The sequence below is a fragment of the Apium graveolens genome, chromosome 10, assembly GCF_009905375.1.
Source record: "Apium graveolens cultivar Ventura chromosome 10, ASM990537v1, whole genome shotgun sequence".
Taxonomy (NCBI): domain Eukaryota; kingdom Viridiplantae; phylum Streptophyta; class Magnoliopsida; order Apiales; family Apiaceae; genus Apium; species Apium graveolens.
In genome coordinates this window covers 195,484,187-195,556,275 of record NC_133656.1, presented here as the reverse complement: position 1 = coordinate 195,556,275, position 72,089 = coordinate 195,484,187, and the positions used below count along the sequence as shown (strand labels likewise).

General features: G+C 33.8%; 3 protein-coding genes across 3 annotated transcripts; 1 reads left to right on the top strand and 2 right to left on the bottom strand.

Annotated features, from left to right (window-relative positions):
* Nucleotides 1–32,702: 32,702 nt before the first annotated feature.
* On the top strand, nucleotides 32,703–41,092 carry LOC141689489 (OVARIAN TUMOR DOMAIN-containing deubiquitinating enzyme 6). The gene is made up of 9 exons (XM_074493792.1): nucleotides 32,703–32,928; nucleotides 33,248–34,154; nucleotides 34,546–34,707; nucleotides 35,525–35,602; nucleotides 37,044–37,122; nucleotides 37,215–37,360; nucleotides 40,152–40,217; nucleotides 40,319–40,496; nucleotides 40,667–41,092. The coding sequence occupies exons 2-9, from the start codon at nucleotides 33,564–33,566 to the stop codon at nucleotides 40,888–40,890; spliced, it is 1,524 nt and encodes a 507-aa protein (XP_074349893.1). The 5' UTR covers nucleotides 32,703–32,928; nucleotides 33,248–33,563; the 3' UTR covers nucleotides 40,891–41,092.
* Nucleotides 41,093–41,191: 99 nt separating this feature from the next.
* Nucleotides 41,192–42,660, bottom strand: LOC141689490 (cytochrome P450 94A2-like). Its single transcript, XM_074493793.1, has one exon. It carries the CDS (start codon nucleotides 42,627–42,629, stop codon nucleotides 41,211–41,213), a length of 1,419 nt encoding a protein of 472 aa, XP_074349894.1. The 5' UTR covers nucleotides 42,630–42,660; the 3' UTR covers nucleotides 41,192–41,210.
* Nucleotides 42,661–48,373: 5,713 nt separating this feature from the next.
* Nucleotides 48,374–49,393, bottom strand: LOC141691546 (F-box protein At2g27310-like). The gene has a single exon (XM_074496276.1). It carries the CDS (start codon nucleotides 49,391–49,393, stop codon nucleotides 48,374–48,376), a length of 1,020 nt encoding a protein of 339 aa, XP_074352377.1.
* Nucleotides 49,394–72,089: the final 22,696 nt, after the last annotated feature.

Genomic DNA, 72,089 nt, shown 5'->3' with positions numbered 1-72,089 from the left:
AGACGTATGACGGTTCCTGCAACTCCCAAGGAATCCAAATCAACAAGGAAGTACAAGAAACAGAGGGCACAGAGGCCAGTTTCAGATGATGAGGAGGAAGCAGCTAAGGAAGGGGATCAGGAATCTCTGATCTCACAAGACAAGGACTTTGCTCCAGTCACTTCTTCTCCATCAACTCCATCTCAGGAACCTGTATCTGACAAGGCTAATTCACCTTCTATATCTCTTGTTGATCCAGGCACAAGTGCTGAAATTGATATTCAGAACTTGGTTGTGCCTGAAATACTTTTCTTAGAAGCTCCAACAGCAAATAATCCTTCCACAACACCTGTTACTGATGCTGTTCAAACTCCTGAGTTATCACTAACACCTTCTCTGCATCAAGATGATGATCAGATTTTAGGTGAGCATCAGGATATGGCTGTTGATCAGAACTTAGTATCAGATCAGCAATTAGAGGATGTTGAAGCCTCCATTGCTACTCATACAGTTGTCTTATCAGAAGATACTGATTCTTTAAGTTATGATGCTGCAAATGTTGGAGATACTGGTGAAGCTGCTACAACTGTAAATGCTGATGAAGCAGGTCCTTCAGGACATACTCCTTCACTGACTCTTCCTAAGTCTGAACTGCTAAAGGAGTTTGTTATCAGGGATGCACCAGTACCTTGGAGTGAAACTCCTGCAGGTCAGGAGTGGACTAAGGAATGGAACTCAGTTTCATGTGTTCCAAATGCTTTACATCTTGCTGAGCATTTGACTAAAGCTGATGAAATATTACATTCTGATGATTTTAAAATCCAGCTTAGAGTCACTGCATTGAGTACTAAACATCTACAAGGTCTTCATTCCAACACTCATGCAGAGATACACAAGATTCAGGAGAACTTTATTAAACAGGAACAATTTTGGAAACTTGATAAGAAAAAGTTCTTCCAACCTACCATTGACAGGGTTGCTTATATTGAGAAAACTCAAGAGAAGCAACAAGCTCAGATTGATCAAATTCTGACAAATCAAGCTTCTCAGCAATCGCAACTTACTGAAATCCAGACCTCAGTGGAACTACTTATCTCTCTTTTATTACCTGCTGATGCCAAAAAGGGGGAGAAGGTAATTAAGTCCAAATGCAAAACCATCAAGTCACTGCAAGGAAAGGATGATGGAAAAGATGACCAAGGAAACTCTGGAATGGGTGGTGGTCATAGTCAAGGTAGAAGGTTTACATCAAGACAAGCTAGTCACAGAACAAGTTCTGATACTGGGAAAAGAATAAGTTCTGCTGCTGGTAAAAGGATAAGTTCTGATGAACTTCTAGATCTTGATGAGGAAATGTCAAGACAGTTATTTCTTCAAGAAAATCCAGGGATGGACTTGGAAAGTTTAAAGGAAGAAGAAGCCAGACTTAAATCAGAGAAAGTCACATCTAAATCTGAAGCTTCTGGTAAAAAGTTACTTCCAAAACCTAAAGGCATTGTGATCAAAGAAAGGATACATACTGAAGAAACTTTGGCTAGATCACAACCACAGATAGATCCAAGATCCAAGGGTAAAGAAAAGGTTGGTGAACCTATCAAGCCTTATGTACCTCCTGATGAAGAAGAAATTACTGATGGAAAAGATAATCTTGCTCTGACTTCAAGAAAAGTTCTTAAAACAACCTCTGACATGGCTCAAGTTGTTCAGAGTCAAGAAATTGTAAGTTCTGATATTCAGAAGAAGCAAGTAACCTCTGACAGTGCACAAGTTAACTTGATATCAGAAAATAAATCTAAAACACTCCTACCAGGATTCACTAAAGCAAAACAGACTCAATCTTTGAAGACTACTTCAAGTGGTTTTGAAGCAAGAGTAGTTACTGGAAAGGAAGCTAGAGATAAAACTGGATTGGGAAGTGCTGATGAAAGAAGAGTACACAACACTACCGATGATCCAACTTCCTTGAGTGAACCAGGTATTGGAGCAACTCCTGAGAGATTGAATCAACTAGAATCTGTACAGATGGTTTACCATACCTACTTGAAAGAATACATCATGTTGTATTTCATGACAGATGGTAGGGTTTATCATATAAGACAAAATGCCATTCCATTGAAGTATTTTGAAGAATTGGAGCATGTATTATTCTTACTTCAAGTGGATGACAGAATAACAAAGACTGCTGCAAACTACTTAAAGGAACAGATTCAGAGACAGAAAAGACTTTATTCTGTTAAGTCTGACAGCAGATATGTTCCAAAGTACAGAAATCACAATGGTGATATTGTTGATATGAAGCCTAATACTGCACAGATCAGAACATATCTTGGTATTAAGGGGCTTGAATTCAATCTAGAGTCTAATAAAGCTTATGTCATAAGACTAGATCGGGAGTTGAGAAAAGCAAAGATTAATGATCTCAGAGTTGCAATATTTCAAACTGGTGAAGATACTGCAGAGCTTAAAGATGTCAAACGGAGAATGATTAATGAACTCAGATATGCTGAGAAATGTTTGTTGAAGAATTATCTCAGAACAACTCCTGACATCAGAGAGATCAGAAAATGATGAAGCCAAGTCGAAGATCTACAACTGCTTAAATTCTGATATTTATACAGATTGAAGTTGATTATCAGAAGTTGAATTGGTAAAAACTTTAAGGACTGTAAGTTGTAGTTATCTTGTCTATTTCTCATGCATTTGTACTTAATGTTTTTGACATCATCAAATATCTGTTAAACTTGTATATTTTGTTAATTTACAAGTTGGGGGAGATTGTTAGATATATTTGATAATGTCATGGCTAATATGTTTTATGTTTAGATTTCAGATCTTATTTGAACAGAACAAATCAGTACTTAACTGATCAGTACTTATACTGGAAGTCAGAACTTAAGGGATATCAGTACTTATGTTATCAGGAGATAGATATCAGAACTTAAGTGCTGTAGGACGATCAGATAAGGACAGTAGCTGATTAAAGTTAAGAAGATCAAGATAAACATAAGAAGAGATATGCATGAAGAAGGAATTCTGTGAAGAATGGAATACTTGGAATAGAAGATATCTGATTGATATATTTTAGGAAGCAGAATTATATTCCATATCAATTAGCGATTATCTTGTAACTGTGTAGTATATAAACACAGACATAGGGTTTACACTAGAAGTGTTATCATTATCGAGAATATTATTTATTATAACCCTAGCAGCTCTCGTGATATTTTGTTCATCACTGAGAGATAACAGTTCCAGATTGTAACAGAGTTTATTGTTTAAATAAAGTTTGTTTTCTGTTACATAAGTTCTTGAAGTTTGATTTGATTGTAATAAACACTGTATTCACCCCCTCTACAGTGAAAGTGTGACCTAACACTGGAAGATTTGCATAGCTCATCATGGACCGAACTATGTCTAACAAAGTTCGATATCTCCTTTCAGATACTAATCTGGAGGAGTCCACTGGGAGACTACACCTTTTACTTTGAGGTAATCCAGAAACTCTCCATTCAAGTATTCACCACCTCGATCTAATCGAAGAATTATAATACTATGTTTGGTTTGTTTCTCCACTTCATACTTATATTCTTTGAACTTTTTAAAGGCCTCAGACTTGTGTTTCATCAAACACATATCTGAATCCAGATCTATCATCTATGAAAGTAATGAAGTATGAAAATCCACCCATGGCTTGCGTAGACATTGGTCCACATACATCTGTGTGTACCATTCCTAGCAAATTTGCAGTCCTCTCTCCATGTCTACTAAATGGAGACTGCAATGCCACTATAAAGTGAGATTTTCATCATCCATTTTCTTTTATTAGTTTGTTCAATCTGAAGTAAATTATGTCACATATATACAGACCATTATTTAAAGCACCACGTCCATAAAGAATATTATCTCTAAGAATAGAACATTCATTATTCTCAATAATAAATGAAAATTCAGCCAAGTCTAACATGGGAATAATATTCCTCACAATCGAGGGAATAAAATAATAATTATTTAAAACAATAGTCTTGCCCGTAGACATATGTAAATGAAATGATTCTACATCTTCAGCAGCAACTCTTGCTCCATTTCCCATCAGTAGAATCACCTCCTCTTCCTCAAGAGTCCTACTTCTCCTTGGTCCCTGCAACAAATTGCAGATATGAGAACCACAGGCGGTATCTAATACCCAAGTAGAAATTTAATTTAAGTACATATTCACTTCTATCATGAACATACCTGAATCAGAAGCGGTAGTCTCACTACCCTTCTTCTTCTTCAATTCTGCAAGGTAAACCTTGCAGTTCCTCTTCCAGTGCCCCACCTTGTTACAGTGAAAGCAAACAACTTTGCTCTTGGGGTCTTCAGCTTTTGGTGGAACCGGCTTTTCTTCACCTACTTTCTTCTTCTTGGAAGAGTTCCTCTTCCTTTTCTTAGGATTGGAACCTTCACCAATTAGAAGAACAGAACTCTTCTTAGGGGGAAAATTCGATTCCGCAGTCTTCAACATGTTGTGGAGTTCAGGCAGGCTGACATCCAACTTATTCATGTGAAAGTTCACAACAAACTGCGAGAACGAACTCGGAAGCGATTGCAAGACCAAGTCTTGGCTCAGCTCCCCATCCATGGCAAAACCAAGTTGTCCAAGACGTTCAATCAAATTGATCATCTTAAGTACATGGTCATTCACAGATGATCCCTCAGACATCCTACAACCGAACAACTCCTTTGATATCTCATATCGAGCTGTCCTCCCCGCCACATCATACAACTCTTGTAGATGCATTAGGATAGTGTGAGCATCCATATGCTCATGTTGCTTCGGTAGCTCAATGTTCATGGAAGCTAGCATGATACATTGAGCAACATTTGCATCATCTATCCACTTACGATACACAACATGTTCATCATTATGTGCATCACTAGCAGGTTCAGTAGGCTTAGGTGGGTCAATCACGTATTCCAGCTTCTCAATCCTAAGAACAATTCTCAAGTTTCGAAGCCAGTCAGCATAATTAGGACCAGTCAACTTGTGAGCATCCAGTATGCTCCTAAGTGATAGTGCAGAAGACATAATGTATATTGTAAATCTGTAAATGACAAACACATAACAACACTTAGCAAATATTCGATTTCATTTTAAAACACTATATGAATCGGGTCTTTATTCATAAGTGGCTCCCACTAGTTTATCTAATTTATTCAACCCCTTACGGGAAAAATTAAGCATTCATAATGCTAGTGAGAATAGGGATCCTACATTCCATTACACAACCCCGGCTGTGGCACGAAACGCCATGTAATGTTCAATAGGCAGACAACTCTTGTCAATTACATCTAATGTTATTCCCTAATCAAACTTTAGCCTCTTGAATAATTGAGTCACGGCTGTGGCACGACAAACTCAATATTCTAAGTCAAGTCTAACCTAACATTCCGTACAATTGAATCAGTCCCCAAAGGCCCATGGCTGTGGCACGTAACGACCTTTAGATTCTTATTCAATGTACACATCTCTATGTAATAGACAAGTATTTCTTATTTAGAAATCAAAGCCCTCGGCTGTGGCACGAAACGACAATGATTTAAAAATAAGAACTACTTTTCTATCATGTTGGAAGGCTATGACCGACACAAGCCCGTTGTGTCATTGGCCAATTACTACTTGATATTATTTAATTTTAGAGGGATTATATTACGTTACAATCATAATCATATTATAAAGATATTCTTCCTTTTAAATTAAATATTTCAAATCAATAATCAATAATCAGATGATTCCCAGATCGGGTGGAGCATTGTCAAGAGGCGTCACTTAATAACCCTTTCTTACAGATAGAAATCTGTTGTTGACAGAATCATCCTTTCTCTCATATCGAAAATTCATATTCAATTACGTGTTTCATAAACACAAGAATCTCATGATTGTATTCATAATATTATTATTAAGGTTATGAAATAATTTCACTATACTAGGTTGTCTAACAAACGTCTTATGTTCATTTAAGTTCACCTAAATCTATCATTGCATGATAAACTAAGCATATATCACATATATAAACATGAATAAACATCAAGGTAGGCATGTTATATCATCTAGCACATTAGTCTAAGCATTATACATCTCTATGTATCACATGAAGCATTTAAAATAGTTAAAACAGTTAAAAACAGCTTTAAAACACTTCATGGAAATATAAACAGTTCAAAACTTTTATATAAACTAAAATTGATCACTCCATTAGATCCGTCTCGGAAAAACGAATCCAACGGTATATTGCACGCCTAAAACGGAGTTACGAAACTCCCAGAAAATCAATTTTAATGTAAACAGTCGGGCTGTAACGCATTACAGGAACGCGTTACAAGCCTTGTAACGCATTCCGGTGATGCGTTACAACCCTTTTAACCAATTACAAGGTGTAACGCATTCCGTGAATGCACCACAGGGTGTAACGCATTCCCGGAATGCGCGACACCCTTTTTTTTTTAAAGCAGCCGCCGCCGCCCATGGAATTCCGTGCCGCCAGACCTGCTTCTGAGTCTTCTCTTCTGTGCATTCAACAGATGTACAACAGACAACAGATGTACATATATATATATATACATACTAACAAATAATAATATATATATATATATGTTTATTTAATTACGAATTTAATTACAAGATCTTCAAAAATTCATAATAAAAAATCTATACATCATAAAATTATGAAAAAAATACCCAGATGATCTACAACACTTGTAGAACCCAGATGAACATTCAAAATTATTTTGAGAAATGATTTCTCATCAGACAAAATTAATCCATGATATAACTTGTAAAAATCATAATTAATTCATACAAGCACATAAAATTCTGAAATTTTTACCACAGATCTATATGCATACAACATGTGCTCTGATACCATTGTTGGATTTTAATCGCAGCGGAGGCATGGTAAAACACTTTTACACATACAAAATTCAAATAAAAGCATATAAATCGTGGTAAAAACGTAGGGATCGATTACTAACCTTTAATATGCGATCCAAAAGCAACGTTCGGAGATCCTTAGCAGCTGCTCCTCAAACGTGAAGCACTCCACCGGTATCCACCAAGAAAACGATGATAAGGAGGAGGAGGAGGTGGAGAGAATTTGGTTTTCTAAAACTTTTGGGTTTTTGGGGTCAAATAAAAATAGGGTCTATAATAGTATATTTATAGGCAAAATTTTCAGCTGAAATTTTCCCATAAATATTATTATTATTATCCCATTTATTATTCTCATTAATAATTAAAACACCTTTTAATTATTAATCCTTTTTCTAAATACTTTAGAAATAATTCTCTCTCTTGATTTAATTTCCAAAAATTAAATCCTTAATTAATAATATTAAGAACTTTTCTTAATTAATTTATAATCAATTAAATCTCATTTAATCAATTATTAAATTTACCAATTAATTATTTATTTCACAAATAAATAATTATTAGCCATTATTAATTAATTCCTCCACCATTAAATCATTCTCTTTTTATGGTGTGACCCTGTAGGTTCAATATTAAGCCGGTAGTAGAAATAAATATAATAAAACTATTTTATCATTATTTATATAAATTCTCTAATTTATTAAATATGATTAATTAATTAATCACATTTATTCTACATCGTGAGGGATACTTCTCAGCATATCGCGACTATCCGGATAATATGAATTCACTGCTTAGAATACCAAGAACCTATTCAGTGAATAGTTACCGTACAATAAACTCCTTCTACCCTACAATGTCCCGATTAAATACAAGGCATGGATCTCGTGTCAAGCCTATCTAATTCAATCACTTGCTTACCATTTACTATGCGTAGTTCTATGCAAATTAGAAACTCCTTTCTAATTTCATTCACTCTGGCCAGAGATTCCTGAACTAGCATAAGTGGATCAGCCTTGAACATTCGCTTCCTTCACTGGAAGGGGTAGATCCTTTATTGATCATACACTATCTTCGTGTACAAATTCCTATACCCAGTAGAGCCCTAATAATTGTCCCTGGAGACTAAGAACTAAACCAAAGCATAGTTCAGTGTACACAAGATGACTATGATGACCTCAAGTCCAAGGATACTTGTACAACTATCACTATGTGAACAACTGCTGACACGTGAGTGAACTCCATCAGTTGTTCAGCTGTGCGAGTCATGTTCAGTGAACTTATTCTATAATAAGCACCTACATACTAGCTATAGTGTCACCACACAAATGTCTATGAGAACAGACATCCTTCATAATGAAGCAAGCATAGTATGTACCGATCTCTGCGGATTATTAATTACCAGTTAGTAATCCTACGACCAGGAACTATTTAAATTTAGAGTTATCATCTTTTAGGTCTCACTATTATGATCTCATCATAATCCATAAAAAGCTTTACTCTAAACTATGGTATATCTTATTTAAACACTTAAATAGATAAAGCCCGTAATAAAAACAAAACAAGTCTTTTATTAATATCAATGAAATCAAAACAGATTACATAAAAAGTTATTCCTAAATCCTAATACATGATTGGACTTAGGATATATTCCTTTCACATACTCTGTGATGTTGAGAAAAAATAATTTCAAACTCATTCCTCAAACCCCAAGATATGTGTTTTTCTTACCCAATGGGTTGGTAGGTATGAGTAAGGGGTATGAGGAATGAACTTTTTTTTGCATAATTTTCATTTCCATATAAGCGATTTAATGTAAAATTTAATACAAATATAAATCAATGAATCAAAAATATTTAAAAATAATAATGCAAAACTAATTAAAATTAATAATGCAAAAATATTTTAAATTAAGCATATTTATTTCAACACTCAATCAAACACATGATATCAAATATGATACATCAACCTCATACCACCTTAACCTCATTCCTAATTCCAACCCATACCACTATTTGAACCAGACGACCCCTAAAGGTTTAAGAGTTTTTTCTCTCTTCTCAATTTTAAAAGTCTTTGGGGCATCTCCAATAATTTCTTAAATCAATCTTCATATAATATAAATTATTGGTTCATAACAATATAATGTCCATGTTGGGGGTTGTCCCAAATTATTTGTGGGAGGGGAAATTGCTTGTATATAAATAGCCAGAAAACTTCATCAATATGAGGCCAATTATGAGTGAACAAAAAATAAATATGTGCGGGCTCTGCGCAAAGCATACAATATCATACAAATGTGGATTTAGGCCTGATTAGCAAGCCCAACAAGTGATATCGGAGCTATGGTTGCAACAGTCTAGAATAATTTCATACGGGCTCCCAGAATTGAACTAAGAAGCGGCACATGGGCTATCTCAATATGGGCTCAAGGAAGAGGCATATGAGACTTCCAGTATGGGCCGGGGGAGTCGGATAGCCCGATGGACTTCCAATTCAAGGGAGAGCCGAATCACATAATCAGGAGGCATATCCGACAGGTGTCGATCCCGATATGTGGATGGGGATATTGTTAGGAGTTGTCCCACATCATTTGTGGGGGAAGTTTGTTAGTTAATAAGCAGTCAATATCCGTGCAGCATCGGCTCAGAGCGAACAATATCTTACTAATGATGAGTTATGTATGTTTAGCAAGCCCATCAAGTGGTATCATATCTATGGTTGCAACGGTCCAAAACAATCTCATACGGGCTCCTAATATGGACTTCGGAAGAGGCATGTGGGTTTACCCCAAGATGGGGTTAAGGAGGAGGCAAATGAGACTTCCAGTATGGGCCTAGAGGTAGTTAAAAGCGAGAAAGATTTCAGTATAGGTCCAGAGGGGAGCAAATCAAATAATCAGGTGGCAAATTTGAGAGTTGCCGAGTCTGATGTGTGAAGAGGGAAATTGTTGGGAGTTGTCCCACATCGTTTATGGGAGGGTAGTTTTCTAGTTAATAAGCAACCAAATATAACCCTATTAGAATGAGCCCTTTTGGGATATGGGCAAAAATTAATCTGTGCGGGTTCGACCCAGAGCGGACAATATCATACTAATATGGAGTAAGACCTGTTTAGCAAGCCCAATAATAACTTTATCTCCAACGATACTCTCTATATTCACTATTTATTTATTTTATATTGTTACAAAAAACTAAAACTCTTAGGATATAGAAGAAAGTGTGAAGAGAGATCAAATAAGTCTTATTTTTGTGATAAATGATATAGTTCCAGAATACAAATGGTTCAACTAAATCGTTCCATGTCATTCGTGTAATTTATAGACATATAATAACTTAAAAGTATTATTATACTTAAGCTTCTTTTTAACACAAATAGATGGGCCTCAAAAATTAATTATCAATGGTATTTCGTTATATTCAGCTTAAAAATGAGAGTTTGTATTGTTTAATAACAATTGTTCTTATTTAAGATTGAGTTAAAGAAAACTCTGAATAAAAAAAGTAAAAGTTAATACCAATAAATAATATATATATATATACACATACACTGAAAATGTGGCTTCTAATTTCTTGGTCGCCTTAGACAAGAGCCGCTTGGGCCACCTCCCTTGTATAGCCCCGAGTTAAGGTAATATAAGATTTAGATATCATCTTTAATATCACGTGTTTAATTGATTAACTTAATTTAAAAGATTTGTAATTATTAATTTTAATTTATTTAAAATATTAGCATAATTTTATTTTTCTTTACTTTTGAGTTATTATTTTAATTTTGTGTTAAATAATTACTTATAATTATACATATATAATAAAAAAAATTAATTCCATGTTTTATAGCCCCATTTGGTAAACACTTGACCTTACTATTTCTATAAATTTGATAAGCTTACTTGATTTGTAATTATAATATAAAATATAATTAATTCCTTGTATCATGTTTTATACCCTGTCATAAGGGCGCCCGCAGGTCGGGTTGGGTGGGTTGTATACAAAATCCTAACCCAGTCCAGTCAGTTTCCAATTAAAGTTTAATTTAAATTTGATCGGGTTGGACAGTTAGAAATTATTTCGGGTTAGGTCGATTTGGGTCTGTTAGAATAAGCTACTAAGCGGAGGTAAGATCAAATTATGTTGTAGTTAGAATATAATGTCAGTTGTTCACAGTTCACGCTACTATACTTTAATAAATCTTAGTTTTTCCAAGGACAAATGACTTACTTGATCAAATCTGATTACTCTGCATGACACATTTTTTATAAAAAAATTATTCAAAGTGTATATAAGCATAAACAAATAACATATATAATATATGCATATCACAAATAAAACACTTTAATACAAAAATTCCAAACCTAAGGTATATTTAACTTTTAATAAATATAAATCCATAACTTGCCAAAATAATATAAAACCATATTAATAATTTGTAAGTGAGATTCTGTTATTAAAATCAGAAAATTACAATACTAGCTTACATATAATGACAAGTAAAATTATTTTTGTAAAAGTAAATTAAATATTCGAGTCAGGTTGGAATGGGCGGGTTATACGCAAAACCCTAATCCAACCCATTTAAGTCGGTTTTAGTAATTTTTAATCAAATTAAAGTTTAGTTTAAATTTTTTCCGGTTGACTTAGGATCGTTTCGGATCGGTTACTAACCCCTTTGCTTATTAAGAATTTCTTATACAAAATTTTGGTACTGTACCATCAAAACAATATCAATCGTTGATATAATATTTTTAAAAATAGACGATCAAGATTATATCCTAATAAAATGATAAATAGAAAATGATTACAATGTTTAACTATTATTGAAACACTAGAATGCGATAATAATGTCCTTATACATTCCTAGATATAGATATAATATTATGAGAGTGTCAACTAATAATAAATATAAAAAGATTACATTGTTTAACTACAATTTAAACAAAATTTGATATAATGATATACTCATAAATCTATCTATCTATTTATATATATTAAATGACAACCAAGGGCAAATTGAGATATTTTAATAACTGCGAAGTTACGAGTTTGCCTTTTTATTTTAAAAAATTACACAAATGACACCCTTATCTAATTTATGCTAAAAATAAGTAGAAAGCATGTAGATATAAAGAATCAAACACCCAATCTCCAATGTATAGAATGTATGTCACTACCATTATGCTACACAGATCATTGAATTTCTTTTAAAAATCTTATTAGATAAACCACATCATCTCTTTTTATCATATTCTTTTTTTTTTATAATTTCTTTTACTAAGTGATTACACACGCACGCAGAGAATCAAACACTTATCAAACTCCTGACCTCCCGCAAAGGGGTATACGAGCTCAACTCCTCCATCAACACTTTGTTGACTTTTTTTAAAAAAAAATTACCTTTGAGTAAATAAAATGTTGCTTTATATTATTTATGTTACTCCATTTTTTTAGTTCCCGTAGTTTTACTTATAATTATGTATTCAATCATCTTGATAATTTTTATTGAGCTTGATTTTTTACGATTTAATAGATATTACTTATATTTTTATTGCCCTTTTATTTTAAAAAAGTACACAAATGCCACCCATATCTAATTTATGCTAAAAATAATTAGAAATTATGTAAGACACATAATCGAACCTCTAACCTCCTATTTATAAAGTATATGTCACTGCCATTATGCTACATAGATCACTGGGTTTATATTAAAAAACTTATTAGATAAACCACATCATTTCCTTTTATCATATTTTTTTTATAATTTTTTTTTCTAAATGATTACACACGCACACACAAGGAATCAAACTTCTATCAAACTTCTGACCTCCCGCAAAGGGGTACACGAGTTTAACCACTACAGCAACACATTATTGACTTCTTTTTTTAATTTTTACTTTTGAGTAAATAAAATATTACTTTATATTATTTATTTTACTCCGTTTTTTTAGTTCCCGTAGTTTTACTTATAATCAAGTATTCAATTATCTTGATAATTTTACCACGCTTGACTTTTTACGATTTAATAAATATTTAATTATATTTTAATTTTTTGTATAATAATATTTTTCTTATTATACTTTTGAATTAGTCAATTATTGACACGAATGTAAAATATTACTGAATCGAACACCCTTGTGCTTAAGTTTGGGATCGAAATATTTTTTTCATTTTCAAGTTTGAGTTCAGTACCGCTTTATTAGAAAATAAGTCAATCTGATGTATTGGAATTCAGTTTTAAATCGAATACGAGTTAATATCATATTCTTTTTGTCCTAACTTCATAGTTCGTGATCCATCCAACCTAGGCCGAGTATGATCAAATAATATATAGAATCATATTTATTTACACTACTTAGATAAACATTAATCATAATTTTTTAAGTTTTCCGTTAGCTAGCTAGAAAAGCTCCACCAATATTTTACGAAAAATATAAAAAAACATGCATACTAATTAAAATTTAATTCATAACTAGTATTTCACGATCGAGATGATAATCATATGTAAAGTACTTAGTCCTTATATGAAGCTTTATGTAATACTTATATCGGATATTTCACTAAAGAATTAGTTATAAAATCCATTTTTTATTATATCACACAATTACATCACATAATTTTAAGATATTTTTTTAAATATGTGAGTCAAATTAAATATGTTTGGTCGCTCAATTACTTAGAATTAAGGCGATTAAAATGTATAAGTAGTCTAAAGAGATATATCTAATAATTTAAACAATACGTATTTTGTAATTTGAACAGTTTTTTCCATCAATACATTTTATATAATGTATTTTCTAAATATACGAGGTTTTCAAGATTGTTCATAAAATAGCGATTTTTATGGAATATGATATATAAAATAATATTATTTAATGTAATATTTTATCTATCATGCATATATTCTAAGAAAAGTAATAATAAAACATAGAAATCATGTAATAACATGGATACAAGAGAGAAGCACTAGATGGAACTCTTACAAATTCTATAGAGTGTATTTTTATGTAAAAGTAATAATGACACTAATCAAAAATACGCAATTAATGAACTGTTGCAATATTTTCTCAAAAGCGTTACACACATTAGTTGCAAAAGCTATACAAATTACTATTATTTTAACACTACCCAACTAAAGTGTTAAAATGACATAGTAGTTTATATATAAATTAACTCTAGAAAAAAAACCTAATTGAATTAAAGATTGTATCATATATGTCTATATACATAAGACATGATCCATACATAAAATTAAGTAATTTGATAATATGTGTTATTATTTAATTTTACGTGCACGATCAATTTTATATATATATATATATATACACCATCATTACGTTAAAATCACATCAATTTATAAATGTTCTTGATATACATAGGCGATTATGCAGAAATAACTATTTTGTTATACTCAAATATTAATTAGATAAAGTTAATCTCATGTTGTAAGAAATTAATTATTTTAGCAATTAAAAAATATTTTTGTGTAATTTTTAGAGTACATATATTTATCCAAAATGTGACGCCCTCAATCTCGGGGTTAGAAAATGAGGACTCACACACCTTTAAATTTAATAATTAAATAAGCATAAACCTCGATTAACTACTAACAGGATCAACAGGATAAAGTATGAGACAATATTACAACTACCAATCATAAAATATGACTTACAACCCCAAAATATTATTAAATAAACAATATCGATTCCGGCTGGGAACCGACAGATAACGCATTGTATCATTAAACATTTCCTTCTAGGCGCGTGCTCACTCAAAAATACCACTACCTGCTCTGAAAACCGGAAGCCCTCAACACGGTAGGGACCACCAGGTACGCTCTTACGAGCAGTGCGCCTAAGCCTGGCCATCTTCTTGCTTAACTGCCATGGTTAGATTGAAACAAAACATATGAGTATAAAACTCAGCAAGTAACTATAAAGCAGTTCTACGATATCATTTCACAATATACTTTACCAAACTCAGGGCATTCTACTTTATTTGTTTTAGGTGGCAGATTTCCAGCTTTTGGGTTAAGGAAAGGTTTTGAACAATAATGTGGGGCTTTCAAGGAATAAGGCTCAATGCTGGATGAAAGCCGACATTCATCACAAATTATTAAAGGATCATAATAGATCTCTCAAAAAAATGAGAAAAGCAACAGTATTTCAATATATAGAATCAATCATATGATCAACAGATTTAAGAACCAGGGTTCTCGAGCTTTAAGCTTCACATTAACATAATCAACTCTTTTCAAAACAATATAAACCATTTTCATTTTCAAGAATCAATTTACTGAACAGAAAGTTTCAGTTCCCTTTTAAATAATAATTTAGAACCCTTGATTGGATCACCTTATCTTTTCATTTCATTATGATACGGGTGATCAGCCCGTACCGACCTCCATCCGGTCTTTAAGGTACCAATCGGCATAATTTCAGCCTTAAGTTGGACTAGCCCTGTTAGCCTCTTACCATGACTGAACTAGTCCCACTAGCCTCTTACATCCCAATCCAATCCATCAGGAATTCGTTTGGAAAACCTTGAGTTGGAAAAACAAATAGGTTTCTAAAATCCATTTTATCATTATCAAGAATATGAAATCATTCGGACTCTTTCGAGTCGAAACTCATTCTTAAGTCAGATTTTAAGAAAAACAAAGTACAGGGAGTGATTCAAGGATAAACAAGGAACAATTCTTAAGGATTATGTATCAAGGATAACAAGGCATTTAAGTTAGAAGGATCAACATCTATTTATGGATCAATAGGGTGATCAGGAAATAAGGTATCATTAAACAGGGTTCACAAGGATAATTATAGGGTTCAATACAATTCATGGCTTAATAAATAACTTGAACAGAAAGGATAGGTTATCAAAGGGTTGAATCAACAAGCTTATCAATAACAGTTTATCAAGATCAAGGGCAGGGTATCTCAAATCAATATCAGGGTATCACTAATTAAACAGTTCAATACTCTACATGGTATGAACATTCTCTTTATAACCATTTACACAAGTAATCAGAGTTACTTGCCTGAATTTGCTTTCCTGAAGGTTGAACTACTGCCACCTAGTATATCATTTCCTTTTCTAGCCTGAATGCCCTCACGCTCCGAATCTACAATAAAAACCAAAACCTTAATCAGTTTCTCAACTCTCGTTCCCAGAACGATCACTCAATACGATAACTCGATTATATCCTTGACTCGAGTATACGAATATAGCTTATACACATAAGCACATAGCACATAACACATTCCTTTCTCGTAACCTTCTTATCTTTATATACTTGACAATCGATGCGTACTTGCTTAACCTTAACTATTTCTCAAATCACACTAATATAATTCTTACGAGTACATGATTTATTCACAACTAAACCTTTACGACCATAACTATCACTTATGGTTTTCAAAATCAATCAATCTCCACCTTAGCTCACATAAACATATAACATAATCAAAAATCTTTAAAAAGAATCATTTTCTTCTCTTTTAACATCAAAATTCAAACCCAAACAAACATGTAAATCACATAATATCTAAAATTACTCATGCATTGACTTAACATCAAATCAATTCCTTTTATTCCTACATTCCATTCGGCCATATTCACAAAACACGATTCAAGCATTAGATTTTCTTAAAACTTGAGATTATTCCAACACTCATCCTTTTTAGCTTATTTTTAAATCGACATTTACATGCAAGGCTATACTTTAACATGCATCACTAATTCCTCTTGTAAATTAACATGCAAATCTCGAGACTGGCTAATTAACCAAGAACAAGTTACAAAATTTTAATTCCCTTTTCATTAGTACCAAACCCGGACCAAGACTTAGCATGCAATAGCAATTTCACTCCTTTTAATCCATTAACCATTCTAATAACAATCCATAATTACTTTATTCAATAAGAAAAATCAAATCAATCACTTTAAGGATCAAACCATTCGGGTTTTTCAAGAAAACAACACATGCAAATGATTTCTCTTAATCCTTAAATCACAAATCAACCCATAATCAAATCGACAACTCATTTCTAATAAGCACTTATCAATTTAACTTTTGGAAATCAAAACCTTTTTGAAATTTAAACGATCCAAGCATGCAAACACCAAAATCAAATTTTATGGTATTAGAGTTCAGTTTTTAACATCACAACTCACCACTGGTTCACCGGAGTTCATCACTGGTGGCGGTGGCTTCACGGTGGTGCCCTCATTCGAGGGTATCCAACCATAAAACCTCCGATTCTCTAAAAAAATGCAGCAACACTACATGCAATATGATTTCATCACAATAATCACAAAAACAAGAATTGAACAAGCAAAACCCCGGGTCTTGGCTCAAAACCGAACCCAAACACACACACCCATTTCGCATGCAAGCATAAACACACACATGCACACTCCAATAACCACTTATATGTGTTTAACAAGAGATTTTGAGAAGGATTGGTGAGAGTTATCAAAGAAACAAGGAGTTTACCAAGAGAAAAGAAGAAGAACCGAGAGAGAGAGAGTAGCCGAGAGAGAGTGTGAGAAAGAAAGAGAGAAGAGAGATTGATGTGCTCGGGAAAAAGAAAAGAAAAAGGGGGGGAATGAGTTTATATACACTCAAGATCAAGGGTAGTTTAGTACTTTACTAATTCCCTTTTATAAAGTGATTTCCCTTTCCCTTTTTACTCCCATAGATTATTGGTGGAAAAATAAATATATCTCTCTCGGAAAGTTGGAAATTATAGCGATTGACAATTTTAAAACGTAGATCTCAAAATTAGCTTTCCAACCATTACTCATAATAGATTTTTGAGTGAACGGTTGATTTTATATGATTTTCGCAAGTTTCAGCTTATAATAACACTTTTCCACTTAGAAATCAATTTAAAATACAAAGACCACCAAATAAATCCTTTCATAATTTTTAAAAAGTCTCTAGGACTACTATGAAGATAACAAAACAAATCCCATGCTTTTATCTTACTCGGATAATTTTATAAAAATGCGTGAAGGTTAAATAAACATTTATTTAAATCACATAATTCCTTTAAATTCATAAAAATGTCACATAGCACATAGTCATGCACACAGATAGGAAATCACACATATACAATCACATAACGACTCAGTTCTGTTCATAGAATTTATTATTCTTTAATCTTTATCTCTTTTTACGCGTATCGGGTCACGTTCAGTCTGCCGGCCCGACGCTCAGCGTTTCGATTACGCTTCTCATTATCATTACCAATCGACACGTCACTTAGGACGATACTTTATTTAAACACTCATTTCATTTAATCACACATAATTTACATTTTATATTCTTTAACTCCTTATTAGGACGGGTTCTGTTCTACCTAACGGCCCGACAACACAGCTTAATTCCTAAGCTGACTCTTTAAATTAGAACGTTTTTATTTACGCTCCTAAATTCTAATATACAGAAAGATAATTAATCAGCACTTAGTCACATAATTATAATCACATCACATAAAGCATACTTTATAGACTTAATTACGTCGCAAAATTCTCAGTCGTCACACAAAATATATGAATCTTAATCAAATTAATAAAACAAATTTGTTTGTCAGAACAATATACAATCTCTAAAAAAAGTATAATATTAATAAAAAAAAATATTAAAATCATTATTGATCGTATTTTTCTTATAAAATAATTTTAATATACACTCACAAAATGTGTGAGAAATTATTTAAATATATATATACAGGCCCGTGCCTCGCACGAGTTTTTACGCTAGTATAATTTGATAAGATATTATATTACATATAGCTATATAATAATATATATCGCCAAAAAAAATTTAATTCAACGTTCTATATTTCCCAATATCTGTATATTTGTTATAATAATATTGCAACAAATTATAAACAATAAAAACAATTTTACAACTATATCAGAAGTAGGGATGACAATTGGGTCGGTTGAAACGGGTTTAGAGGAAAAACCAAATCCGAACTCAGTTTTTTTTTATCAAACCCGAACCCAGACAAACACGCATCACTAAACCAAACCCGAACCCGTCAGATTTTGTTCGGGTTCAGGTTTGTAGATCTCTATCAAATGGCACCTTATTTTTCACAAACTCTAGTGAAAGATTATTAAGATTTAATTTGAGTAAGGTGCTCATAGGTCTGACGATATATAAATTCCTGGGGTTAAATAAGAGTGTTTAGAGAAGACAATGGATCATACTTTTAAGAATTTAATTGTTGGTGTATAATATAACAATCTTGACCTTTAGTATACTTGTATCGACCATAGTTCTGAAAACATGCTTAACGATAACAATTCAATAATGTTAGACTTTAATGCAAAAGTTTGTAACAAATATAATTTTTTAGTACTAATATTAGTAATATATTATATTATATTATATATATATTATGTTAGGTCACACACACTGTAGAAGGGGGTTGAATACAGTGTTTAGCACAATCAAATCGAATTAAGAACACAAGTAACTGAACACATATTTTATTCAACACAATAAACTCTGTTACAACATGGAACTGTCCTCTCTCAGTGATGAAGAAATTATCATGAGAGTTGCTAGGGTTACAATGAATAATATTTTCGATGATGATAACACATATAGTGTAAACCCTATGTCTATTTTTATATACTACACAGTTACAATATAATCTTCTAATTGATATTGAATATAATTCTGCTTCCTAAAATATATCAATCAGTTATCTTTTCTTCCAAGTATTCTATTCTTCATAGAATTCCTTCTTCATGCATATCTCTTCTTGTATTTGTCTTGATCTTCTTTCCTTTCAATCAGCCGCCTTCCTTATCTGAAAGTCTCCTTAAGTCCTGATATTATCTCCTGATATATATCTCTTGATAACTTAAGTTCTGATAACTTAAGTTCTGATATCTTAAGTTCTGACTTCAGTATAAGTATTGATTTCCAGTTAAGTACTTATTTGTCCTGTTTAAGTAAGATCTGAAAACTAAACACAAATCATATTAGACATGACATCACAAATATATCTAAAAATCTCCCCCAACTTGTAAATTAGCATAATATACAAGTTTAACAGATATTTGATGATGTCAAAAACATTAAGAACAAATGCATGAGAATTTGACTAGATAACTATAACTTACAGTCCTTTCAGCTTTACCATCCTTAAGATCTGATATCAGCTTCAGTCTGTATACACTTCAGAATTTAAGCAGTTGTAGATCTTCGACTTGGCTTCAATTTCTGATCTCTTTGATGTCAGGAGTTGTTCTGAGATAGTTCTTCAAAAGACATCTTTCAGCATATTCAAGTTCATTGACCATCCTCCTTTTAGCATTTTTTAATTCAGCTATATCTTCACCAGTTTGAAAAATAGCTGCTCTGAGATCATTTATCTTAGCTTTCCTTATATCCTGATCAATTCTGATCAGATATGCCTTGCCAGACTCTAGATTGAATTCTACAGCCTTATAACCCAGAAAAGTAGTTATGATCTTAGCAGTGTTAGGCTTCATTTCAACAATATCACCTTTGTGATCTCTGTACTTGGGACAGTATGGGCTGTCAGACTTTACAGAGTAAAGCTTCTTCTGTCTTTGAATTTGTGACTTTAAATAACCTGCAGCACCATCTGCCAATCTATTTTTCACTTGAAATAAAAATAGAACATGTTCCAGTTCTTCAAAATACTTCAGTGGAATAACATTCTTCCTGATCTGGAATACCCTACCATATGTCATAAAATATAACATGATGTGTTCTTTCAAAACAGAATGGTAAACCATTTGTACAGATTCAAGTTTATTTAATCTTTCAGGAGTTGCTCCTACTCCTGTTCACTTAAGGAAGTTGGATCATTGGTAGTGTTGTGTACTCTTCTTTCATCAGAACTACCCAATCCAGATTTATCTCTTGCTTCCTTTCCTGTAACAACTCTTGCTTCAAAACCACTTGATGCAGTCTTCAAAGGTTGAGTCTGTTTAGCTTTGGTAAATCCTGGTAGGAGTATCTTTGAAGGTTTAACATGAGCAACGTCAGAGGTTTCCTTTTCCTTAACTTCTGATATCAAGTCAACTTGAGCTATATCAGAGGTTGCTTGCTTCACTGTCATATCAGAACTTACCAAGTCTTGACTCTGAACAACATGGGCCATGACAGAGGTTGTTTGAGAAATATTCTTTTTCATCAGAGTAAGACTAGCATCTTTTTCATCAATTATTTCTTCATCCATGACTGGCATATAAACCTTTACAGGTTCATCAACTTTTTCTTTTTCCTTGGACCTTGGATCTACTTCCACTTGTGATTTAGCTTTGGCTGCCTCAGAATTTGTTCTTTCTTTTATCACAATACCCTTAAGCTTTGGAAGTTTCTTTTCAACAACAGAAGTTTTAGATTTTGTCTTGACACTTTTTGCTTTGATTCTAGCTTCTTCTTCATTTAGACTCTCAAAGTCCATTCCTGGATTTTCTTTAAGAAATAATTTCTTTGAAATTTCTTCATCAAGTTCCAGATGTTCACCAGAACTTATCCTTTTACCAGTATCAGAACTTATTCTTCTCCCAGTATCAGAACTTGTTCCTTGACTTGTAATTCTAGCTTTACTTGATGAAAATCCTTTGCCTTGACCTTGACCTCCACCCTTATCAGAGTTTCCCTGGTCATCATTTCCATCATCCTTTCCCTTCAGTGTCTGAATATATTTGTATTTGGACTTAATCACTTTCTCCCCCTTTTTGGCATCAGCAGGTAAAAGAAGAGAGACAAGCAATTCCACTGAGGATTGGATCTCATTGAGTTGAATTTGATGAGAAGCTTGATTCTTTAGAATTTCAGCAATCTGAGTTTGTTGCTTCTCATGAGTTTTCTCAATGTAGGTAATTCTGTCAAAGGCAGGCTTGAAAAATCTGTTCATTTCAAGTTTCACATTCATATCTTGCTGGATCAAGGTTTCTTGAATTTTATTCACCTTGGCATGAGTTGTTGAGTGTTGACCTTGAAGGTGCCTAGTACTCAATGCAGTAACTCTCAACTGTGCCTTGAAATCATCATTTATCAGCATTTCATCAGCTTTTGCCAGATGCTCAGCAAGAATCTTTTCAGAAGGAACAAAACTAACTGTGTTCCATTCCTTAGTCCACTCCTTTCCTCTAGGAGTTTCACTCCAAGGTACTGGTGCATCCCCTCTAACAAACTTCTTGACTAAATCAGCTTTGCATGGAACTTGTTGAGGTGCATGTCCTGATGGACCAGCTGCATCAGCATCTAGATTAGTAACAGCTTTACTAGTAGTTTTAGTATTATCAGCATCAGAACATATAGATCCAGCAGTATCAGCATCCTCTGATAGAATAGCAGTATGTGAGGCAATAGAGACTTCAACATCATCCTCTATATTCTGATCTGCATCTAAGTTTTGATCAACAGCCAAATCTTGATACCCACCTAAAGTCTGATTTTCATCATCCAGATTCTTAATTGGTGTAGTTGGAACATCTTCATTAAAATCAGCATATTGAATTGGTGTTGTTGGTGGAGTGAGTTGAGTTGGTGGAGCTTCCAAGTACAGAACCTCAGGCACAATCAAGTTATGAATTTCAATTTCAGCACTTGTACCTGGGTCTTCAGTATGTACTTGTTCAATTATAGGTGACACAGGAGGTGTAGGCACTCTGTCTTGAGCAGTTTCTGGTTGTGCAGAAGGAAGTGATTCAATAACAATTGGTTATGTTGGGATCAGAGATTCCTGACCCCCTTCCTTAGTTGCTTCCTCATCTTCTGAATCTGAATCAACTGTGTCCCTATGAGCTCTTTGCTTTTTCATTTTCTTCAAGAGTGGAGACACTGTAGGAGCTTTATCATCAGGATTTAGCTTTTTAAGCCTTTTGAGAGGCCTAGAACTCCCAGTTACAGTATCTTTTTTAGAAGAGACCTTCTCAGCTTCTACAACAGGTTCTGAAATAGGAACCTGTTCCTCAGAATCCGATTCATCTCTCAGAATAATTCTCCTTTTCTTCTGTTGAGACTGAGGTACATTCTTTGTCCTCTTTGGTCTTGAAGATGAAGGCTTCACTGGATGTGCTGATGGTTGTGGTTCTGAAGTTTGAGGTGGTTGTGTAGAGGTGGTAGGTGCTGATGGTTGAGGTTCTGATGGTTGGACATCAGGATATAGTTCAGTGTATTTAACTGGATCATAGGTTATTAAGGCTTGTTTGACAGATAAAGGAACTTGGAGGGGTCTTAACACAACCTTCTTATTATCAGTAGATAATAAGTCATTAAAAGCTCTTTTAGCTAGTCTGAATGATGTAATTAATTCACTAGCTGATTGGGGCTTATCATCACAACAAAAACTATAAACAAGCTGACAGAATCTAGCAAAGTAAACAGTATTTCTGTCTTCTGTCATTCTATCCCCAATGAAACCTAAGACAGCACTTGCATAATCAAAATCAGTTTGGTTAATGAGAGCATACCCGATTTGTTGGCTGAATATGGGAATTGCATCGAAATTAGAACATTTGTTTGCAAAAGCCTTGGTTATGCAGTCAAAGAAGAAACTCCATTCCCTCCTTATGTAAGATCTCTTCAACTGACCCAGCTTTGCCAATGTCCTCTCATACCCCAGATTGGCCATCATGTTTTGAAGAATTGGCTCCTCAACAGTAGAATAAACACAGTTCTCAGGCAGCTGCAGTGCTTGTCGAACCGTGGCCAATATCACGACATGCTCATCCTCCCCTGATGAAAAAATAATACTTGGGGACCCTTGAGCACCACCATCATCATATACTCCGCTTCTCCAGAACTCCAGCACTTGAGTACCAGAGACAGCATCAGGTTGGGTCAAAGCGTACCCAATATCAGAACTAGTAAGAAAGTCCTGAATGAAGTGAAGTTCTGATGGGGCTTCAGCCTTGCTAAGAATAACGGAGAAGTTATTAGAAACAAACCTAGCCCCATTGAAAATTACGTCTTTTGGTTCCATCTCTGTAAGAAATTAAGTGAGTAAGAATGTTTGCAAAGTGTTTGTGAAAAGTCCTGAGAGAAAAATAACTTCATAAAATAAGAGAGAGAGAGAGAGAGAGAGAGAGAGAGAGAGAGAGAGAGAGAGAGAGAGTAAAAGAGATTTAGAATAGAAAAGTAAGTAAAAGATGAGAAAATCTTTTATCTCTCATATATATACTCTCTCCACTCAACAGTTGTATTTTTGAAGTATGGGATACACTTTACACCTGACACTATGTGAACAGTCAATAAACGGTTAGAGCATGAGTTAATGGGCATGTAAAATAAGCAATAATTATCGTGCACATGCAGATTTTCAGGACATACACGTTAACCACTAACCCACAATGATTATGACTGATTTATCTCACATAAACCAATATTTTGTAAAAATATGACCGTTCAAGTAATGACCAAAAATAAACCAAGTAAATAAATACCGCCACGTCAGCATCAGAAATTGATTATTAATGGAATTTAAAAGTCATCAGAATATGGCTCCTTTACTCAAAAAGTGAATATTTATTCCTGTAATTCTTCACACAAATACTGATATGGGTTCAACAGAACGTAATCATCAGAACTTCCATCAGAACTTATGCAACTGACACTTAAACTGTTCATCAAAACAATATTTATCACCACAGTAATTTTCATCATTCATATGGAGTGTATGTGTGTGCAATAAGCTAAATATCAGACAAAGAGTAAAGTCTGATTCACTTCAGTACAACTTAGAAATAAGGCATAACTAAGAACTTTGCTCAAAATCTGTCATTATTCTGAAGTTTACTATAGAATGAGTTCATGCATGAATCCACCTCAACTGTTTTATGCTCATTTTATGCATCTTTTGAAATTCCATTTTTATAGTGGTTTCTCAGTATAAGTGAGTCACGACTGCTTATCAGAATTTATGCTGTTATCAGAGTATTTCTCCAGTAATCAGAGAATGTAAAAAGTCACCAAGAAAATTATATTTTGCTTTTCTAATGCATATAAATTAATACCAACAATGCACTTGGGTCGTCCCTCCCATATTTTTACTCTAGATCTCAAAGGAGTACCTGATATTTATTTCTTTTCTTTTCTTTTTCTTTTGATAAATGAGGCTTATCAGCACTTAGTACATCCATCAGATTTACTAACATCAAAACTTAACAGATGAGAAGCACTATTCTAGTTTTTGACTTAGTAATAAGATACACAAAGTAAACTTTAACTAAGCTCAATATCAGAATTTGCGTGTGTAAAAAGATTTCCACATAAACAATTACTTCAAACATGGGATCTTTAGTATTTAAAGACTACTAGGTCAGCATCTAGCACAATTATCCTCATTGGATTGAATAGTCACAGAAACATCCATATCACTATCAGAGTTTAAAAATTCACATCAGACAACAATCAACACTTAAGCAAATTTCAATTTAAGCACAGAATACACAAAGATAGTAATATTTGTAAATACTGATCATAAAGTCTGATGTATCAGAACATAAACTAGGCAGATTTAGAGAAAGAACCTGAAACCATTCCAAGTTCATTTACCAATCTTGTAAAAGTAGCTTCACACAGTGGTTTTGTGAAGATATCTGCTAGTTATTGATCTGTTGGAACAAAATGCAATTCCACTGTACCTTCATCCACATGTTCCATTATGAAGTGGTACCTAATGCTGATGTGCTTTGTCATTGAGAGTTGAACTGGATTACCTGTCATAGCAATAGCACTTTGATTATCACAGTAAATAGGGATTTTAGAAAATTCTAATCCATAATCCAGTAACTGATTCTTCATCCAAAGAATCTGTGCACAACAGCTTCCTCCAACAATGTATTCTGCTTCTGCAGTTGATGTGGAAATTGACTTCTGTTTCTTGCTAAACCAAGAAACCAATCTGCCTCCAAGAAATTGGCAGCTTCCACTTGTGCTTTTCCTGTTAATTTTGCATCCTGCAAAATTTGCATATGAGTAAGCTATTAGCTTAAAGTCTCATTCTCTAAGATACCACAATCCCAGATCAACTGTACCCTTAAGGTACTTGAAAATTCTTTTCACAACTGTTAAGTGAGGTTCTCTTGGATCTGCTTGAAATCTTGTACAAAGACAGGTAGCATATATGATATCAGGTCTACTTGCAGTTAGATAGAGTAGTGAGCCAATCATACCTCTGTAATCAGTAATATCTACTGATTTACCAGTATCTTTATCCAATTTTGTTGCAGTGGCCATAGGAGTGGATGCACTTGAACAATCTTGCATTCCAAACTTCTTCAACAAAGTTCTGGTGTACTTAGATTGACAAATAAAAGTTCCTTCTTCATTCTGCTTGACTTGAAGGCCCATAAAATAGCTAAGTTCTCCCATCATACTCATTTGATATCTTGACTGCATTAGCTTGGCAAACTTCTAACAAAGTCTGTCATTTGTAGAACCAAAAATGATATCATCAACATATATCTGCACCAAAAGTAAGTCCTTTTCATGGTTGAGATATAATAAAGTTTTGTCAATTGTCCCTCTATTAAATCCACTTTCCAGAAGAAACTGAGCTAATGTCTCATACCATGCTCTTGGAGCTTGCTTAAGGCCATAAAGTGCTTTATCAAGTCTGTAGACATGATGAGGTAATTTTGAATCTACAAAACCTGGAGTTTGTTTAACATATACTTCTTCTTCCAATTTTCCATTAAAAAAACACTTTTTCACATCCATTTGAAAGACTCTAAACTTCTTGTGAGTAGCATAAGCCAAAAATATCCTTATGGCTTCCAATCTAGCAACTGGTGCAAATGTTTTATCATAATCAATTCCCTCCTGTTGAGAGTATCCTTTTGCAACCAGCCTTGCTTTATTCCTTGTTATTATGCCATCACTATCAGTTTTGTTTCTGAACACCCACTTTGTACCAACAACATATCTATTCTTTGGTCTTGGCACTAGGGTCCAGACTTTATTTCTTTCAAATTCATTTAACTCTTCCTGCATTGATTGCACCCAATCAGCATCTTGAAGAGCTTCTTCCACTTTCTTTGGTTCAGTCTGAGAAAGAAAAGAATGATAGAGACATTCATTTGATGTAGCTGTTCTAGTTCTGACACCTGCATCAGGATTTCCAATAATTAAGTCAGGTGTATGTGCTTTAGTTCACTTACTTGCAGATGGAAGGTTATCTCTAGAACTGGATGCTCCCCCATGATCCATGCTGTCTCCATCAACATTTTCTGATGCTCTCCCTAAAATTATGCTCTCTGAGTTGGATCCTTCAGTATTTGAGTTTCCAGAATTATCAGAACTTGAGTTTCCAGAATTATCAGAACTTGGCCCATCAGAACTTGATGAATCAGAACTTGAAGAGCCTGTTGTAGATTCTGATGCTTCTTGAGATGTGGTTGGATCTTCAATATGCTCCCCCTGCATAGGTGCATCTTGCTTTGGCGTAGTCACCACAGTTTCAATAACATCAGAGTTTAATCCATCAGAGTTTGCAGTATCAGGATTTAGACTTTCAGAATTTACAGAATCAGAATTTAAAACTTTATTTTCAAATCTCAGCTGATCATGATCATTGAAATATTCAAGTCCAGTAATCTTCTTATCATCAAAAGAGACATTGATAGATTCCATGACAACCCTTGTTCTTAAATTGTAGACTCTGAAGGCTTTTGTGGAAAGTGGATATCCAACAAAAATTCCTTCATCAGCTTTTAGATCAAATTTGGATAGCTGTTCAGGATGAGTCTTAAGAATCCAAATACATGAAAATACTTCAGATTTGGCTTCTTTTTATTCACCATCTCATATGGTGTCTTTCCATGCTTGTTGATAAGTGTTGCATTTTGAGTAAAACAAGCAGTCTACACAACTTCAGCCCAAAAATAGGTTGGTAACTTTGCTTCATCAAGCATAGTTCGTGCAGCTTCAATAAGAGTTCTATTCTTTCTTTCAACAACTCCATTTTGTTGTGGAGTTCCAGGAGCAGAGAATTCCTGCTTGATTCCGTGGTCTTTGCAGAACACTTCCATGATCAAATTCTTGAACTCAGTGTCATTATCACTTCTTATGATTTTCACAGAGTCTTTGACCAATTTATCCAGTTGTTTGACATGATCAATCAAGATAGATGCAGTTTCACTTTTTGTGTGCAAGTAATACACCCATGTGTATCTGGTGAACTCATCCACTATGACCATAGCATATTTCTTCTTTGCAATAGACATGACATTCACCGGACCAAATAGATCAACATGTAGTAGGTGATAAGGCTCAAGAATTGAAGATTTAGTCTTGCTCTTGAATGAAGATTTTCTTTGTTTTGCTTTCTAACATGAATCACAAAGGCCATCAGGAGAAAATACTGATTTTGGCAGTCCTCTCACAAGATCTTTCTTGACTAGTTTATTTATATTGTTGAAATTTAAATGAGAGAGTTTCTTGTGCCAATTCTAGCTTTCTTCAATTGATGCTCTACTTAACAGATAGATTGCAGAACCATCAGTACTTGTTGAAAGCTTGGCTTCATAAATGTTACCATGCCTGTATCCTTTCAGAACAACTTTGCCTGTAGATTTGCTTACAACTTTACAGTGTTCTTCAAATAAATCCACATGATAACCTCTGTCACAGATTTGACTAACACTCAGCAAATTGTGTTTAAGTCCTGAGACTAGAGCTAATTTTTCAATGATGACATTCCCAAGATTGATATTGCCATATCCCAGAGTTTTTCCCATCTTATCATCTCCATAAGAAACACCCGGGCCAGCTTTCTCCATAAAGTCTGATAGCAGGGCTTTATTTCTAGTCATATGTCCTGAACATCCACTGTCCAGAACTGGGATGTTTTTCCTGTTGCCCTGCAATCACAAAGACCACTAATGATTAGTCTTAAGGACCCAAACTTGCTTGGATCCTTTGATCTTATTAAGTTTGTTAACATTTATAGCGGATTTAGCATCAGAGTTTATGTTAACAGTTTTCTTATCATAATTTACATTATCAGACTTTGCATCAGAACTTACACTAGAAGGAACAATGCTAACTTTCTTTAAAGAAGGTTTTATTTGATAATAATCATAGTACAAACTATGATATTCCTTACAAGTATAAATGGAATGTCATAAACTACCACAATGAAAACAAGGATTTTGTGGCCTATATCTAACAGACTGACTCTTAACTCCTGATTTTGAAGGTAAGGAGTTTATGTTCTTATTCTTCCTGCAAAAAGAAGCCAGATGGTTAGAGTTTCCACAGTTATAACATTTCTTTCTAGGAGCATTAGGAACAGACTTATAATCATTGCTTTTATTCACACCTTCCTTTCCATTCCTATTTTTCGTAGGTGGCTTTACCTTGTTTACATTCTTAACATCATTCAGCTTATGCTTAAGCTGCTTCTTAGTCATTAAGCCTATGTTAACTTCAGTTGGCTTATCCTGTTTTGGTTTGTCAGAAGTTAATTTCTCTTTAACTTCTGATTTATCAATATCAGACTTTACAGCTACAAACTTAACAAGAATTACCTTTGGCTTTTGTTTAACAACTATAGGCTCAATTTCCACAGTTCCTTTATCACTCTTATCATCCCCATAACCTAAACCCTCTTTCCAGTTTCCTCTACTTAACAAATTCTGAGTTGTTCTGCCAAAGTTAGTCAAAGTCCTGATAATCTCTCTTTCCTTTTCTAACTCAGTTTTTAGAGATTCATTCATTTTAAGAACTTCATCCCTAACATAAAAGGCATCATCTCTATCTTTCTGAGTTTGATGGAAAATGACTAACTCTTTTTCTAAATAATCATTCCTCTTTTTATAAGCAAGATTTTCAGAAGTTAATCTTTCACATGTTAAAGTTTGATCTCTATAACTAATGAACATGGTTTTAAGATATCTTCTCAACTCAGTAATATCATCAGTATGAAAGGCATAAGTATTTTGAGGTACCTTTAACTCAGCAGCATCAGAACTGCTATCAGCATTTGCCATTAAGGCATAGTTCACCTCACTTTCAGAATCTGAAGTGTCTGTCCGGCTTTTCTTCTTTGTGACAAGTGCCTTGCCTTTGTCATTCTTCACTTTCTTGCAGTCAGGAGATATATGGTCTTTCTCACCACAGTTGTAGCATTTGACATTTGAGTAATCTCCTCTATCAGACTTTCCTCCTTTGTCTTCAGATTTTCTGAAACCCTTCTTATCAGAACTTGCACCTTTTCTGGAAAATTTCTTTCCCTTTCTAAATTTCCTGTATGTAATCCTTGTGATTCCTTTCACCATAAGAGCACACAGCTTCATCATCTCTTCATCAGGATCCATCGCAGGTAAGCTTTCAGTTTCTGAGTCATCATCACTATCAGAACTTGATGACTCAGTATCAGACTTTGTGATGAGAGCTTTTCCCTTGCCTTTTCTTGAGGAAGCTACTTTGGGGACATCCTCCTCAGCCTTAAGAGCAACTGTCCTTGACTTTCTTCCATTCCTCTTGCTTCTTTGTTCCATCTCAAGCTCATGAGTCTTGAGCATCCCATAAATTTCATCAAGAGTTGTTTCATCAAGAACATAGTTGTCTCTTATAGTGGTGGCCTTCAAATCTCAACTTTCAGGAAGAGCTAACAAGAATTTAAGATTTGAATCTTCAAGTTCATATTCCTTGTCCACTAGTTACATATCATTCAAGAGTTTGACAAATCTGTCATATAATCCAGTTAATGACTCATCAGGTTTTGAGTCAAAGTGCTCATACTCTTGAGTGAGTATAGTCCTCCTGTTCTTCTTAATTGAATCAGTTCCCTGACATCTTGTTTCCAAGGCATCCCATATCTCCTTTGCAGTCTTGCAGTTGATTACCCTGTTTGACATGACATTATCAATGGCACTATGCAGCAAATGTCGTATCTTTGCATCCTTAGCAATAGATGAGATATCTTCAGCTGTATATTCACTTTTCCCCTTTGGTACTGTCTGTGCTGGCTGATCTGCAACTACAACAGAGAGCTTGGTTGGCTTATGTGGTCCTTCATTGATTCTGTCAAGGTATTCTAGATCTGTAGCTTCTAGAAACATAGACATCCTCACCTTCCATATGGGATATTCAGATGGTTTCAATATGGGAATCCTAATAGTCTCATATCGATTATGGATTTGAGTCTTTGGAGGTTCTTCAGTTTTGGTGGGCTTGGTTGGAGTTTGTGCTTCTTCAGACATGATTGTTTTTGGATCTTTACTGTATGTATGTTAACAGATTGCTCTGATACCACTTGTTAGGTCACATACAGTGTAAAAGGGGGTTGAATACAGTGTTTAGCACAATCAAATCGAATTAAGAACACAAGTAACTGAACACAGATTTTATTCAACACAATAAACGCTGTTACAACATGGAATTGTCCTCTCTCAATGATGAACAAATTATCACGAGAGCTACTAGGGTTACAATGAATAATATTTTCGATGATGATAACACATATAGTGTAAACCCTATGTGTGTGTTTATATACTACACAGTTACAATATAATCTTCTAATTGATATTGAATATAATTCTGCTTCCTAAAATATATCAATCAGTTATCTTTTCTTCCAAGTATTCTATTCTTCATAGAATTCCTTCTTCATGCATATCTCTTCTTGTATTTGTCTTGATCTTCTTTCCTTTCAATCAGCCGCCTTCCTTATCTGAAAATCTCCTCAAGTCCTGATATTATCTCCTAATAAATATCTCTTGATAACTTAAGTTCTGATAACTTAAGTTCTGATATCTTTAGTTCTGATTTCAGTATAAGTATACTGATTTCCACTTAAGTACTGATTTGTCCTGTTTAAGTAAGATTTGAAAACCAAACACAAATCATATTAGACATGACATCACAAATATATCTAACATATTATATTAATACTTTAAAATATAAAATATTATTTATATTTTAACACGGGTTTCATATTGGGTTCGGGTCGAAACGGAATGTGTTTCGGTTTTTCGGGTCGGGTTCCAAATAGTATGCCTTAAAACCAAAACCGACCCGAAAATGGTTGGAGTTTAAAAATAATCCCGAATCCGAATCCAAATCCGAAATATTCGGGTTCTATAAAACCCAATCGATCGATACAAATTTGGTAACCATCGATTCGGTACAAATTGTCATCCCTAATGGAAAGTAATTGTTAAAGAGTATAAGATTATAATTGGACTTTTCTCTGTTATCTTAAGATTTTAGATGAAGTGGTTACTTAACGTGGTATCAGAGCTCGGTTTAGGAAGAGATTCGAGTTCGAATTCTCCCACCCCATTTAACAATTTATGTGTACATTAAAAAAATATAAAAATAAATTTAACTTTTATAAAAATTAAAATAAGTAAATTTAGAAAACCGTGCTATCGTACAGGTTAATAAGGTAGTTATTACGAATTTGATGAGCTCGGTTGATTTGCATTTATAAGCCAACTTCATTGAAATTACTTTAACTAATACTCCTGCCGTCCCATATTATTTTTTCTATTTTAACTTTTTCTACTGTTTGTCGTAAGCGATTGACTACTAATTTACGTCTAATTTATAAGATCAAACATAATCATGAGTGATTTTGTTAGATTCGTATTTATAAGTATTTTAATATAATATAAATTTTATATTTAATATTAATACGATATTAAATATATTAACAATAAAAAATGTGAATTGACAAACGTGTTCAACACAAATAGAAAACATTTTTAGGACCGTGGGAGTAGGGTAAGACCAACTAAATATGATGTGATATAACCTTCAAAAATGAAACAAAATAAAAATGATATAATGCCATCCAACTATGCAAAGCATGTCCAAATTATGCAATTTATTAGCCACTCTCTTCGAATCTGAACTTTCTACCTCTACATACACACATCTATACATATAAATTTCGTCCTTTACCTTCCAAGTTATCCTTTTCTTCTTCACAAAAACCCTAATTCCCTTTCTTCACTTACTCTCATCTCTCTTCTCAATTATTATTACCTATTTCTTTGATCCACTTGATTCATACTGGATTGTAAGCAATTGTAAGTTCTCAAATTTTGATCTTTTTAGTTTAATTTTTGAGTATTTTGTGAAAGGATTTAAACTTATTTGTTTTTATGTGTAAAGATTCAATTTTTATGTGTTTTTGAGTGTAAAGATTCGATCTTTATGTGTTTTAATGTGAAAAGTTTTGATCTTTTTGTGTTTTTATGTATAAAGATTTGATCTTTATGTGTTTTTAGGTTTAAAGTTTTGATATTTATGTGGTTTTAGGGGGAAAGATTTGATCTTTATGTGATTTTAGGTGTAAAGTTTTGATCTTTATGTGTTTTTGTTGATTGTGTGATGAATTTGATGCAGATTGGCTTGGTGTTTCAAGGAGGTGAGGTTTTCTTGGGTTGTGATTTTTCAGGTAATTTCGAGTGAATTTGGGGATTAAAGGGTGTTTTTGTTTGTTGTTGGGGTAATTTGGAAGATTGAGTTTTCATGAGAATTGTTAGGGGAATGCAGAGATTGACTTTTTGGAACAAGAAGAAATCTTTTAGTGGAATTGGTGTTACTTTGCCTAAAGCAAGGACTAGGGATAAATCGAAAAGTGGAGTATTGTAACTCTTGTACTTTGTTTGGAGTTTGTTTCTTTGTTTAGTGTAGGGTTTTAAGGGGTGGAAGATATAAAATGACTCGGATTTTGGTTCAGAGAGGTTCTAATAAGGGTGATAGGGCTGGCCCGTCTTCTTCTGGTCCTTCACAGCCTGCAAGTGGTACTTCGGAAGTGGAAATTGTTGAAGAAGTTCAAGAAAAGGATCTTTCTGAGGAGTTTTCTGGAATAGGGAGTGGAGATGATAGTAGGGTTGTACAAAGGGATGATCTTTCAGGGCTGGGTGAGAAGGATGATGATGATGTTATTGATAAAGAGAAGGCGGGGGAGGATTTTGTTCGGGACTCGACGCAACGAAGTGGTGGATTGAGGACTGTGGAGGAGGAAAGGCAGACAGGGACAGGGATGGGATGTTCGTACCCACCTCCTCCTCCAGTGCCACCGCCTAAGCCTTTTTCTGGAAATGTCAATCCGAGGAGGTTTTCGTCGGGTAGTTCAAATGCTGCGAGGAGTGGATCGTCTAGGAGACCGACAGCATGGCCAGTTGTTCCAACCAGGACCTCACCAACAGGATCTCGGCCTACTTCTCCTAGGTCTCATTGTGAGAATGAGGGGTATAATAGTGCTGATGAACAGAGTCCGCGCTTCGGATCCTCTTACAGTGATGCAGTAAGTTTTGGTTCTTTCTGTTAATAGGCTGCGCCTGATGTGTATAAATCTACTTGTCTTGTTTTTTTACTCAACGTATTACCGACATTGTGGTGCGTATCACACTCTCTGATTTCATTTCATGATAATTGTGTACTTATCGAGTATTATTGTTGCATTGAAATCTGTATACTAGAGCGTTTTATAACAGTTAGCAACTTCTTCAGGATAGAAGAAAATGACAGTTCTTAAGCGGGGTTTTAGTTAAAATATTATTCTGTGATTTGACCACTCTAGGATAATTAATTTAATGCATGTGCACTGAAGCACTAGTATGAAGTAATTAATGCTTGCTGATTAAAGTTATTCGTCATTCAAGTTACTGAATTTTTTTGTTCCCTATTTTTATCAGGAGAGAGAACACCAGTTTGAGATTGATTTAAGACGTACAACAGGTCTAGAAGTGAAAAGAATGTTAGAGGATGGCAACTGCCTCTTTCGGGCTGTTGCAGATCAAGTTTACGGTGATATTGAATTGTATGATCTAGTCAGACAAATGTGCATTGATTATATGGTAATATTATATTTCGTGTGCACTGTTTTAAACTGGTTACTATCATAGTGTTAACGCTACATACTTTCCAAAAATTCTCTATATGCTAGATTTCGCTTTTTGATAGATTTTTTTTATAGACTTGCTCATTTATTTAGTGAAATTTTTTGTAGATGCAGTTGTGCTTTTTGATTTCGGTTTCTTATTGCAGGGAAAACAATTAATGGATCCTATTCTGTATTGAGATACTATTTATTGCCTCATTTTATTTTTAATTATATATTTTTAATATATATATATAATATCGGGGGGATAGAGCAGGCATGCATGCCTATATTAACTGAGAGCAAAATTTTTTAAGTATCATGAATGCGACAATTGCTGCAATAGAAGAGACAAGAAGAGACTGAAAGATATAGTTTTTATTTTAATTTGAAGAAAGTTGTTTTATGTAAGAAGGATTGCTATGAAAGTGGCCTGTAAAAAACATAGAGATATTTGGTGGTTAAAATTTTTATGTTATCTCTCTGTAATCGTGCTTTTGTGCATTCGTCATCCTTTCTTTTGTAGTTTAGTTTTACAAAAAACGTATTACATTTATTGTCTTAGAAAGAATGAATATTTATTGGTTTTGGAGTTTTTGCAAAAGGAATCATATTAATATGGTGAAATCACTGTATATAAGGTCTACTCTAATATGTTGACAGAGAGTAGATTTTTTGTGGGATTATGGATAGTTAAAATTGTGCCAATCTGGTGTCAGGCTATCAGTTGTTACGTGGAATTTGGTAACTTTTCATTTAATATGATTAATGACGTATAAATTTTGTTGGATCAGGAGAGGGAAAGAGATCACTTTTCTCAATTTATAACGGAAGGTTTTATTTCTTATTGCAAGAGAAAGAGAAGGGACAAGGTATATCCATATATGAGTACTTAATTTCCTTGATTTGAACTTTTAAATTTCAATTTGTCTAATGCAAAAAACTTGGAAGATTCTTCACGTTAGTGACGTACACTAAACCTATATATAACGGAAGGTTTCTTTTTCGTATCGCATGAAAAAGATAAGGGACAAGGTATATCAGTATATGAGTGTAAAATTTCCTAGTTTGAAACTTTTAATGCCAACCTGCGTAATGCAAAAAAGGTGGAAGATTTGTCACAATAGTTGATGTACCCTTTCTGAGGTGCATGATTTTGTAATTAAACCTATCTATGCCTATTCTGATGTAACAAAGCATGTGCTAATATGTGCGCCAGTCCAGAATATCTTTATTAGACAATCTACCAGAAGGACTTTGAATCTTTCTTAGTTCGCGTTCTTTCCACTTTGTGATGAATCTGTCGCCTTACTAAATTATGAGTAGCTTTTTTTGACAGAATCTCAATCTTATATGTCCATAAACATATAACTTTCTTTACTATAATATATAACCAAGAACTCCCTCTTATCGTAGAGTTGCACCAGAATTTTAAGCAAATCCTTTGGCTACAGAATATAAAAAATAACAAATCTAAAAATCATATCAAGAAAAATATATCAAATATTTGTAATTTTTTTTTGCTAAATAAATATTTGTAATTTACAGAAAAGGATATTATGCATTGAATAAATAGTGATGACAACTTGATTATCTGCAAGGCCTAGCCAAGTGCACTTGAATCTTTTGGTGGTAGAGAAATTTAAATGGTGTTTCTATATGAAACGAAAGTGAAGTCTGTGAAGTGCATCACTTGTTGTTCATTATGTTAGCTTATTGGGTAAATTAGTGCTCAAACTATCAGCTCTAACTATGATAGCAGGAAGTAAGGATCTGTTCCAATAAAGTAATACTGTTTTTCGGATGTATTCATTGTAAGAGTATATTCGATTGGGGTAGAATGTGCAGTAAAACTTGTATCAGAAGTAGAAAAAATGGTACCAGAAAAATGTAGAAAATGATTACTTTGTTTTTTTAGACTATGATGCGAGAACAGACCTGCTAAAAAATTAAGTTCGTAAAGAAGGATCATTAGCCGAGTATGCAGACCGGAATGAAATAGTAGTAGTATGTGTACACTTTTCAGATGTATAAATTATTTATAGTATTATAAGAAATGTATAATTAGATGTTCTTTTAGTATTTTAATAGAGATACTTGTTATATGTTATATCACATTACTAAAAATAGATGTTAGAAGTTTATGTTGAATAATTTTTTTTGCATGTGAATATCTTTTTATGACAAATACATCTATACGGTTGGATTATTAAGAGAACAAACAAAATATTGTCTATGTAAATTAATCTCACACAAGTTGTGTGATGTTAATTTGATATTTAGGAAGCTGTCTAATTTTCTTTTGTTCACCAGGTTTATGGAAACAATATGGAAATTCAAGCTTTTTGTGAGATGTATAATCGGCCTATTCACATCTATTCTTATAGCACAGGTACAAGTTTGTAACATTTCATTGAGCAAATATAGTGTTCTTACACTAAAAAATTTCTATTTGCAATATTGTTTATTGATGTTTATATGCAGAACCTATCAACATATTTCAAGGAAGCTATAATACTGACACACCTCCTATAAGACTAAGCTTCCATCACGGGAATCATTACAATTCACTTGTTGATCCACGACGAGTAACAGTTGGTGCTGGACTTGGATTTAGTAGTCTACGAGGAGTAAGTGCCGTCAAATTCTTCATTTAAATTAAAGAATATCTTCCCACATTTAATGTGTTATGACTTATGTTCGTTAAAGTTGTGATCTTGACTGGGTTATATATTACGAAGGGATTATGTTTTTTTTTGCTGTGATTGTGCGAGTGTTACAAAATTGCATATATTTTTAGAGAGTGGGGAGAGATGCAGTTACTGCGTCTTCCTGCTTGCCTGGTCTTTTTTGTATCTCTCTGTTTGTACCCTCTGATCTTCCTTTATCTCTGTTTTCACCTTGTTTTCTCCATATTATTTGATAATGGACCTTGGGTCGTATCCGTAATGAAGGTTAAAGTTAGACTTCGCTCATGCTGTGCCATTATTTGGATTGATGGCTGTCCAGTCACCAGTTGAAACTGGGTAGAGATTGATGGTTCATGTAGGGAGGTTGGGAAGTTTCTCAAAGGCGTTAGGGTCACTGGTGTTACTATGTGCTGGATTAAGGTGATGTTGGAACAGTCGTGAATACGGTGATTATTAGTATGTTTAGCTGATATGACAGTAATGATCGAGGAATGGTGATGTTGGGTAATTAAAAGGTGATGAAGGTTACCCAGAAACTGGGGGCTCAACCCAATTAGCGATCTTTTCAAAGATTTGATGTGTCACTGGGTAGAGTATGAAGTGATTTTTCGAGGTTATTGATATAGACAGGTGTGAGAAAGGGTATGATAGATGTGAAGACTGATCTCTCTGGAGTATTGGTAGAAACACATCTAGTCCTTATATTTATACTCAAAATAAATTTTTAATTTTCCTATATAAAATAAAATTAATTTATATTACAATGTTTGTACAAGACCAATTTGGCATTACTGTGGACAGCCTGCTGCAAAGAAAAGTGTTGTGCAGGAAAGCTGCCATATAGACAATACAGATTCTTGGCGTACTCGATGGGAAACGCGTTAACATTGACATAAATAAATAATGAAACTGATATGATTATATATATAATAAATACTCTGATTAATATGATCTAATTATATATGGTTATTTACGTTGTTTATTACTGCATGCTTATACATATCTACCTGACTATTATATTATATGACTATATATATAAACTAATATATGATTACGTGTCGTTACAAATTGTATTATCTACAATCATGTGATTTTTCTATTTATGCATAAATATGTGTGTGTGTGTGTGTGTGTGTGTGTGTGTGTGTGTGATGAGATATATTATCTCATTTACATTTTAGCTGGAGTTATTCAGATATCATTTATTTTTAAATTTCTATTTACATAGAATATTTGTTGAATACTGAGTTGAAAAGTGAAAGCACACACATGGAAATAAATCAAAATAACCTACAGTAATATATTATAATAACGGGTGATGCATCCTTATAAAAATGGTTGATGCATCCTATATTTATTAAACAATATATATAATGTTGCGAGTCCCATGTGGATGGCGCAGTGGGCCCCAAATTAATATATCATCACAGGTGCCGACGTCATTGTCCCTGGCGCCACATTGATATATCACCTCAGAGGTCTATAGTGTTGTACCCTGGCACCAGGGCTCTCGCAACGATGTGATAATTAAACTGTTAAGTTTCTGGAAATATAGTGCAGTCTGGGAAAAGCTGAATTCTTTGGGGTTTGTTGAAAATTAATAAAAGTTTCAAGTTGAAAGGGAAATAATGTTAAAATTGACTTTTCAAAATTGAATAATATAGTTTTGTATTAAAAAAATTCCTACTCCCTTCATCCCATCCAATTGTTAACATTTGGACGGGGCATGGAGATATTAAGAAAAGAGAAGAGAAAGTAGGTAGGTTACTTGATCCCACTAAAATTAGTGTAGAAAAATATGCTATTTTAGAAAATGTTAACAATTGGAAGGAAAATCCAAAAAGGTTAGTGTTAACAATTTGTTGGGACGGAGCGAGTGTTAACAAAACTATATTATAAGGAATTAGTGGTAATTTTTCTAAACCCTATTTCTTGTCAGGAAGAAATGCAATACCAAACTGGCTTATAGATGTCCTGATACTTTGGGTACAAGTAAATCCTAATAAGAGAAATTGATTAAATAGTAATATGTACTTCTCAATGGCTGTCTAGTAATTAAGGAAAGAACTTCTTTTATGACTTGTTTTAATCAAGAATATTTGCGTCTGATTTACTAACATAATCAAACCCTTGAATATAATACAATATATAAGATATAATCAACATTTTGGTTACTTGCTCCACATCAGTCATTATTTTCCGGAGCTAGTTATGGAGACTTTTGTTTTTAAAAAAATCAAGCATTAACTTGAGCAATTAAATTATCACACAGTCAAAACAGGGATCGCTATACACTGTAAAGTCACTGTACTTGAAAGAAAAAAGTTCTGGTATTGATAATTTATGATAACACTGGAGAATTTTGTGCAGTCTATCCATTGTTTTTAAATTACAAACCTCGTAATGGACAAGTAAAACAACAATTCAGGTCCCTTATATCATTTTAATCTGGAACTTTCAGAGGTATTGATTTCTCCGCCGCTTAGCATTGGGATCTGGTTGGCGAATAGGATATATTGGTCTAATGCTTGAATTTTCTATTTTTCATTTGAAATGAAACTGTGTACTTTCGTGTTCGTGGACCAAAAATGTCAACCTAAACCCATAATTTTCGTGTCATTTTCGTGTCGTGTTACCATGTCGTGTACAAAATTGCCGGTTCTATTCATTTCCCTAATACATATCTTGTAATGGTGGTCAATTGACTGTATATATGTGGTTATTTTTCCAGTCAAATGTTGATAAGGATCAGGTATCTGCGGCAATAAAAGCTCAGCAAGAACAGCAGATTGATAATGTAAGTATCTAAAACCATACAAGCTTGTATCTATACACCTTCATGTAATGATTATCAATTAACATATTTTTTGTTATGTCCACATTCAATTCTACCAACAGGCACTGCTAGCGGAGGGACGCTTCTACTCAGATCTGGAGCTAACTGAAAAAGAAATGGAACGCATGGTGATGGAAGCTTCTAGGGCTGAGTATCTTGCCGATGACAAGTTTAAGCAACTTGGACGAAGAGAGTCCTCTACTTCTGCTGCTGGTGCCGAACCATCATCATCCGGTGCTAGTGAGTATAGACACTATATGAGTTTAGGACAAATTTCTTGTGGATCTAGCTTGAATAGCTTTTGTTTTGTGTTGCCAAAGTTTAGGCATGATTACCACTTCTCTTCCTCTTCCTATATATGAATGGTGTCATTTTGGTTCTTATGTATGGTTTTCAAATTCGGAAATCAGGGCCATCTGGGAGCAAAACCAATGCTGAAGGTGGGAAGGAGCATGGATTACCGACTACTGTACTGAGCAACAGCATGCAGATGGTACTAGCTATGGGTTTCAGCTATCTTCAAGCAATCGAGGCTCACAGCATTTTCGGGGATGATGTTGATTCCATGGTATGTTATTTATTGGAGACCAGCAGTAGCAACAGGCGGAAGGGCAAAGCATGTGAACAAACTTGAAATAACTTGTGTTTGCTAAGGTAGTAAGTATCTGTATGTTAGATTCAACTCTAGTAATCAGGAGAAGAGTTCTACATGCTGTATTAAAAATTAATAAAAAAATATACTACCAGCTTGTTTACTAGTCATGCAGTAAGTACTCTTTGCTTAAATTGTGTGAAATAATTATCATTGTTATATAGGTATTCCATCTTATGAAGAATAGATCTGCTATTCAATTTAAATACATATTATTGATTGAAACTTGAGATTAGTAACAGGTAAAGCCAAACAAATTTAGTCTCGAGAACCATTTGTTGATTATAATTTATTATTACAGTCTAAGCCCTTTCTTTAACATTCACTGGAAAACCTCCTTCCATCTTGGAATTGAAGAAAGAAATATAATGAGGTTCCACTCCTTCCTCTAGGGCTGACGCTACATGAAACTGCTGTAGAATACCAGATGCCACAGTCATCATCTTCCAGACAGCCATGTCCTTTCCCATACAAGCCCTAGGCCCTGCGTGGAATTCTGGGTAGATAAATGAGTCTCTTAGTATCAAGGTCACTTTCCCGGTATCCTCATTTTTAGCTAACCATCGGTCAGGATTGAAAGATGGCCAATCGGCTCCCCACAAATTTTCTGACCTTCCCATTGCATAATTATGATAACTTACCCTCGAGCCTTTCTTGACCCTCGTACCATCAGGGAATTCATCATCTTCTATGGCTTCTCTGGAGTCCACAGGAACGGAGGGATAGAGCCTCATGCTTTCGTAAATTGAAGCATACGTGTAAACCAAGTTGGTATTAAGTTCTGAACATATTTTAATTTCTTCCAGAATCCTGTTCTCCACATCTGGGTTGTTAGATAGTAACCAGAAATACCATGTTAATACAGCTGATGTTGACTCCATACCAGCAAGAATGAAGTTGATAACTGAGTCCTCGAGAAATATTTTATCAGATTGACCAGACATTATTAACAAGGATAAGAAATCAAGGGACTTCAATGAGTTGTTCTTGTTATATTCGTCTATCTTGTTTGTGACTCTTTCTTTGATGAGATTTCTGATCCTCGTAATCCCTTCTCGGAGCTGCTTCTCAGATCCAATATTCAGTAGCTTCTTAGTTTTCCAAACTAGAGGTGAAATTTCAGCAAGTCTTTGATTGACAATCTGTAGAGAATCATGAAATGCCAGTTTTATCTCAGAGTGTGGTAGTGAAGGTACTAATGACTTAGCATCATATCCACATGCAACCTGGCATGTAGTGTCCAACCCAAATCTTTCAAGAATGTCTTGAAGATCGAGAATTGTTTTATTGGCAGCTGCAGAGGATAAGATAGGAAGGAGTTGCTCATTTAGCTCAGTAGAAACTAAAGTTTGATAGTAACGGAAAAATGCTTCACTGTCGAATGCATGGCTCATAGCTTGTCTTTGAGACTTCCATTTTTTGCCATCCGACAGGAACATGCCATCTCCAAATAAGTCCGACAAAGTATTTCGAAAAGTTTCACCTTTCTGGTAGACACTGAAGTTGGTCTCTAACATGTGCTTGACATTGATGGGGTTTGATGTCAAGACACTCTCTTCGCCAAATGGACGCTGAAGGATGAAAGTTGAAGAGGGTGAAGCTAGTAGTATATCCGATGTCCATTGGATTGGTCGATCTCGATTTGCTAAGATTGCAGCAAGAGAGCCGATTAAAGGATACGATGGTGGAAGATTACCGGAGTTTGTAGAAGTCGACATCATCTGTAAATCAAGTTGTGTTATATAAGAAAGATCAAGGTAGGATGAATGGAGAGTGGTTTAGAATTGCTGGTATAATGCCTATGTATTTATACAAGACTAGAAATAATATTTAAGATTGACTTGAGTACATTTGGGTTTCTTGTAGAGTCTTGTTTCATGAATTAATATACAAGAGCAGGTAGATCGTGCGAATGAAATTGAAACAAGCCAAATGCATGATTCTAGGGTGGGAAGCTCAAAGTGGCATGTCTAGGTGTTTAATTGTATGATTACAGGGAGAATCAGTCTGAAAAAAATCGATTAACAACGAATCTGCAACTTAGAACAGGCTTAACTGTAGGTTATACACTGTCCACAATTATCCTCCGAATTATGTTCAAGGAAAAATATATGGGCATTAATATAAAGCTAAACATTTTTAAAGTTATACTTTAATTTCATTTATTTATTGGTACCACCATATTTTGTTTTCACTTTTTATGATTACTAACTTAAAACTCGTGCGATGCACGCATCGCATAGTTTTTTTTTAATATTATATATATTTTTAATATTTTTTTTGAATTCAATTCTTAATTTTGTTCATTTAAAACTTTAAATGATATGACTTCATAATAATTATATTAGTATACATATATGTTCATAACTTTTCAGAACATTTGAACTTATTTAAATTGATAGCATTGATAGAAGGGGAAATGTTATTAAAACAAAATTATTATTTTATTGAAGTTAAAAATATAATGTTTTTATTATGTTCAGTCCGTAAAAAATATTATTTTAGCATGGTGATTACTTAATCGATTAACTATAATTCTATAAAAGATATTTGAAAAAGACAATATTACTGATTACACGATATAGTTTTATTGATAATTCAATGTATATTTTTAAAAAAAAATAATTATGTTTTAATTAAAAATTGATTTTTTTGTTCACATCAATAGGATACGAATTATGCTTAGTCTAATATTAATTTGATTTATCTCGGATCAGTGGTTTGCATTAGCCCGATGTCTAATATACCGATCAAATCAAACTAATTATTTTTAGTTTAATTTTCATTTTTTTTAAAAATCTGGATCAATAAGATAATTTTGTTTTAGACTGAATAATTAGTATATATATGAATTTATTTTTATTAGCCGAATTATATTTTTATTTTAGTTTTGTGTTAGTCTGAATCAATTGTCTAATGTATTTTTTTTATCTTGGATAATAAATTATATTATTTTGTTTATCCAAATTCATTAGTAAAATTTTTTTTAGGAGTATGGATAGTATTATTATTTTATCTTAACCCGATTCACAAGATATATCAACCATATCTTAATAATTATAATTAATTTGCTTAAATTTAATTTAGCCCGAAGTAATAAATTAGAATAATATAAAACTCAATATGAATTAAAATATAAATTGGTAGAACAAGTTGAATTTAATATAAAATATAATGATATAGAGTTCGATATAAAATAGAATTGCAATTGGTAAAGCAATATAGTAAGTTGAATTCAATATCAATTAGAATTAGAATTGATCGACCCAATAATTAGAATTAAAATAATTAAGTGAGGGTAATTAAATAATTGCAGCAAGTACCGACTACCAAACTTTTGATATTTTATCTATTATAATATAGTATATATGTTATAAATCTAAATATATTATTTTTATCCTTATTGATTCCTATATGACTTATAATTATATATATATATATATATTTTATTTTTACCCGTTTTTTTATTGATAATTTTTTTAACTAGTACTTTGGTTGCACTTATTTTTTAGTTTTTTCCAGTATGACTTATAATTCTATATGTATTATTTTTACCCATTTTTCTTTATTAATAAACGAAACATATTTATAAGGGGTACTTTGATTTCACTTATTTTTTAATTTCACCACATTTTAGTTTCACTTTTTATGATTCATGTTATAAGCTCTAAGTGTATTATTTTTATCTTTTTTATTCCTATATGACTTATAATTCTATATATATTATTTTTACTCATTTTTAAAATTTTGTAAGTCATGCTTTTTTTTATTATTTTTATAGGTTTCAATCCTATTTTTAACTATATTTTAAAATAAATAAGTTCATAAATTGACCCAACTAAATAGGTTCCAAAAAATATAAAACACAACCAAGTAAATACGCCATTTGTTTAAATTGAATTTTTTTAATTTTTTGGTGGAATTCCATTTTAATAAAATGATATGAATATTATAAATACTGTATTTTGGTACAATTAGAAAATAATAAAGTTGTTGAAAACTTAATATGATTACAATTCTATCTTTGTAGAACTCTGAATTATTTTTTGATAGGGCACCTGGTTTTATCTTATTACGTAACACGTCTTTTGGTTTCACCCCAATATTTCTGTTTCATGTAAAGTTTTATGTTGTTTTTAACAAAATATAGATTGGAATTATATTATAATTACGATATTTTTATTTTTTGTAGAATTCTTTTTTATTTTTATTAAAATAATAAAATGAAATCCTTTATACATTGTTACTATTAATTATTAAGAAACCATCTTTTAAGGTATACTTTGGTTTCACCCCTTTTTACGGACTTTTAATTTCACCCATTTTTTAATCTTACTATATCTCTAAACATATCATTAATTTTTTTTATTCCTATATGGATCATAATTCTATATGTAATATATTACCCGTTTTTTGATTCTTATATATCACATATTTATATTTTTTTATATAAAAGAAATCGTATATCAATTGTAATTTCTAAATTTATATCTACAAAATTCTATTTTTAGCACCAAATGCAAATTTATACATACATAATGAATATTTTATTAGAAAAAATTATACGATCACAAATTATATAAAAAGACAAATTCAGCTAACAATAAGAAATTTAATATGCAATTACTTAGTAATGTTGATTTAATTTTTTGTTAAATTATCCGTCAATTGTGTTGCTCATTGCTTGACTAAAGTCTCGATGTAAAATATTAGTTTTTTTTTTTTGAACAATAGATATATAATAACGTCGAGTTTGTTGTTCTAATAATATTTGAGGTAATGAAAACTAAATATAATTTAAAAAGAACAATTGCAATAATTATACAATTTTATTTATTATATATTTTAATAAAAAATTAAAATAATTTTTAATAATTATTATTTAATATTGATATTTTGATTTCAACAATATGAAGATAAAATAGAAAACTAACATTTTAATTACATCACAGATTTCATTTTAGTCTTATGATAAATATATTATTGTATCTTCCTAACGTTCTTTTTTATGAAATTTTGTTAGCAAAAGAAATAGTTTTCTAATACATGGGGGCTGGTCCATTATATGTAACGGTCGACAAATTTGTCCGTCAATAATATTTTTCGTGAATTTATAGAACTTCTCTAAAAAAATATAAATACAGAGAGAGTGATATCAAACGATGAAGTAACATTAATTTTCAGTTAAATTCACTCATAAAAAAATTAATATGAAGTATATCTTTTAATTTAAATCCTCGGAGTCCATCTATATTCTGTAAATAAAATATTTTCTAAAATATGTTATCTTGCAAAATATGTTTTACAAATATCATTATGTTCTGCAACATGAACATTTATGTTGTGCAAACTAAGCATGTTTTGTAGAATAATATATTTTGTAACGTTCTACTTGTAAAATCTATGTAATCTGCAAGATTTTCAATAAAATTATGATATTTGTAAAATATCATTCAAAAAATAATACATTTTGCAATAATTTAAATTATATTTTATTTGCAGAATATATATGGATTTCAAGACTTTAATGAAATAGAGGACACCATAAAACTAAACCCTATATATAGGGGATGATCAAATCTATACTATACTATTATAAGCGAAACATGATTTCGTTTGATCGGTTGGTTAACATCTTTTTATAAAATATGTTAACACCTTTCAAAAAGAGTTTAAACAAATATTATTTAATTAAAATAAATAAATCATTTATCTAATATAATTACAAACTCTATGATATCTTGGCATATTCAACTTCTTTCTTAATAAGAAATCAAACACTTTCAAAATTAATTTTTATACGACATTCATGCATTAATATTTAAATATTAAATAAGCAATTATATAGTCGAATACCACTTTCCAAAATAAATAAATCTTCTTATTAAATTTTGAGTAAAATAAAACTTCTCATCCTATTCAATTACATCATACGCTACAACAGTTTCGATTACGGTCTCATTTAACTTCTTTGTACACGTCATTAATCAATAAAGTCTCCTGAGTGGGAGCCATCGAAACAAATCAAGTGTACTATTGGCAAAAAAAATTGTTAGATATCCTTCAATTGAATAACTTATAAAATATTATCAATCTACAAATAAATAAATAAAATATATTTCATAAAAATCATAAATACAAAAAAAAATTATTTAGCCAATATATTTCATAAAAATCATAAATACAAAAAAAAATTATTTAGCCCGTGAGTTTATACGCTGGTACAAACTAAAATTAAAATTGAAACTAAGAATCAATCTAAGCCATCTAATGATCCCTTGAATCACCCTACCAAACTAATTTGCACCCTTCCACACCCAATTTAGGTTTTTCCCTTCCGTTTTTAATTTGATTCTTCCCGTCAAATCCTAAGTTTTTTTTAAAATCCGATTTCACTGTATTTTTATACACCTCTCAACGATCGATTTGCATACCATATGTGTTATATTTCGAATTAATTTTAAAAAAAAATTATTTGATTTTTAGTTTCCATTCTAAATTGATTTTTATTGGAGTAACCCCGTATATATATAAATTTTCAGTCTTGAACTTATGACTTGATGAGTTTTTGAATTTTAAATTTTGCACCAATATATCCACCTGTCCATGTCCATGTATTATAAAAGCGTTCATTTTTATTCATCAAGTACTGAAAACATATATATATTTTTTAATTTTAGAGCCTCCAGTTTATGGTTTTTTCTCCGGTACAAAATTAAAAAAAAGGTACATTTTCAGCATTTCAGGATAAAAAAGAAAAAGAAATATTTTTATAACCTAGAAACAAATATGTATGTAATTGCAAACCTTAAATTTGAAAAAATCATTAAGCCTAAACTTATTTACCAAATTTATAACAAGAAAATGGTTGCATGACCAGGACCCCTGATATATTGGGTAGATGTTCGGAGGGTCAAGTAGTAGAACCTTTTTTAACAGGGAATTACCGAACATTTACCCAACTTTTATAAAATAAAAAAAGAGGGTTAATGTGGACAGTAGCTTGCGCATCAATGATCAACGAACCTTCTCTATTTTATTTAATTTTTAACACCGATGTACCAAACATCTACTCCACTTAAAATATAAAAATACAAAAAACAAAGCAATGGGGATAAGGTTGTTGCGAGTATTGGAGTAGGAATTGAATTAATTGGCATCAAATAATATTAACATATTTACAACTCAAAGTCACATCTATCTTGATGGCAATAACTTTCATGAATAAATAAACAACATTTCAATTTCAATTTATAAAACGAGTTCAAGTTTCCCTGCGTATATTTGGGTTTTCTCTTGTTTAGGAAATCATTTGATAAATGCATAATAAGGTGTGTACCCGCGCTGCAGCACATGAGAGTTGATGCTTTGAAATTCTTACGGATGATATATATATATATATAGAAATCTTTACAAGTGAATAAATTACATAAACAACTAGCTAAATAACCCTAATCACAATTAATCAAGAAACTAAACTCCCGAAAAGCAAGAACAACATAGCCAATGAAATCGAAATCCTAGTGGCCCTATCAACCATTTCCAATCTCCTCTCAATCTTCTGCAACTTCTCTCTTCTCTCCCTCCTCTTTCCCAAATACTTCTCGTACATCTCTTTCTCCTCTCCTTCTCTCCCTTTCTTCCTCTCTCCACTCTCCATTGCATCTTGCAAAATTACCAAACTATCCCTCCCACTCAAATACTTCTTATCCATGTCCTCTATTTTTAAACTCACTTGCCCTACATGCAACTCACCGTTCTCTACTCTCCTCACACATTCCACCTCTATCTTGCACTGCACCAATTCATTTGCCTTCCCTTTTCGCCCGCCCGCAAGCACTTTCACGTACCGAATTTTAATATCTCCTGTCACCCAATGCTGCCTCACGAGAACTGCCCGTAAACTCGACATGTTCGCGGCCATTCTCTCGCTCGGATCGATCAAAATCCAGCTCACGTTCAAGTCTTTTCCTAGACGTGACAAGAACGTTTCGTCTTCGGTGTCGAATTTTCCTGGCAACTTCAGTGTTTCGTTTTCCAATAGGTCAATCCAAAATGGTGCATCAAGAAAAGCCTCTGAATCAGTATTCGATGATATAATTTTCGCGAAAAGCGGTTTATTTTGGTAATGTATATCAACAGCTGATACCAATTCTGTTGTCTTTCGATGACCATCAGTGAAGAAATTATGGTGAAGAGTAGGAAATGAGTCTGTGAAAAATGACCGATGACCGGACGGAAAACTTGAAATAATATCGGCTATACTAGGGTTGTTTGTAGAAGGCCAAATGGACTTACAAATTTGTTTCCATAAATTTTCGCCTTGGCAAATTTCATGTAATTTCGATGACACGCAACTTGTGGTGAACAAACTTTGAGGATCTAGCTTTGCCAAAATATGTGTTTCGATAATGTCGCGATGAATTTCGGTTAATGCATCGGCGTTACCTTCCACCGTGGCGGCGGAGGGAACTGAGGAGGACATCATTCACGAATGTAACTTACTTGATTTGAGACTAGACAATTTTATATGGATTGTTTATGTTGTGAAGGAGTGGTCTTTATAGACTGAAATGAAGAAACTTTGAAAATTTCAACAATGTGTGAAAAAGTCCAAGTTGTAGGGCGCTTAACTGGCCGTTTGATTAACTCTGATATAAAACAAGATATGGTACTAATGAAGATCAGGAACGTGGGAGTTTATTGTAAATGTAAAAATTTAGATTTGGCAAAGATCCTTTCTTCTTTAAAAAGCAGCAAAAAAGAGATATATTGTCTGGGATGTAAGATCCGATCTGGATAGGATTTTAAGGAACCTCAATCAAATTATTATCTATGCATGAGTTCCAAATTTTTTATGGGAAATGACAGGGTTTTCAAAAATTTGTTTCAAATAAAATGTATTGGTAATATAAAATGGTTATCTGGCATAACCCCCAATTATAAATTATGTGTCATTTGGAACAATTTTTGTTATAAAATTTTATGACATCTTTTCGTACTCATTTTTATTTTCAATTTGACTTTATTGTAATCAAATTAACTAAAATATGATTGATATTTATTGATGATTAATTTATAATTTAAGAAATCTTAAAAGTACATATTAAAATCAATGTTGTAAAAAGTGAGAATCGGATCTAATCGATTGAGATGCTGATTTAAGATAAATAGGAAATCAGGAATTAATCGGAATGATTAATCGTAGTAAACCTCATATATATTTTTATATTAAAATATTATTCAATATACTATTATGATTATTTTACCTATTTATTAACCCATATATATTTATTACATCACAAATTTTATAATTATTCATATTTAAATGATAATAGTATTTCAATTTAATAAATTATTATATATATACTTCTATAAAAAAAGTTATAGAGATTAATTAGATTTCAAAAATCAAATCCTGCAGACACCTTACAAAAGATTCATTGGAGATTAATCGGTTAAATTGAAATTTTTTTGAACACCGATTAAAATAGGTAAATGTACTTTTTTTTTTATTTGAAATCTTTTTGAAAGGTAGAAATTTCATTAGATCATCAAAGCATCATACATAATAAACTCCAACACCATATGTGGAGGAGACAAAAATCATTAAAGCAATTAACCTCACATGAAACCCTTGCTAACAAATGGGCTGCATTATCGGATTGGTTTTTAATAAAAGAAACATAAATGTCTGGCCTAGCTTGGATTATCATTCTGCTTTCTTGCAGCAGGTGCCCAACTTCATGAATAATATTTGCACTTGCAGATGGATTGAACAGTATGCATCGAGTCATTCTATATTACTACGTCTGCAACTCCTAGTTCCAGTACCCACCTTATTTCTCTAAAACTCCTCGAACCTCTGCTTCAAAAACAGACACATCTCCTTCACATCTCAGATTTCGAGCCTTCCTATACCCTCCCATGTCGTCACGAAGGATCATACCCACTGAATAGCTGTTACTTCCTGGATACACTGACGCGTCAATGCGTCAATGTTAACTTTGAATTTGTTCACTTCCGGTGCTTTCCATCTTCCAACATCCACGACCTGACCTTGAGCCTTTAGGTTAGTTCTCCCAGCTTTCAAACTTTGAACCTCCTGCCTGTTGGAAATTAATCTTAAAATTTATTATTTAAGTTTTGTTTTAATTTTAAATAAATGTGTTGTTATTTTAATCTAATCTTATTCTATGTTTTAAGTAAAATGCAGCACTAGTCGTGGAATTAGCCAGCTGATAGCAGTCATAGTTTGTTTGAGTATTTGTAGGGCAAGTTGGAGTCATGGAGTATTATTCCTGGATGTACGTAGTATGTGATAGGTTATATATCACTGCATGTAATCAATTTCATTTTTGGAGAGAAATAATATTAGTACTTGTTTTTATGTTCTCTTCATCTTAAACATACAAATGTATGTTTGAGTATTTTTAATTCTACACTTGGCATCAGAGCTTCATGATCTAGGGCTTGTGATACATACATTTATATATATGTATATATATATATTAAGTATTTATCTGTGATTTAAAATGGCATCAAAAAAATAAAATCTCCATCTATATTGAATGAGGTATCTGTTAGAAAATAGAAAGTTTGAGGCATATTTTATATATGTTCTTGATATGATTTCCGAAATTAACACTTGGAGGTTGTTCCTTGACATGAGAACTTAAACTTTCATATTTGGATCTAAGATATTTTCTTAGTGGAATCCATGAATATATTGAGACAAAGTTGCTTGTTTGAAATGGGTTATGGGGATTTTGTCCCACATTGGTATTGTAAAAGAAAGATATTGAGTTTATATAGCATCTTGTGTTAGTGTTGTTTACAACTACTAGCATAAGTGGAATGTTTGTGTGGCCTAGGGCTAGTGGAAACTCTTATATTTTTATTTTCTATTACAAGTTTAATTATTTATATTGATTATTTAATTATTAATATAAAATATATTGAGTAAGGATTATTTTAATCATACTTTGAATATATTTTGTAATATTAATATTAATTAATCAGGATATAATATAAATAATAAGGAAAACCCATTTTGTTTACTTTTTCTGTTTTGTTACTTGGTGTACCACATCGAGTAAAATAGAAGAAGAGTAACTTGAGATGCCTATATATTGAGAGATATACTTGAGATTAAAAAGACACAAGTCTCGGTGCCTACCTCGCAAACATATATGAGTTGCATAGGTTTTTTGGGCAAACTAAGGTGCGAGTCGCCGTTGATCATTGTTGGTTCTGTGGCCAGATTGATCTGTTGTTGTTTTATCCTGGAAGCGATATTGCTGCATTCCATCACAACTTAAGTGGGGGGCAATAATCTCTTCAAGAACAGTCAAGTCCTCTTGAAGGGTTTGGCGACTCAGCTGTTGTGTTCTTCTTCTTATCAGAATTTGGAAAGCGATAAGAGATAAGTTTTCTTTACTTTCTTTATCAATTACAGTCTTTATAATTTGTTATTGCCTTCGTGTTTTATTTCGTTAGTTGGTTATTTGCCATGTTCTTGTTATTATATATATAACTGCCCATTGTTGCTGTGTAGTTAGAATTATACCCAACAATCTTGAAGAGATTATTTGTGTTATATATTAATTAGCAAGATGGTTAACGAAACTGCTGATGTTCCTAAAATTGTTGAGACTGGTTTTGGTTCTGGTGGTACTACTACCATTGACTGGACCACGTATCGTTTTCCCCATCCAATTGATTTATCGGGTATGCCTAATAAATTTAGTGGTGGGGCTTTTTTTTCTCTTTGGCAGAAAAAGACGAAGCTCTAGTTAACGGTTAAGGGTCTATTGTTAGTGGTACAGTATGATCCTCCTGGATTGGATCAAGAGAAAGCTGAATCTGTTAAGGTTTATGCTTTATGGGCTGAGAAGGATGGGGTGGCCAGGGCAGCTATTTTGGCATCCTTGGAGAACACCTTGTTCGATGTTTATTCATCAGATGCCTATACTGCTAAAGTCTTATGGGAAAAGCTGGACCAAATCCACAATACTGATTCTTAAGGTCTTGAGAAATATTATGTGGCTAGGTTTCTTGATTTCAAGTTGGTGGATGGGAAATCCATGACTGAACAGGTTCATGAGTTTGAGATTTTGGTTCATGCTTTGGGTGAGTCCGATATGGTCTTGCCTGAGAAGTTTCGAGTGATGTTTGTGATTGAAAAGCTCCATAAGTCTTGGGAATAGTTTGCTCTCTCCCTGAAAAGATAGAAAGGAGAGATCACGTGGACTAACTTGATGTTGGACATCTCTGTACATGAGCAGCACAAGTCCAAACAGGGACATGTGTTGCCTGTGGAACATGGGAGCTCGAAGGTGAATGTAGTGACCGTAGGACAGAAAAGAAAGGTAGTCACTAAGAAGGCTAACACTAAACCTGACAAGAACAAGGCTAAGAAACCAAAGGCGAACAAACCATGTTGGTCTTATGGACAGGTTGGTCATTGGAGCAAGGACTGTCCAAGTAAGAAAGCTAAGAAAGCTGGAGTGGTAGCTCAAGCAAATACTGTGCTTGGACTTGGAACCACGAGTGGGCCAGTAGCTAACATGGTCATTGGTGAGGTTGTTGCCTCTGGAACCGATGACTGGTATGTTACTTACCACCATGTACTACTTTCCACTTATCTGTCACGTGAGTGGTTGATTGATACTAGAGCTAATGTACATATTTGTGCTGATATTAGCTTGTTTGTATCTTATCAACAGAGTCATGGAGTGACAGTGACGATGGGGAATGCTAGTGTTGTACAAGTGCTTGGAATAGGAAACGTGGACCTGAAGTTTGCTTCTGAGCGGATTCTTTCTCTCACTAGAGTATATCATGTTCCCTCTATTCGTAGAAATATTATAAGTGGAAGTTGTTTAGTTAAAAACGGCTTTGAACTTTCTTTGAAAATAAAGTAGTTATTACTCATACTGGTACATTCTTTGGCAATGGTTACTTGTCTGATGGTTTGTTTTTAATAAATGTTGAACCTGTTTCGGGTGGTTTTATCAATGATATTGTTGCACCTTCTGTTAATTGTGTAGAATCATCTGATTTGTGGCACTTACGACTTGGTCATTTAAATCTTGGTGCTCTAAAGAATATGTTGAATTTAGAGTTGATTCCAAAGTACGCCATTGATAAGAAATCTAAGTGTCAAGTGTGTGTAACTGCTAAACAAACAAGGAAGCCTTTTCATAATGTTGTTAGGGATTCAGACTTGTTAGATTTAGTGCACTCAGACATATGTGAATTTGGTGGTGTGTTGACTAAGGATCACTGTAGATATTTCATTACCTTTATAGATGATTGTAGTAGATATTGTTATATTTATTTGCTTAAACATAAGGATGAAGCACTAGATAAATTCATTATGTATAAAAATGAAGCTGAAACACAAACTGGTAAAGTACTTAAATGTTTGAGGTCTGATAGAGGTGGTGAGTATACGAGTACCTTGTTTAATGAATTTTGCGCAAGTAATGGTATAGTTCATGAGGTTACTCCACCATACACACCAGAGTCTAATGGGTGGCAGAACGAAAGAACAGAACTTTTAAAGATATGATTAACAGTTTGCTAATTAATTTTGGGTTGCCTAAGTACATGTGGGGAGAGGCTCTGAATACGTCTTGCCATATTCTGAATAGAGTCCCTCTGAAACATATGGACAAGACACCATATGAATTATGGAGAAAGCGTAGGACAAGTTTGAGTTATCTTCATGTGTGGGGGTGCCTTGTTAAGGTGCTTTTCCCTGAACATAAGAGAAAGAAACTGGGTCCAAAAACTGTTGATTGTATCTTTCCGGGCTATCTTGAAACCACAACTGCTATGAGATTTTTAGTATTAAAATCTGGCATAGATGGTATTGTGGCGAATATGATAGTTGAGTTTCGTGATGCAACTTTCTTTGAGGAAGTATTCCCAATGAAGACTGGTATATTTTTGGGTAGTTTTGAGGATGATCCCACTCACACATCAAGTTCTATTCCTGATCATGTAGAAAAGATGACAAATGTGGGGGTGGATCCTGGTAGTAGCTCTACTCCTAACAAAGTAGAGGAACCTAGAAGGAGTAAGCGTGCAAAGGTAGTCAAGGACTTTGGAAGTGACTTTATCACTTACAATGTCGAGGATGAGCCTTTAACTTTCCGTCAAGCCAAGGATTCTTCGGAGTCAAGGCATTGGAAAGGCGCTGTAAAGAGTGAAATTGACTCAATTGTTTCAAACGGAACATGGGAGTTAGTTGATCTCCCTCCAAGGTGTTCTACTATTGGATGTAAATGGATCTTCAAGAGGAAGCTAAACCCTGATGGCTCAATAAATAAGTACAAGGCTAGGATAGTTGCTAAGGGCTTTAGGCAAAGGGAAGACATTGATTATTTTGATACATATTCTCCAGTTTCCCGAATGACAACAATCAGAATGCTTATTGCATTGGCTTCTGTACATGGTCTTATCATCCATCAAATGGATGTAAAGATAACTTTTCTTCATGGTGACCTTGAAGAAGAGATTTATATGGATCAGCCTGAGGGATTTGTTGCTTCTGGTAATGAGAGGAAAGTATGTAGACTAGTCAAGTCCATCTATTGCCTTAACCAAGCACCTATAGACTGGCATAAAAAGTTTGATGAAACTATTTTAGACTTCGAATTTTTTTAGTTAATGAAAGTGACAAGTGTGTCTACTATAAGGTTAGAGGTAATGATTGTGTGATCGTGTGCTTGTATGTAGATGATATCTTGTTGTTTGGAACCAATATTGAGATTATTAACGAGACAAAGAGTTTCTTGAAGATGCACTTTGAGATGAAGGATATGGGTGAAGCTAGTGTGATTCTTGGGATCAAGTTGACTCAGTCAACTGATGGAATAACTTTGTCACAGTCTCATTATATAGAGAAATCTATACTTGAGAAGTATGGTTATTCAAATTATAGAATCGCTAGTACACCATATGATTCAAAAGTTGCCTTAGTCAAGAATAGTTCAGGAGTTCCTGTGTCTCAGTTAAGGTTTTATTAGATTATTGGGAGTTTGCAATATCTTGCTAATGTGACTAGGCCAGATATTTCGTGTCTAAGTTGGCTAGATATACAAGCTATCCAAAAAAGATTCATTGGGAGGCACTAGATAGAGTTCTTAGATATCTGAAGGGAACTATTTCCCTTGGCTTGCATTACCGGAGATTTCCGGGGGTACTCGAGGGGTACAGTGATGCAAGTTGGATTGCTAAGAAATCTGGTTCCAATGGAGTGACTGGATATGTGTTTACCCTTGCGGGTGGAGCAGTATCCTGAAAGTCTTCTAGACAGACTTTGATTACTCGGTCTACTTTTGAGGCTGAGTTGTGTGCACTTGATGCCACGGGGACGGAGGCTGAATGGTTACATGGACTCATGAGTATGTTACCTGTAGTAAGCAAGCCACTTCCTGCCATTTCTGTTCATTGTGATAGCCGTACAACTATCAACAAAGTCAGAAGTGTAAAGTATAATGCTAAAACAAATAGACACATCCAAGTTAGACTAAAGTCTATAAGGGGTCTTGTGTCTGATAGGATTATTGCTATAGAGTTCATAGGAACTCAGGATAATATAGCTGATCCGCTGACTAAAGGGATTGAGCATTCCATAGTCCTTAAGTCGAGGTTGGGGATGGGACTGGTAACCCATCATAATTCATCAACAGCGGGAATCCAATACACCTGAGAGGAGATCCCTCGAAGTGTATTCAATGTGGTAATAACAAGTTATAAGGATGAATTGGTAGTACCTCTACCATATACATTACATACTTATGTATCTGAGTCTATTCCCTATAAACCTTAAGAGGTACTTGAACTGCTAGTTAGCAAGAGTTATTTGAACTCTGAATGGGGTCAAGTCGTTTGACGAGATGATAGCAGTACATCTCTGGAGATGCCCAGTGTTAGATATATTTGATAATGTCATGGCTAATATGATTTATGTTTAGTTTTCAGATCTTACTTAAACAGGATAAATCAGTACTTACTGGAAGTCAGGACTTAAGGATATCAATACTTATATTATCAGGAGATAATCATCAGCAGATGGATATCAGAACTTAAGTACTGAAGGACGTTCAGATAAGGACATCAGCTGATTAAAAGAAAGAAGATTAAGACAAACATAAGAAGAGATATGCATGAAGAAGGAATTCTATGAAGAATAGAATACTTGGAAGAAAAGATATCTGATTGATATATTTTAGGAAGCAGAATTATATTCCATATCAATTAGCGATTATCTTGTAATTGTGTAGTATATAAACACAGACATAGGGTTTACACTATAGGTGTTATCATATTCGAGAAGATTATTAATTGTAACCCTAGCAGCTCTCGTGATATTTGTTCATCAATGAGAGGTAACAGTTCTATACTGTAACATAGTTTATTGTTTCAATAAAGTTTGTTTTCCAGTTACTTGAGTTATTAAAGTTCGATTTGATTGTACTATACAATGTATTCACCCCCTCTACAGTGTGTGTGTGACCTAACAAGTGATATCAGAGCCTATCTGTTAACACACAAACAGTTTAAGATCCAAACACAATCATGTCTGAAACAGAAACTCCAACTAAGCCCACCAAAACTGAAGAACCTCCTAAGACACAAATTCAAAGCCGATATGAGACCATCAGAGTTCCCATATTGAGACCATCTGAATATCCCATATGGAAGGTGCGGATGACCATGTTTCTGGAAGCAACAGATCCAGAATATCTTGATAGAATCAAAGAAGGGCCTCACAAACCAACCAAGCTCGCGGTTGCAGTTGCAGGTGAAGCAACAAAGACTGTACCAAAGAAGAAGAGTGATTACACTGCTAAAGATAAGGATGCTAAGGTACGACACTTACTGCATAGTGCCATTGATAATGTAATGTCAAACAGGGTAATAAACTGCAAGACTGCAAAGGAGATATGGGATGCCCTGGAAACAAGGTGTCAGGGAACTCATACAATTAAGAAGAACAGGAAGACAATACTCACTCAAGAGTATGAACACTTTGACTCAAAGGCTAATGAGTCATTGACTGATTTATATGATAGATTTGTCAAACTCTTGAATGATCTATCACTGGTTGATAAGGAGTATGATCTTGAAGATTCAAACCTTAAATTCCTGTTAGCTCTTCCTGAATGCTGGGATTTGAAGGCAACAACAATAAGAGACAACTACAATCTTGATGAAACAACTCTTGATGAAATTTATGGAATGCTCAAGACTCATGAACTTGAGATGGAACAAAGAAGCAAGAGGAAAGGTGGTAAGTCAAGGACAGTTGCTCTTAAGGCTGAAGAAGAATCCCCCAAGGCAGCTACCTCAAGGAAAGACAAGGGTAAAGCTCTTTTTACAAAGTCTGATACTGAGTCATCAAGTTCTGAAAGTGATGATGACTCAGAATCTGAAAGCTTGCCTGAGATGGATGCTGATGAGAAGATGATGAAGCTGTGTGCTCTTATGGTGAAAGGGATCACAAAGATTGCATATAGGAAGTTCAGGAAGGGAAAAAAGTTTTCCAGAAAAGGCACAAGTTCTGATAAGAAGAATTTCAGAAAATCTGAAAGCAGAGGAGGAAAGTCTGACTGAAGAGATTATACAAATGTCAAATGCTACAACTGTGGTGAGAAAGGCCACATATCTCCTGATTGCAAGAAAGTGAAGAGTGACAAAGGCAAGGCTCTTGTCACAAAGAAGAAAAGCTGGACAGACACCTCAGATTCTGAAAGTGAGGAGAATTATGCCTTGATGGCAAATGCTGATAAGGCAAGTGCTGAAAGCAGTTCTGAAGCTGCTGAATCAAAGGTACCTCAAACTACTTATGCCTTTCATACTGATAATATAAATGAGTTGAGAAGATATCTTTAAACCATGTTTGTTAGTTATAGAGATCAAACTTTAACATGTGAAAGATTAACTTCTGAAAATCTTGCTTTTAAGAAAATAAATGATTTCTTAGAAAAGGAGTTAGTTATGTTCCATCAAACTCAGAAAGATAGAGATGATGCTTTTTATGTTAGGGATGAAGTGCTAAAAATGAATGAATCTCTAAAAACTGAGTTAGAAAAGGAAAGAGAGGTTATCAGGACTTGGACTAACTCTGGCAGAACAACTCAGAATTTGTTAAGTAGTGAAAACTGGAAAGAGGGCTTAGGTTATGGAGAGGATAAGAATGATAAAGGAACTGAAGGTATTAAGCCTGTAGTTGTTAAACAAAAGCCAAAGTTAAAACCTGTCAAGTTTGTAGCTGTAAGGTCTGATAATGAAAAATCAGAAGTTAAAAAGGAATTAACTTCTGACAAACTAAAACAGAAAAAAATAGCTGAAGTAAACATAGGTTTAATGACTAGGAAGCAGCTTAAGCATAAGCTGAAAGATGTTAAGAATACAAACAAGGTAAAATCACCTAGGAAAAATAGGAATAGAAAGGAAAGAGTGAATAAAAGCAATAATTATAAGCCTGTTCCTGAAGCTCCTAGGAAAATGTGTCATAATTGTGGAAGTTTTAACCATCTGGCTTCTTTTTGCAGGAAGAATAATAACACAAACTCCTTACCTTCAAAGTCAGGAGTTAAGAGTCAGTCTGTTAGATATAAGCCACAAAATCCTTGTTTTCATTGTGGTAGCTTATGGCATTCCATTTATACTTGTAAGGAATATCATAGTTTGTACTATGATTATTATCAAATAAAACCTTCCTTAAAGAAAGTTTCCATTGTTCCTTCTAGTGTAAGTTCTGATTCAAAGTCTGATAGTGTAAATTCTGATAAGAAAAATGTTAACATAAACTCTGATGCTAAATCCGCTGCAAATGTTAACAAATTTAATAAGGCCAAAGGATCCAAGCAAGTCTGGGTCCTTAAAACTAATCATTATTGGTCTTTGTGATTGCAGGGCAACAGGAAAAATATCCTAGTTCTGGACAGTGGATGTTCAGGACATATGACTGGAAATAAAGCCCTGCTATCAGACTTTGTGGAGAAAGCTGGTCCAAGTGTTTCTTATGGAGATGACAACATTGGAAAAACATTGAGATATGGCAATATCAATCTTGGGAATGTCATCATTAAAGAAGTAGCTCTGGTCTCAGGACTTAAACACAATCTGCTGAGTATAAGTCAAATCTGTGACAGAGGTTATCATGTTGATTTCTTTGAAGAACACTGTGAAGTTGTAGGTAAATCTAAAGGCAAAGTTGTTCTGAAAGGATACAGGCGTGGTAACATTTATGAAGCTAAGCTTTCAACAAGTACTGATGGTTCTGCAATCTGTCTGATAAGTAGAGCATCAATTGAAAAAAGCTGGAATTGGCACAAGAAACTCTCTCATTTAAATTTCAACAATATAAATGAGTTGGTCAAGAAAGATCTTGTGAGAGGACTGCCAAAGTCAGTATTTGCTCCTGATGGCCTTTGTGATTCTTGTCAGAAGGCCAAACAAAGGAAATCTTCATTCAAGAGCAAGACTGAATCATCAATTCTTGAGCCTTATCACCTACTACATGTTGATCTATTTGGTCCAGTAAATGTCATGGCTATTGTAAAGAAGAAATATGCGTTGGTCATAGTGGATGAGTTCACCAGATACATATGGGTGTATTTCTTGCACACAAAAAGTGAAACTGCATCTATCTTGATTGATCATGTCAGGCAACTGGATAAATTGGTCAAAGACTCAGTAAAGATAATAAGAAGTGATAATGGTACTGAGTTCAAAAATTTGATAATGGAAGAGTTCTGCAAAAACCATGGAATCAAGCAGGAATTTTCGGCTCCTGGAACTCCACAACAAAATGGAGTTGTTGAAAGGAAGAATAGAACTCTCATTGAAGCTGCACGTACAATGCTTGATGAAGCAAAGCTTCCAACCTATTTCTGGGCTGAAGCTGTGCAGACTGCTTGTTTTACTCAGAATGCAACACTTATCAACAAGCAAGGAAAGACACCATATGAGATGGTGAAGAAAAAGAAGCCAAATCTGAAGTATTTTCATGTATTTGGATGCAAGTGTTTTGTTCTTAAGACTCATTCTGAACAGCTATCTAAATTTGATTTAAAAGCTGATGAAGGAATCTTTGTTGGATATCCACTTTCCACAAAAGCCTTCAGAGTCTATAACTTGAGAACAAGAGTGGTCATGGAATCTATCAATGTCTCTTTTGATGACAAGAAGATTACTGGACTTGAAGATTTTATTGATCATGATCAGCTGAGATTTGAAAATGAAGACTCAAATTTTGATACTGATAATCCTGACAATCTAAGTTCTGATACTGCAAACTCTGATGGATTAAACTCTGATGTTATTGAAACTGTGGTGACTACGCCAAAGGAAGATGCACCTATGCAGGGGGAGCATACTCAAGATCTTACCACATCTCAAGAAGCATCAGAACATACATCTGGCTCTTCAAGTTCTGATTCGTCAAGTTCTGATTCGTCAAGTTCTGATAAGCCAAGTTCTGATAGTTCTGAAAATCCCAATTCTGAAGAATCCAACTCAGAGAGCATAGTTTCAGGGGGAGCATCAGAAAATGAAAATGAAGATAGCATGGATCATGGGGGAGCATCCAGTTCTAGAGAAAACCTTCCATCTGCAAGGAAGTGGACTAAATCACATACACCTGATTTGATAATTAGAAATCCTGATGCAGGTGTCAGAACTAGAACAACTACTTCAAATGAATGTCTTTACAATTCGTTTCTTTCTCAGACTGAGCCAAAGAAAGTGGAAGAAGCTCTTCAAGATGCTGATTGGGTGCAAGCAATGCAGGAAGAGTTAAATGAATTTGAAAGAAACAAAGTCTGGACTCTAGTACCAAGACCAAAGAACATATATGTTGTTGGTACAAAATGGGTATTCAAAAACAAAACTGATAGTGATGGCATAATTACAAGGAATAAGGCAAGGCTGGTTGCAAAAGGATATTCTCAACAGGAGGGAATTGATTATGATGAAATATTTGCACCAGTTGATAGATTGGAAGCCATAAGGATATTTTTGGCTTATGCTGCTCACAAAAAGTTTACTGTCTTTCAAATGGATGTAAAATGTGCTTTTCTCAATGGAGAATTGGAGGAAGAAGTATATGTTGAACAACCTCCAGGCTTTGTAGTTTCCAAATATCCAGATTATGTCTACATGCTTGATAAAGCACTTTATGGACTTAAGCAAGCTCCAAGAGCATGGTATAAGACTTTAGCTCAGTTTCTTCTGGAAAGTGGATTTAACAGAGGAACTATAGACAAAACACTGATCTACCTCAACCATGGAAAGGACTTACTTCTGGTCCAGATATATGTTGATGATATTATTTTTGGTTCTACAAATGACAGACTTTGCAAGAAGTTTGCCAAACTGATGCAGTAAAGGTATCAGATGAGTATGATGGGGGAACTTAGCTATTTTCTGGGCCTTCAAGTAAAGCAGAATGAAGAAGGCACTTTTATTTGTCAAACTAAGTACACCAGAAACTTGTTGAAAAAATTTGGAATGCAAGATTGTTCAAGTGCATCCACTCCCATGGCCACTGCAATAAAAATGGACAGGGATACTGGTAAATCAGTAGATATTACTGATTACAGAAGTATGATTGGCTCTCTACTCTATCTAACTTCTAGTAGACCTGATATCATGTATGCTACCTGTCTTTGTGCAAGATTTCAAGCAGATCCAAGAGAACCTCACTTAACAGCTGTGAAAAGAATATTCAAGTATCTTAAAGGAACAGCTGATCTGGGATTGTTCTATCCCAGAGAATCAGATTTTAAACTAATAGGTTACTCAGATGCAGATTTTGCAGGTTGCAAAATTGACAGGAAAAGCACAAGTGGAAGCTGCCAATTTCTTGGAGGTAGATTGGTTTCTTGGTTTAGCAAGAAACAAAAGTCAATTTCCACATCAACTGCAGAAGCAAAGTACATTGCTGCAGGAAGCTGTTGTGCACAGATTCTTTGGATGAAGAATCAGTTACTGGATTATGGGTTAACATATTTCAAAATCCCTATTTACTGTGATAATTAAAGTGCTATTGCTATGACAGGTAATCCAGTTCAACACTCAATGACCAAGCACATCAGCATCAGGTACCACTTCATAAGGGAACATGTGGATGAAGGTACAGTGGAATTGCACTTTGTTCCAACAGATCAACAACTAGCAGATATCTTCACAAAACCACTGTGTGCAGCTACTTTTACAAGATTAGTAAATGAACTTGGCATGGTTTCAGGTTCTTTCTCTAAATCTGCTTAGTTTTGTTCTGATGCATCAGACTTTATGATCAGTATTTACAGAAATTACTCTCTTTGTGTATTCTGTGCTTAATTAAAAACTGCTTAAGTACTGAATGTTGTCTGATGTGACTTTCTAAACTCTTATAGTGATATGACTGTTTATGTAATTATTCAATCCTGTGAGGATACATGTGCTAGATGCTGACCTAGTAGTCTTCAATAAACTAGAAATCCCATGTTATAAGTAATTATTGTTATGGAAATCTATTGACACAAGCAAATTCTGATATTGAGCTTAGTTGAGTTTACTTTGTCTATCTTATTACTAAGTCACAAACTAGAATACTGCTTCTCATCTGTTAAGTTCTGATGCTAGTAAATATGTTGAATGTACTAAGTGCTGATAAACCTCTGTAAGTCATATGTCATAGACCTATTTGTATATTCGAGGATTCAACTCAACTCAAATAAGAATGTAATAAGTAAATAGTGGATCTACCGTCAGAGAGATCTCGCAAAGTAATATCTGTCAAAGGATTCAGAGACAATGTTCATCTACAGACTTGAGGAGTTAATTCACTGGAAGAAGTTCAAGAAATTGATCATGCCTCAGTGATATAAGTCAAGATCGTGGATTTAATCAAGTGACAGAGATCTCGTCAGAGTATCAATTAATTACAAGGATTTAATCTGAAGAAAATCAAAGTGTCAAAGTCAAGATATGAAGAAACGTCACAGAAGTTAGTCACTCATGAACCAGACAGTACATCGAGTGTCAACGTTGAAGTGATGGAATTGATTCATAATTTTCAGTGATTTTCAGAAGATTTGCAGAAGAATGGTTGCTGCTCAAGACTAGAATTAATTCTCTATTAATTAATTAATTCATCTAATTTAATTAAGAAAATAAATTATATCTGCAAAGAATAATTTATTTATTAATTGAATTAATTGATTAATTAATTCTGAATTAATTCTAGGAATTTTAGGAATTTTCAGAAGCTTAATTGGATTAAATTCAAGGCTTAAATCAGCAAAACAAATGGAAATGAACTAGCATGACAATCTGGATTGTCATACCGATTGTCATGCTAGGCCATTCTCCATTGTCATACCGAAAGTTACTCTAGGAGGGTAATTGTCTTGCTAGTTCATTCTGATTGTCTTGCTAGTTCATTCAGATTGTCTTGCTAGTTCATTCAATTGTCCTACCGAAAGTCATACAAGCTATAGGATTGTCATGCCAATTCAATTCTATTGTTGTGCTGATTTAAAAAGAAGCAGAAGACTTTTCTTTAAAATATTCTCAATCATTATTCAAGAACAAGAGACAGCAGCCGCAGCAAAACATTTTATCTTCATCTGCTTATTTCAAAGATCATAATTTCTAGATTGTAATGTTAAATCTAATCCACTAGAAATCTTTATCTTGTTCTTGTATATCAATCTAGCGGATTAAAATCCCTAGAACTTAATCTCAAATCGCGTTTAGCATTTGATTCTAATTATTGCAAAAATAGAAAAAGTTCATGTCGAATTTATTCTAGATTTGTGATAATTGATTTGAGATTAATACCTTGTAATCGATACAGTTGTTGTAACACATTTCAAGTTTAATAATATTTTTATTTAACTTGAATTTTGTTTCACATTTTTTATTCCGCATTTTATTCGATTATTTGGTGCTGTTTGTATTCAACCCCCCTTCTACAAACACATTGGGACCTAACAATTGGTACCAGAGCCTTCTGATTAACGAACAAATCAAGATCCTAGACTTTTGTGATTTTTCAACTCCTTGAATTTTTAATTATTCAAAAATTCATAATGACTTCACATAAAGTTGGAACCGTTAAAATTCCACAATTTGATAAAGAGAATTATATCATGTGGAAGAAGAAGATGCTATTATTTTTACAAGTTGCAAATCCCAAATATTCAAACTTGTTAAAGAAGGGTATAAAAACTCCGATGGTTATTGAACCGGAGGTAATAATAGATGGTGTGGTGACTACTGAAGCTAGAACCTATCCAAAAGAGCCTGAAGATTTTACTCCTGCTGAGAAGGAAGAAGCCTCCTTGGATGCCAGCCTTCAATTAATATTAATTGATTCCCTTGATCCCTTGATGAACAGACATGTGATGAACTGTAAAAATTCCAAACACATGTGGGAAACTATTGAGGTGATTAATGAAGGCACAGAGGAAGTTAGGGAGAACAAGTTGGAAATCCTAACCTCTGAATATGAACATTTCAAATCAAATCCAGGAGAAGGAATTACTGAAGTGTTTGAGAGGTACAATGCGTTGATCAACAACCTGAACATCAATGGAAAGTATTATTCAATCAGGGAGGTCAACAAAAAGTTCCTTTTAACACTGCCAGCTCATCTTGAACATAGAATCACTGCCATTAGAGAAGCTAGAGATCTGAGTGAGATTTCTTTGGACAGGCTCTATGGAGTGTTAAAAACCTATGAGTTGGAGCAGATTCAACAGAAGGAAGTCTACGGGAATGATAGAATGGTCAGCACATCTACTGCACTTGTAGCTGAAGGTCAACAACAACAACAATCTCAACAGTTAGAAAGAATGGTACAGTTTTCCAAGGGTGAGGAAAATGAGTTAGTAGCCGAATATAATCCTCCTACTACAAATCAATCAAGTGATGATTTTTATTCCTTGGAAGAGCTGGAGCAATTGGAAGATGAATCAATGGCCCAAATTGTCAAGAGATTCTCCCATGTCAGATTCAGGAGGAATCCCAAGCTTAAGTACAAGTCCAACTACAACAAATTCCAGAAAGGTGGATCTTCATCCTCTAACACCAGCAGTGGTGGGTACAAAACAGGGATGGTTGATCGAAGCACCATTAGATGCTATAACTGCAATGAGTTGGGACACTTTGCCACAGAATGTAGGAAGCCAAAGCAAGTAAGAAAGAACTCTGAAAGGGCTTATCTGGCAAAGGGAAGAAGCTGGGATGATACTGACAGTGAAGATGAAGATGAAGGAAATCTTGCTCTTATGGCTATTGATGGAAAAGCTTCATCGTCAAGAATAGAGGTAAAACTTTCTGATGCTGAAATGGTTTATCATCTAAGAGGTAACTTAGATTGTGCACGTCGTGATAATGAACTGTTAAGTTTACAGATCACAGACCTTGAGAAAGAGGTCAATGAATTAAGACTTGTGCACATTAATCAAGACAAATTAAAAGAACAGGTATCTTTTCTAGAGAATAGAGTTGACTGTTATAGAAAACTCGAAACTATTCTCAAAGACAAGATCACCGGTCTTGAGACTAAGGTTAGAGCCTACTTCAATTCTTGTTCGAAGGCTAAAGAGTTCTACAGTAAGCAAGCTGTTAATCAAACATCTGGAATAGGTTATGATTACAATGCTGCTATTGGAGAATTAGGCATAAACTCCCCTCCTCATGTATGTGCTAAAGGGAGGGAAGTACCACATGTGCTTAAGGGTGTTGATGAACCCCTCTATAAAGCATCAATTGCTGAACCATTTGATGCGACCTCTTCTGTTATTCAAGAAGAAATACGTGCTGAAGATCATGCTAATGAGAAGATTGTTTCCAAGTCAAGTGAGTCGAAAGTTCCAGTCAAAGTTGTAAAAGCAACTGAGACTAACTCAGACACACATGAGTTGGATAACAATAATGCCATGTCTACCATGCATAAATTGCCTGCTGTTAATCACTCTCATAAAGCATGTGGTGTTGCTAATTGTATGTCTTGTGCTTTTAATATGATGTATGCTTATTTTAATGGTAAGCATGTGTCTAATGATAAGACTACTCCTCGTCAGCATGTGAATAACATGAAGCATGATAGGTCTAAGACTGCTAGTCCTTCTAAGGCTAGAAAGGAGACATTTGTGCCTAAGCTTAAACATAAATTTGTTAAGGCTATTTACAAGGTCAAATGTTCAGTCATTGAGAAAGTTGAGACAATTAAAATTAAAAATGTTGTTTTGCCTGACAAAGGACAGTTCTACAAGTATGCCGGGCCCAACCAAGTTTGGGTTCCGAAGAAGGTCTAATCCATTTGTAGTGCAGGGCATTAAACAAGTATAACCGGTAGTGTGGATTCTTGACAGTGGATCATCAAGACATATGACCGGAGATAGAGCCCTGCTATCAGATGTGGATTGAGAAAGCTGGCCCCCTGGTTACCTTTGGAGATAACAGCAAAGGTTTATCTGAGGGATATGGCTGTTTGCAAGCTGGGAATGTTATCATTATAATTTTGTATATTGTGCTAGGTTATTATCAGGAAGCAGTATCTAACATATAGCACCAGTGACGAGACTTGAGAATATTACGACATATCAGACACCTGCTGCACATTACACTTGGAATTGTACTCTAGTAAGATGTGTACAAGTGTACTCCTGATTGGTGAGTTAAAAGAGGAAGTCAATGCACCACAGTTCATGGACTTTGCAGCTGCAGATCTATTGGACTATGCAATTTCTTCTTCACAATCTCACTTCAGGTTGGTATGAACTAGTATACTGCTCAAGCAATCGTCAAGGACATGGTATGGCACTCTAACAGAAGTTATAATTTTATATGAACTAGTAGAGTCGTCATATTTATAACTATCTTATCACTAAGCACAATCATATTGTTTTATATGTGCAGTGGTATATTGATAATGCAACATAACAATTAGTATCTAAAGTACTTGACAAGTATCGGTCAATGATATCTTGTTAACATTATGTTGCAGATATTTGTAAGCTTTTGACATGAATGAGAATTACTTAGACTTTACCCTAAGTGATCAATGTTTTATCAAAAACTCATTCATATTGAAAAACAAAATCAAACTTCTTTCTACATTAGTGATTTCTTATTTCATGTAAAATCTTTTGAAATCTCTATTGTAAATCATTTTCTCTCTATTACCATATGTTCTATGATACAGGTTCAGTCTCCAATGACTTTCTTTCATTGACAGTCATGAGGTTGAAAACCCACAACGTCTATCCCAGACTGTAAAGACAAACACAAAAACAGAACCAACCAACACTCTCTTACCACTAAATGTAGTATGAATGAGCGTGAGGGAGATAGTGCCTAGTGCACCACATAAGGTAGGTTCTGTAGTCAACCCAGTAGCTCTGTCTCCTACATAGATGAGTAGTATTTAAACCGAGACAACTGCTAGCCCCCATACATCTTCTCAAAAAGATGTAATGGCTGAAAAGGCACAAAAACAGTTACTAGATTCATTCTCTCAACAGGGTGCGTCTATTGAATTTTGCCTGTCGGCCAAGGTATCCGATGTAGTGTCACCACTTCAAACATAATCAATTCTTGATGCACAAGGAGAGATTACACACACAAAGGATGAGTTGACGGAAACAAGAGTTTCGACCATTTTAAGGTCAGATTCGATTGTTCAAGGTTCGTTAGTGGACCAATTGCCTTTACAGGTGTTAGGAGAGGATACTGATCCAAAAGCCATATGTCAGTGGTCAGTATCTACCTCCCCAGGCTTAAATCCCCTGGATGCATCTGCGGATAGTGGATCTGACATAGGTGCAGATCGGCAACTTGTTGACAATGATTCAGATATTACCTGATAAGTCACAAGGAAATGTCTTCACAGACATTAGAAGGGAACTTTGATCTTTATGCTAAATTCTTTGGATCATTGTTTACCTTCCCAGAATTCAAATCTGGAACCCTAAAAGGGAAACTAGCAACTTGTAGATTATGACTCAGATTCATCTGACGAGTTTAACAAGGATGGGGATTTGTGAACTCCCATTGCACCACCTGTGACCTCCTTAAGGATGGCTAAGGTGATTTTCCTTGCAGGTACAGCTGATTTTTGGAGCTATGAGAGGAGTGATACACTTGTGAGAATGAGTGTAAACACGAGTGGAGAGAAGAGTGAAACACATGTGAGGTACACTAAAACAGGATCACACACTCACAGTGAGGAATAAAGAGAAACACTTGTTATTTCTTTTCCAACCAAGTGAAATATGAGAACTCCTTCAGACGACGGCATACATTCCTTCTTTAAGGGGGAGATAAAAGCTTAAGTAATAGTTTGGAGGATTCCTCAACTAAGGGGGAGAAATAGCAGGGAGGAAGAAAAAGATCCTAAAAATGTACACTACACCACACCATTGTTGTTTGTAACTACGGATCCTATTGTACGGGAGAGGTGGTAAACACAAGGTGATTTCCTAGTAAGGGAAGAAGCTGTTAGGGGAGTACCATTGGTTTTTATCTGCGGATCCTATTGTACGGGAGAGGTGGTAAAACGAAGGTGATCTTCTTTAATCAGTTGATTCTCATAGGGGGAGAAGCAAGAGATATGGGCTTCTCAACAGGAAATGTGGTTGTACAAATGAAGATGAAACTACTTGAAGATATGTTCAGTCTAGAGGAACATCTACTTGGAATCTGGAAAATGTTAAATCTCATCCAGAAATTTTCTGCTATTTACTTTGCATGTATGTTTATATCTTTTTCTTATTTGATAGTTGAGTTATCCTCTAGGTATTTGTGTGTTATTGTCTAACAAACAAATAGGGGGAGATTGTAAGTCATATGTCATAGACCTATTTGTATATTCGAGGATTCAACTCAACTCAAATAAGAATGTAATAAGTAAATAGTGGATCTACCGTCAGAGAGATCTCGCAAAGTAATATCTGTCAAAGGATTCAGAGACAATGTTCATCTACAGACTTGAGGAGTTAATTCACTGGAAGAAGTTCAAGAAATTGATCATGCCTCAGTGATATAAGTCAAGATCGTGGATTTAAGTGACAGAGATCTCGTCAGAGTATCAATTAATTACAAGGATTTAATCTGAAGAAAATCAAAGTGTCAAAGTCAAGATATGAAGAAACGTCACAGAAGTTAGTCACTCATGAACCAGACAGTACATCGAGTGTCAACGTTGAAGTGATGGAATTGATTCATAATTTTCAGTGATTTTCAGAAGATTTGCAGAAGAATGGTTGCTGCTCAAGACTAGAATTAATTCTCTATTAATTAATTAATTCATCTAATTTAATTAAGAAAATAAATTATATCTGCAAAGAATAATTTATTTATTAATTGAATTAATTGATTAATTAATTCTGAATTAATTCTAGGAATTTTAGGAATTTTCAGAAGCTTAATTGGATTAAATTCAAGGCTTAAATCAGCAAAACAAATGGAAATGAACTAGCATGACAATCTGGATTGTCATACCGATTGTCATGCTAGGCCATTCTCCATTGTCATACCGAAAGTTACTCTAGGAGGGTAATTGTCTTGCTAGTTCATTCTGATTGTCTTGCTAGTTCATTCAGATTGTCTTGCTAGTTCATTCAATTGTCCTACCGAAAGTCATACAAGCTATAGGATTGTCATGCCAATTCAATTCTATTGTTGTGCTGATTTAAAAAGAAGCAGAAGACTTTTCTTTAAAATATTCTCAATCATTATTCAAGAACAAGAGACAGCAGCCGCAGCAAAACATTTTATCTTCATCTGCTTATTTCAAAGATCATAATTTCTAGATTGTAATGTTAAATCTAATCCACTAGAAATCTTTATCTTGTTCTTGTATATCAATCTAGCGGATTAAAATCCCTAGAACTTAATCTCAAATCGCGTTTAGCATTTGATTCTAATTATTGCAAAAATAGAAAAAGTTCATGTCGAATTTATTCTAGATTTGTGATAATTGATTTGAGATTAATACCTTGTAATCGATACAGTTGTTGTAACACATTTCAAGTTTAATAATATTTTTATTTAACTTGAATTTTGTTTCACATTTTTTATTCCGCATTTTATTCGATTATTTGGTGCTGTTTGTATTCAACCCCCCTTCTACAAACACATTGGGACCTAACAACCTCACTTATCAAAAGAACAGGAAAAAGAATCAAGGATTAAAATCAGGTACTCCTTTGAGATCTAGAGTAAAAATGTGGAAGGGACGACCCAAGTGCATTGCTGGTATTAAGTAAATATGCATCAGAAAAGTAAAATATTTTCTTGGTGACTTTTCACACTTTATGATTACTGGCGAAATACTCTGATAATAGCATAAATTCTGATAAGCAGTCGTGACTCACTTACACTGAGAAGCCACTGTACAATGGAATTTAAAAAGATGCACAAAATTAGCACAAAATAGTTGAGGTGGACTCAAGTATGAACTCATTCAATAGTAGGCTTCAGAATAATGACAGGTTTTTAGTAAAGTTTTAGTTATGCCTTATTTCTAAGATGTACTGAAGTGAATCAGACTTTACTCTTTGTCTGATATTTAGCTTAATGCACACACCAAACACTCCATATAAATGATGAAAATTACTGTGGTGATCTATGTTATTTTAGATGAACAGTTTATGTGTCAGATTGCATAATTTCTGAGGACAAGTTCTGATTGAACGTTCTGATGATTAAGTTATGAAGAATCTATATCAGAATTTGTGTGAGGACTTACAAAGATAGGCATTCATTTTTCGAGTTAAGAAATCATGTTCTGATAACTTTTAAGTTCTGATATAAGTCTAAGTTCTGATATTAAACTCTGATCCTTTACTTGACTTATTTATGGATAAAATCTAAAAACAGTCTCATTTTAAATCAGAATATGTTTGGGTAGAATATTAACAGTCAATCTAATTAGGGTTAGTAAAATATGTACATGCACAGTAATTTTTTACTTGTTACTTGTGCGCATTAAATCCTGACTTACACTTCCAATGACTGTTTTTCGTCTTTCCAGTCTAGGGAGACGAGGTAGAATTAATTCTACCTGTCAGCATTAAATTTCCTTATGTCTCCTGGCATTCTCTTGCTTATATAAACGAACACTTCACATCAGCCTGTACATCAATTCTTTCCTCAAA

Bases quoted from the DNA above. Each gene is read 5' to 3' on its own strand.
- LOC141689490 (XM_074493793.1), bottom strand. From the start codon at position 42,629: ATGATGTCGACTTCTACAAACTCCGGTAATCTTCCACCATCGTATCCT.
- LOC141691546 (XM_074496276.1), bottom strand. From the start codon at position 49,393: ATGTCCTCCTCAGTTCCCTCCGCCGCCACGGTGGAAGGTAACGCCGAT.
- LOC141689489 (XM_074493792.1), top strand. From the start codon at position 33,564: ATGACTCGGATTTTGGTTCAGAGAGGTTCTAATAAGGGTGATAGGGCT. The intron at 35,603-37,043 runs GTATATCCATAT...TTTGTTCACCAG, and splicing joins AGAGAAAGAGAAGGGACAAG to GTTTATGGAAACAATATGGA. The intron at 40,218-40,318 runs GTAAGTATCTAA...TTCTACCAACAG, and splicing joins AAGAACAGCAGATTGATAAT to GCACTGCTAGCGGAGGGACG.